The sequence below is a fragment of the Mytilus californianus genome, unplaced genomic scaffold, assembly GCF_021869535.1.
Source record: "Mytilus californianus isolate M0D057914Y unplaced genomic scaffold, xbMytCali1.0.p SCAF_2, whole genome shotgun sequence".
Classification (NCBI taxonomy): domain Eukaryota; kingdom Metazoa; phylum Mollusca; class Bivalvia; order Mytilida; family Mytilidae; genus Mytilus; species Mytilus californianus.
Genome location: NW_026262668.1, coordinates 21,936,203 through 21,997,968, shown reverse-complemented (window position 1 = coordinate 21,997,968; position 61,766 = coordinate 21,936,203). Strand labels below are relative to the sequence as shown.

The 61,766-nt window shown below is 28.9% G+C and overlaps 2 long non-coding RNA genes across 3 annotated transcripts; both read right to left on the bottom strand.

Annotated features, from left to right (window-relative positions):
• Positions 1–6,037: 6,037 nt before the first annotated feature.
• Positions 6,038–11,467, bottom strand: LOC127729506 (uncharacterized). Of its 2 annotated transcripts, XR_007994658.1 has the most exons (4): positions 11,085–11,467; positions 10,091–10,163; positions 9,681–9,744; positions 6,038–7,235 (listed from the first exon to the last, which is right to left on the bottom strand). It is a non-coding gene; the product is annotated as an uncharacterized LOC127729506 (long non-coding RNA). The 2 variants fall into 2 exon arrangements; XR_007994657.1 differs by lacking the exon at positions 11,085–11,467 and having other exon boundaries at positions 10,091–11,076.
• Positions 11,468–19,933: 8,466 nt separating this feature from the next.
• Positions 19,934–36,666, bottom strand: LOC127729507 (uncharacterized). Its single transcript, XR_007994659.1, has 3 exons — positions 36,346–36,666; positions 24,683–24,888; positions 19,934–20,004 (listed from the first exon to the last, which is right to left on the bottom strand). It is a non-coding gene; the product is annotated as an uncharacterized LOC127729507 (long non-coding RNA).
• Positions 36,667–61,766: the final 25,100 nt, after the last annotated feature.

The following is a 61,766-nucleotide window of genomic DNA, read 5'->3' as shown; positions in this document are numbered from 1 at the left end:
CGCGATAGGATGTTCATGAAGGACCTGTAGTACAAAGTATATCACTGGATTTAGCTCTTTGTCTAAGTGTATTATTAAAGTGCTTTGCTTTGAACTCAGTTCATTGTTATGCAATTCATTCTTTGTGAAATAAAGATTTGACAGACAACTCTCATGTAAAAGGAATTGTCAAAGTAGTATCCATTCTATGTACAATGTAAGTAATAGGGAGATAAAAGCACTGATTTTATTTAGATTTGAACCAAACATTTTTTGTCCATTAGCCAAATTTAAAAAAAAGCACAAATTTACCAAACAATGCTACTCGCGCTACTAGCAATATGATGCTAGATTGTTTTGTTACACTTTATTTTTATAAAATATAAAATTTATAAATTGGTATGACGTTGGCGTCGTCGTCGTCGTCGTCGTCGTCGTCCGGCGTCGTCGTCGTCCGAAGACACATTGGTTTTCGCACTCTAACTTTAGTTTAAGTGAATGGATCTCTATGAAATTTTACCATAAGGTTCAATACCACAAAAGGAAGGTGGGGATTGATTTTGGGGGTTATGGTACCAACAGTTAAGGAATTAGGGGCCAAAAAGGGGCCAAAAATAAGCATTTTTGTAACTTCCAGACATAACTTGTGTGTTAGTGTATGGATCCCTCTGACATTGTACCACAAGGTTCCATATCACAAAGGGAATGCTGGGATTGATTTTGGGGGTAATTGCCTCCAAATCTTTGGAATTAGGGGCAAAAAAGGGGCAAAAAAACAAGCATTTTTCTAGTTTCATGACAATAACTTGTGTGTAAGTGTATGGATCTTTATGAAATGGTACTATAAGGTTCCATATCACAAAGGGAAATCTGGAATTGAGTTTAAGGGTAAATGCCCAAAACGTTTAGGAATAAGGGGCCAAAAAGGGGCCAAAAATAAGCATTTTTCTAGTTTCCAGACAATAACTTGTGTTCAAGTGTATGGATCTCTCTGAAATTGTACTGCAAGGTACCATACCACAAAGGAAAGGCTAGGATTGATTTTGGGGGTAATTGCCTCAAAATTTTAGGAATTAGGGGCCATAAAGGGGCAAAAAAAACAAGCATTTTTCTAGTTTCAGGACAATAACTTGTGTTCAAATGTATGGATCTCTCTGAAATTGTACTGCAAGGTACCATACCACAAAGGGAAGGCTGGGATTGAGTTTGGGGGTGATGAATCATAAGGGGGTTCAAAAAATTTGGGGGGGGTTTCCTTTTTTTTCTTTAAAATTTTCCATTTTAAATTGGTTATTTCTGATTTATATATAAAAGCAAATAATAATGATATGGTTTGAATAGGTTAATTAAATTTTTTTAAGTTCTTAGACCACATTCATTCTGTGTCAGAAACCTATGCTGTGTCAAATATTTAATTACAATCCAAATTCAGTGCTGTATCAAGCTTGAATGTTGTGTCCATACTTGCCCCAACTGTTCAGGGTTCGACCTCTGCGGTCGTATCAAGCTGCGCCCCAGCGGAGCATTTTATTATACATCTGTACTGCGCCTACTGACGAATCAGTCCTGAGTGTAAATGGTCATTCAGTATGTTAAAAAAAAGACCAAAATTTATAAGGCCTATCTGGACTAATTGATTTCTAAAACTATATTTCATTGTACATGTTCAACATTTATGATTCATTTGTTTATTTCTTAATTTGTGTGAATTAACAGTAAATGTTAATTACTACACTTTCATACCACAACAAAACTGCCTTACTGTATTGCCAGGTATCACTTATATTTGTATCCATATAACAAAAAAAATTGAAAAGAGAATATTTTTGCAATACCTTTTTAGCTGACCGGGGCCCAAAGGGCCCCATGTGAGCTTATGCCATCACTTGGCGTCCGTCGTCTGTCATCGTCGTCTGTCCTCGTTAACTATTTAAAAAATCTTCTCCTCTGAAACTACTGGGCCAAATACCTTCAAACTTTAACTAAATGTTCCTTAGGGTATCTAGTTTATAAATTGAATCCAAAGTTTTGATCCATCGACAATCATGGCCGCCATGGCTAAAAATAGAACATAGGGGTCAAATGCAGTTTTTGGCTTATACATGTATCTCAAAAACTAAAACTTTTAGAGCAAATCTGACATGGGGTGAAATTGTTCAATTGGGCAAGATCTATCAGCTCTGAAATTTTCAGACAAGTCGAACAACCCATTATTGGGTTGCTGCCACCGAATTGGTAGTTTTAACAAAATTTTGCAGTTTTTTGTTATTATTTTGAATATTATTATAGATATATTTAAACTATAAGCAGCAATAATGTTCAACAAAGTAAGATCTACAAAAAAGTTTATTTGACCATAATTGTCAATTGACCCCTTAAGGAGTTATTGCCCTTTAAAGACAATTTTACACAATTTGTTCATCAAGTTTGCTAACATTTAAAAATATTCTCCTCTGACAAACATGGCCGCCATGGCTAAAAATAGAACATAAGGGTCAAATGCAGTTTTTGGCTTATATCTCAAAAACTAAATCTTTTAGAGCAAATGTGACATGGGGTAAAATTGTTTAATTGGTGAAGATCTATTGGCCCTGAAATTATCAGACGAATCGAACAACCCATTGTTGGGTTGCAGCCACCGAATTGGTAGTTTTAACAAAATTATGGAGTTTTTTTGTTATTATGTTGAATATTATTATAGATATATATAAACTGTAAGCAGCAATAATGTTCAGCAAAGTAAGATCTACAAAAAAGTTTATATGACCAAAATTGTCAATTGACCCCTTAAGGAGTTTTTGCCCTTTAAAGACAATTTTACACAATTTGTTCATCGAGTTTGCTAACATTTAAAAATCTTCTCTGAAATACAGCTGAGCGATTCAGGCTCTTGAGAGCCTCTTGTTCATATTGAATACTATAACTTTTTGGATATTTAGACATATTAAGTAGATGTTCATAATATCCACTTGAAATTTTATCAGATGACTTCTGTAGTTAGTTATGAGTCTTTGAAGCATGCTCACAAAGGTTCTTTTATTGATATCATTTTCATACTGGTCAAAACTTTTTTTTGCTTTGACCAGCTTTGGAGGAGATATTTTCAAAGAATTAATAAAAAATAACACAGAAGTTTACTTTCTAGCTCATCTAGCCCCAAGCATCATGTCAGGCATTGTCATTACTAAAAATCATTGTAATCTGAGAAACAATTTCAACATCTAAACGAAATCTTTTACTTATGATACTGACGATCCACCACAAAGTAATATAAATAGAACCATACAAATAGTAAGCAAATACATGTTCTCAGATAACATCTCCCATATAAAAAAATCACATTATGAAAAAATGAACCTATTATGTGTTCCTCTCCTAGCTACGAAATGTATCCAAAATCAAAGATGTGGAACATATTCTATCATAATCATTTGGTAATTAATGCAATTAGTGTCTCTTCCATGCCCGTGTTGAACATAAAAAACTAAATATTAAATTAACAACATTCCTAATGCTCAGGTTGGTTGTCATTGTGCAGCACAGTTAATACATAGAAAACATAAAACATAAAACATAGAACTCTTTTTGTCATATAAAACACTGTCATACATCCAATCATACTATCCACACTTGTTTCTTAAAAAAAAAAATAATTTCTTCTCATATTTTATTTTAAATTCTATCTCATAGATTTCTATTTGTTCACAAAATTGTGTTTTTTCATGAACAATCTATGCAAATTTGTGCAATTTTGCACGACTTGTAGCTTGGAAAATAGTTACCCATACTATTTATTATATTTTAAAAAAAAGCATAGTAAAATCTTCATTAAGGCAAAGTACAAGAAAATTCTATCTGAGGAAATATATACCGCTAATCCACCTTAAATAATTTTCAAGAGCATTTTACGGAATAAGCATTATTTTTTAAGATAAAGAAAAATGCCCTAAAAATTTATAGTATACAGAAATTAAGGACGCCCATCCAGACCCTAATATATATGGCAAGCCGTTGAGGAATTTATTCCCTTTTTTTAATATTGATTTATATTAGAAAATCATTTTTCATATTAAAAAATGATATGATTATCTAATATTCTAATCAAATTCCCTAATGACAGCAGTGCTTATTATAAATTATAAGAACTTAATTTGCAAGATAATTTAAGTCAATATAGCATCATATTATCAACCGCTCGCTCAACAGGGGGAGAAAGTGATGATGCCCCTAAACGCACAAATGAGGTTCACTAAAACCAAAGATTTTGACGGAAATGCAACAAACTGGAAAGTGGTCTATTAATGTGATTTCACGGTCTTGCCAATCTCTTTGTATTTATGTCTCTTGTAGAACTAATTAAGTGTTCTGGTGTTCAAAAATGTTTGCTGTTTCTCAATATCTATTATATTAGTATTAAAAAAATGAAAACACTGTAATTTTCATGTGTCTGAAGTTCTTTTCTGGAATAACCTTCTTAAAGAACGCTCAAAGCTAAATATTTGAAAGCCAAAGCTGTATAAGAACCAAAACAGTTGAGCTATTATCACCAAAATGGACCTATTTTGGGTTGATACCACTGCATGTGGACTACCAGCCCCCAAGGGTTTCAGTAATCAATACTTGGGTATTGACATGATTATAAGGAATCTGATGTTCAGTAGTTGTCGTTTGTTTATGTGGTTCATAAGTGTGTCTCGTTTCTCGTTTTTTTATATAGATTAGACCGTTGGTTTTCCCGTTTGAACGGTTTTACACTATTAATTTTTGGGGCCCTTTATAGCTTGCTGTTCGGTGTCAGCCAAGGCTCTGTGTTGAAGACCGTGCTTTGACCTATAATGGTTTACTTTTATAAATTTTGACTTGGATGGAGAGTTGTCTCATTGGCACTCATACCACATTTTCTTATATCTACTAAAAATAAAAGCCAAATCCTTCTAAGGTCATCTTTTGTCTCAGGGAGTTGAAACCTAATAGTTTCTTAATAATTTTATAATTTATAAACGGACAATTTAAGAAAAGTTTGTTATAAATCATGTCAATACCCAAGTATTGATTACTGATACCCTTGGGGCTGGTAGTCCACATGCAGTGGTATCAAACCAAAATAATAAAGAAAAAATTTAAAACTGGATTGTCCTATTTTTCTGAAAATTACATAGAGATAAATCTGAACTGTTTACTCTTGCTAGCTGCTTTAATTATTGAAAGTCAAGCCAAAAAGTGCATTTTACCCTAGGCCTATGTTCTTTCTTAAGCATCAGTGGCCAAGTCTTTCTAAACCAGATACTCTAAGAAGCATTCAGATAAAGTCTGGTAAATTTGGCCTTGTAATTTCACAGGAGATTTTTTTAAAGGTTAGGATGGAGGATGTTAAGTGTTGGTATTAAGCTCTGCTTTTTCAAATCAACATGTGACACAAGTCCCACAACATACATGTACACATACTGGCCTCTAAAAACACTGCAAAGGATCTCATTTGTGTAGAGAGCACAATGTAGCACAAAAGTGAATAAAAAAACCACGAAGGACCTAAACAACGTGTTTTTATCCCATATGTATGCAGTGTGCGTCTTTCGAAATATTAACTTGAATCCATTTATACAATTTCTACAAGTTCATAAGTTGTGGCTATCCCTTTTGTCTCGATCAGAAATAAAATAGTCATAAACTAAACTTAACTGAGTGATTGAAATAAAATCATGTGAAACACTCCTAATTTCAGAAACCTCTTTCCTGTTACTGGCATTAGATCTAATACCAGGTAATTGAGCAGATACACCTGCATGCAGAAAAAAAAAACAGTAAATGAAATACCAAAATTAAAAATGAATGAGTGAATGATTTCAGAGGAGTTGCGATGACAAGAACAGGACTGACTGACTAACGGACAGACAGACGGACAGACGGATGGGTCAAAAACATTATACCCTCTGCAACTTTTTTGCGTGGGGTATAAAAATCAAAATCTAACTTGACCTGTACTTTTATGGTCCATGACATTCTCAAATAACTTCTATCATCCCTTAAATATTTAGGCTTAAACAAAACTAACAATATATTCATGTTCCTGATAACCCAGACAGCTCTTCTGGACACCAGATTTTAATGATTTTTAAAACAATATCCATGTATACAAATTGTAAGCATATATACATAAAAGATAATCATAAAAATTATAATTGATGAAATGCTTCTATGCTGTATTTCAAGTTAAATACTAAATAATGACAAAATCTCTATCATCAACAATCTCCCTGCCAGGAACAACCATGACAACCAACTAAAACGAGTGAACTTGGTCAAACTTCTTTAAAAACTGAATTTGTAGTGGGAAAATGTTGGAAACCTGAGTCCAAAACCTAATGCTCTAAAGACCGTCTCAGGAAGTATACTTTAGACAGTATAAAAAAATGTATAATTATTAAGAACAAAACAATTGATAAAAATATAAATTATATTAAACTCAGCTAAAAAATAAAAGAAGAATGTGTCTGAGGACACGATGCCCTTGCTCAAGCTTTGCAATTTTAAAAATTGAAAAAGGAGCATAACTCTAGAAAAGTAAGTGACTCACTGCCCAAATTTGCAACTTTCCAACTGATAAAGGGGCATTACTCTTAAAATTTAGTGCAGAAACAAAAATGGGACAAAAGGAACAACAAAAGCACAGAAGGACGTCCTTTCCCTATGGCAGGGGCATAAAAAAACGAAAAAAGTCGGAAAAGATATATATTTAACAACGGTGAAAGCCAAAATATACATTTCATTTTTTCTTTTTTTTTTTAGATTCTCCATCCTTAATCTTCTGGAAGTGTTTTGACTAGACACGGACCATTATTAATATATCTAAAAGAGTAGGTCTTCAAATAAAATTGGTCCATTTCAATTCATTTTCTAAGTACCAATTAAATCTAGCCACAGGGGAACAAAAATAATGAATACATGATTGAATCTGAACTATGAACTCAAAACAAAACTATACATACCAAAAACCAATTCAGTATCAATATGCATGACAAAAAAAATGTCAAGAATGGACATGAGTAGAGCTACCTGAATATATCCTTTGGTTTTAATGGTAAAAAAAAGAGAGATTTTAAAATTCAAAATAAGTTATCTATAACTTACAATCTTGTTGAAAATGGAGAATCTTTACACTATTTGTTTTTTTGTAAAAAATTATAAACATTTTCTGAATTACATTCTTTACTGGTACAGTCACCCAATCATTTTCATGCAGCCACAGTTAAAGTTACCTGAAAAAGAAATATTCATTCTTAAACATATCTGTCAAAACTATGTGAAAATAATTGAAACAATATTTAATGCAAAAGAATAATTACCTGGGCATTACAATTATGATGCATATAACATTTCTTTACCTAGCTTTAAAGTGACTCGTGGACATAACTTTTAGACTACCAGTCTTTGTTGGCAAAAAAAGATGAAAAACAAGTCGTTGTTTGTTGTCTATCATATTTGTTTTGTTTATTGTTTTATCCTATATCAAGTCATTGGTTTTCTCATATGAATTATATTTCACATTTTGTCATGTTGGGGCCTTATATAGCTTACAATACAGAATAGGTTTTGCTCATTGTTGAAGACCATAAAATGGCATTCTATAGTTGCTAACATCCTTGTCATGTGGTTATTGGTTGATTAATATCTCGTTGGCAATCATACTACATTTCTTAGTTCTATATAGTGGGATTAATTTAGATAAAAAAAAAACAGAGAGAAGATATCCAAAATTCAAATCTTTGACTTCCCTTACTTGTATCTTGATACCCCCTTCCGAATTATACATACACTTATAACATGAATAAACTGTTATCATAGAGATATGTCTCAATTTTTTGTAATTTTGATTATGCAAATGTTGAAATTAAAATGGCAATACTTAACAAGTTAGGCTAATATTCAAAGTCAATGAACCATGACTGAGGTACATGGCTAAACCATCTTCATGTAAATGAGATGCACCAATGCTAATACAACTGCACACCAAATATCATTGACTTATTATAAGTTGTTCCCTTTAAACAAACCTAAACACAATCATTAACTTGTAGTAAACTATGTAAAAGTTTCAAAGTCAATGAACCATGAAGAGCTGGTGGAGCTATATAATCTCCATGGAAACGATACTTATAAATGCCAATAAATTTGCATACCAAATATCATTAACTTAACATATTAGCAGTTCATCTTAAACTGATCTTATCACAAACTAATATATGTAAACTAAGCAAGTTTCAAAGTCAATAGGCCATGACTGAGGGGATGGGGCCAAATATTCTCCATTGAAATGAGATGTGCTAATGCTTATACAACTGAATACCAATTAACATTGGCCTACCACTAATAGTTCCTCTTGAACTGACCTAATCACAAACTAATAAAATTGAGAATGGAAATGGGGAATGTGTCAAAGAGACAACAACCCGACCATAGAACAGACAACAGCAGAAGGTCACCAACAGGTCTTCAATGTAGCAAGAAATTCCCGCACCCGGAGGCGTCCTTCAGCTGGCCCCTAAACAAATATATATACTAGTTCAGTCATAATGAACGCCATACTAAACTCCAAATTGTACACAAGAAACTAAAATTAAAAATAATACAAGACTAACAAAGGCTAGAGGCTACATGTTAACTAAGCAAAATTTTCAAAGTCAATAGACCATGACTGAGGGGGCTGAGCCAAATAATCTACATGGAAATGAGATGTGCCAATGCTTATACAACTGCATACCAAATATCATTGACCTACCCAGGGACTTTCTATACTAACGGGACTGTGGTCACTTATAACGATGTCTATACAAATTATCAGACTGATCTCGGCCGTAGCTGATGTCACGTGACTTTATAGCAAATCATTTCCCATTTACGGAGTGTTCTTCATAACTATATGTTCAAGTTTAACAAAAACTCGTTTTTATGAAATTTTATACATTTTGTCATTGCAAAATGTTGTTTTTCAAAAGATTTCTCGGATCGTTTTTTAAATATTGATCTTTGAACTTTGAGGTATTTGTTCGTTGAATTTTCAGTAGCCGCCATCTTGTTTGATACGGTAAACCATTTTACACACGTGGGATGTTCTTTAAAACGATACGTCTAAGTTTAATAATTCATCATTCTTTCAAAATCTTATATTTTTTGTCATCGTAAATGGCTATTAATCAGATTCTATATTAACAACTAATAATAATTATATAATTACAATGAACTGTGAAATACGCAAATAACTACTAGCATCGTATATCAGAGATACGAAACTAAGTTTATTGTTGGGTGGTAGCTTTAAACAGGCGGCTTAGTAATCAGTTAAAATCAATAGAGACGAGTCCCGTTAGTATAGAAAAGTCCCTGACCTAATCACAAACTAATACATGTAAAATAAGCAAAAGTTTCAAAGTCAATAGACCATGACTGAGGGGGCAGGGCCAAATAATCTCCATGGAATTGAGATGTGCCAATGCTAATACAACTGTATACCAAATATGATTGACCTACAACTTGTGGTTCACCACAAACTAGACCTAATCACAAACTAATACATTGTTGACACCGCCACCGCCGCCGAAAACAGCATACCTAAGTCTCGCTTTTTGACTCTGTCAAGCAAGACAAAAATCTAGTGACATGCTCTAAGTTGAATAGTTCATAAATCTATGTACTAATTCTCTTACCAAAAAAGTCAGCTCCAATGGCCATTCCTAACCTCAATCCTTACAGACAAGCTGTGATGTTAACCTGAAATATAAACTGCTTCATCATCAAAAATTGTTTAAACTGATCATTGTTGGTATACTTATATATATTTAATATAAACAATGGTAGTCTATAAATGTGTAATAGATGTTGAGAACATGTGTATAAATTGTGTAATTATAAATCGTCTAAAGCTATCCAGCAACCCAGCAAACTTTTAATGTAATTACATCAGATCCTTAGATTTACTTATATAATGGTAGTGATAAACGAAAGAGTAGACTTCTGACCAACTCCTAAAAGCCTAGAGAGAATTTTCCAAAGAAATTTTATAATACATTTGGTTTTTTATTTCTCTTCAAAACTGGAATAACATTCTGGTACTTACCTTCCTTTTAGATGTATTAGACCCCAAAGTTTTATAATCCAACACCATGAAAATCATGTCACAGAAAGGTTACCTAAAAAGGAATTAAAATGGATACATTATTATATATTTTATAAATCCATTTCTGTCAACATAAACATTTACTAAATATTGTTTTGATTTCTTACTACATGTTCACAATAGTATAACATCAACACCTAAGTTTGTAAAATTAATATATAAAGATGGAAAACTAAAAGGAAGTCAAAGAATAATGATTTGAATATCAACTGCATTAAAATCTGCATATTTTACAGAGTTATCTCCCATTGAATTAACAAATCTTGGAAGCTCTATTCCAATCTCAGGATTTACTCTTGCTATTTTTTTTAGAAAATCTTGTTAATATACTTGGTACAAATTGTTTCTTTAAATATTAAACTGGTAAAATAATTCTCGGTCGGGTAGATGTTTTCACAATTTTTAGTTTTCAGTTTTCTAACTTGGAAAATATGTTCTCACCATTCACAATTGGCTACTGTGAGAAAAACATTTATAATGTCTAATACAGTTATCTTTTAATTTTTTTTGTTTTAATTATCCTGATAAGAATTCAACTGGCCAATGTACATGTAATGGTGTATAATATCATACCATTAGTATTTGCAAAACTTTCTTAAAATGGTGTTGATACTTTATAAAGGTATTTAAGTTGATTTCTTCTGTTTGTTTTATCCCATTAAAATCAATAGTCAATACCATATTTTATTTCTTTAAGACAAACAATTACACACATAGGACATATAAAGACCATCAGAAATAATAAATACAGTATTGTAACCTATATATCTCCGTAAGAACTCTGTAATGGAAACAAATAATAAAGATTAGTGATGTTTGAAAAATTGTTGTCACTTCTATCAAAGCAGGCTCTCTTAAAAGCTTACAGTAGATTTAGCTTCATCTGTGATAAAAATAAAATATATAGAGTATAGAGTATAGAGTATAGAGTTACGGAAATCTATATGCCACTCTTCCTGGTCTGTTAGCCATATTCAAGGTCGACAACTGAAACATCCTCTCTAAGCTGAATCTGCAAAAATCCAAAATTACAAATTAAACATCTGTGAGTGAACTGAAATGAAATATAAATATACTAGTCAACAAAAGTAACGATACACAAGTTTGAACTCTAATTTATCATAAAATATAATAAAATAGGAAAAACTGTTAAATTATCCAATGAAAAACATTCATTTGCAAAGCAAATGCATATGATTAAAAGAATCTGACCAAAATGGAAAGTGAGAAACTACCGTGTTATATAAAACAGGGGTCAAATTTATTTTGCGGAACATAGATTTTATTACAAATTTATTTTATTGAACATAGATGTTCCTCAAATAGTCTAAAATATCAAAGAGACTTAAGGGCTACAGTTCCGCAGCTACCTTACCATCAGTTCTTTGAAGAAACCTATATAAAAAATAAATATATATACAACAATATACATGAAAATATATAAAATGAAATAAATCAACCAATCTTACTATTAGGTGCAGAACCATAGCTCTTAATTAGGTCCTTATGATATATTATAAAGACCTAAGAGCTATGGTTCTGCAGCTACCTTACCATCAATTCTGTGAAGAAACCTATATAAAAAATAAATATATATACAATATACATGAAAATTTATAAAATAAAATAAATCAACCAATCTTACTATTAGGTGCGGAACCATAGCTCTTAATTAGGTCCTTATGATATATTATAAAGACCTGTGAGCTACGGTTCCGCAGCTTCCTTACCATCAATTCTATGAAACAAGAGTGCACATGCAAATGTCTCGCCTTCTTTACTAATCATTGATATTATGTTGATAGTCCTAAATATAAAGCTTTATTACAACTGTCACATAAACTTAACATTAACCAAGTAAACTAAACATTGACCAATGAACCATGAAAATGAGGTCAAGGTCAGATGAACCATGCTAGGCAGGCATGTACAGCTAACAATTCTTCCATACAACAAATAGAGTTGACCTATTGCTTATAGTTTAAGAAAAACAGACCAAAAAACAAAAACTTAACACTGAGCAATGAACCTTGAAAATGAGGTCAAGGTATAAAAAAAAACTGCGTGACTGACAACTAGATCATAAAATATTTCCATACACCAAATATAGTTGAACTATTGCATATAGTATTAGAAAAAAAGACCAAAACTCAAAAAAATTACTTTGACCACTGAACCATGAAAATGAGGTCAAGGTCAGATGACACCTGCCAGCTAGACATGTACACCTTACAATCGTTCCATACACCAAATATAGTAGACCTATTGCATACAGTATAAGAAAAACAGACCAAAACACAAAAACTTAACTATAACCACTGAACCATGAAAATGAGGTCAAGGTCAGATGACACCTGACAGTTGGACATGTACACCTTACAGTCCTTCCATACACCAAATATACTAGACCTATTGCTTATAGTATCTGAGATATGGACTTGACCACCAAAACTTAACATAGTTCACTGATCCATGAAATGAGGTCGAGGTCAAGTGAAAACTGTCTGACAGGCATGAGGACCTTGCAAGGTACGCACATACCAAATATAGTTATCCTATTACTTATAAGAGAGAATTTAACATTACAAAAAATCTGAACTTTTTTTTCAAGTAGTCACTGAACCATGAAAATGAGGTCAAGGACATTGGACATGTGACTGACGGAAACTTCGTAACATGAGGTATCCATATACAAAGTATGAAGCATCCAGACCTTCCACCTTCTAAAATATAAAGCTTTTAAGAAGTTAGCTAACGCCACCGCCACCGCCGCAGCCGGATCACTATCCCTATGTCGAGCTTTCTGCGACAAAAGTCGCAGGCTCGACAAAAACCTATATAAAAAATAAATATATATACAACCATATATACATGAAAATATATAAAATGAAATAAATCAACCAATCTTACTATTAGGTGCGGAACCATAGCTCTTAAATAGGTCCTTATGATAAATTATAAAGACCTAAGAGCTACGGTTCCACAGCTACCTTACCATCAATTCTTTGCAGAAACCTATATAAAAATAAATAAATATACAACAATATACATGAAAATAATTAAATGAAATAAATCTACCAATCTTACTTTTAGGTGCGGAACCATAGCTCTTAATTAGGTCATTATGATATATTATAAAGACCTAAGCGTTATGGTTCTGCAGCTACCTTACCATCAATTCTTTGAAGAAACCTATATAAAAATAAATAAATATACAACAATATACATGAAAATAAATAAAATGAAATAATTCTACCAATCTTACTATTAGGTGCAGAACCATAGCTCTTAATTAGGTCCTTATGATATATTATAAAGACCTAAGAGCTACTATTCCACAGCTACCTTAACATCAATTCTTTGAAGAAACCTATATAAAAAATAAATATATATACAACAATATACATGGAAATATATAAAATGAAATAAATCAACCAATCTTACTATTAGGTGCGGAACAATAGCTCTTAATTAGGTCCTTATGATATATTATAAAGACCTAAGAGCTATGGTTCTGCAGCTACCTTACCATCAATTCTGTGAAGTAACCTATATAAAAAATAAATATATATACAACAATATACATGAAAATATATAAAATGAAATAAATCAACCAATCTTACTATTAGGTGCAGAACCATAGCTCTTAATTAGGTCCTTATGATATATTATAAAGACCTAAGAGCTACGGTTCTGCATCTTCCTTACCATCAATTCCATGAAAAAACCTATATAAAAAATAAATATATATACAACCATATATACATGAAAATATATAAAATGAAATAAATCAACCAATCTTACTATTAGGTGCGGAACCATAGCTCTTAATTAGGTCCTTATGATATATTATAAAGACCTAAGAGCTACGGTTCCGCAGCTTCCTTACCATCAATTCTATGAAAAAACCTATATAAAAAATAAATATATATACAACCATATATACATGAAAATATATAAAATGAAATAAATCAACCAATCTTACTATTAGGTGCAGAACCATAGCTCTTAATTAGGTCCTTATGATATATTATAAAGACCTAAGAGCTACGGTTCAGCTGCTACCTTACCATCAATTCTTTAAAGAAACCTATATAAAAATAAATAAATATACAACAATATACATGAAAATAAATAAAATGAAATAAATCTACTAATCTTACTTTTAGGTGCGGAACCATAGCTCTTAATTAAGTCCTTATGATATATTATAAAGACCTAAGGTTCCGCAGCTACCTTACCATCAATTCTTTGAAGAAACCTATATAAAAATAAATAAATATACAACAATATACATGAAAATAAATAAAATGAAATAAATCTACCAATCTTACTATTAGGTGCAGAATCATAGCTCTTAATTAGGTCCTTATGATATATTATAAAGACCTAAGAGCTACGGTTCCGCAGCTATCTTACCATCAATTCTTTGAAGAAACCTATTTAAAAAATAAATATATATACAACAATATACATGAAAATATAAAATGAAATAGATCAACCAACCATACTATTTATAGCTGTGGAACCATAGCTCTTTGGTCCTTATGATATTAATTGAACATAGCTGGTCCTCAAATAGTCAAAAAATATCACAAGGACCTAAGAGCTACGGTTCCGCAGCTACCTCACCATCAATTCTTTGAGGAAAGCTATATGAAAAATAAATATATTTACAACAATATACATGAAAATATACAAAATGAAATAAATCAACCAATCTTACTATTAGGTGCAGAACCATAGCTCTCAATTAGGTCCTTATGATATATTATAAAGACCTAAGAGCTATTGTTCCGCAGCTACCTTACCATCAATTCTTTAAAGAAACCTATATCAAAAATAAATATATATATACAACAATTTACATGAAAATATATAAAATGAAATAAATCAACTAATCTTACTATTAGGTGCTGAACCGTAGCTCTTAATTAGGTCCTTATGATATATTATAAAGACCTAAGAGCTACGGTTCCGCAGCTACCTTACCATCAATTCTTAGAAGAAACCTATATAAAAAATAAATATATATACAACCATATACACATGAAAATATATAAAATGAAATAAATCAACCAATCTTAATATTAGGTATAGATCCATAGCTCTTAATTAGGTCCTTATGATATATCATAAAGACCTAAGAGCTACGGTTCCCCAGCTACCTTACCATCAATTCTTTGAAGAAACCTATATAAAAAATAAATATATATACAACAATATACATGAAAATATATAAAATGAAATAAATCAACCAATCTTACTATTAGGTGCGGAATCGTAGCTCTTAATTAGGTCCTTATGATATATTATAAAGACCTAAGAGCTACGGTTCCGCAGCTACCTTACCATCAATTCTTTTGAAGAAACCTATATAAAAAATAAATATATATACAACAATATACATGAAAATATATAAAATGAAATAAATCAACCAATCTCACTAATAGGTGCGGACCCGTAGCTCTTAATTAGGTCCTTATGATATATTATTAAGACCAAAGAACTACAGCTCAGCAGCTACCTTACCATCAATTCTTTGAAGAGACCTATATAAAAAATAAATATATATATAAAACAATATACATGAAAATGTATAAAATGAAATAAATCAACCAATCTTACTATTAGGTGCGGAACCATAGCTCTTAATTAGGTCCTTATGATATATTATCAAGACTTAAGAGCTATGGTTCCACAGCTACCTTACCATCAATTCTTTGAAGAAACCTACCAGTATATAAAAAATAAATAAATATACAACAATATACATGAAAATAAATAAAATGAAATAAATCTACCAATCTTACTTTTAGGTGCGGAACCATAGCTCTTAATTAGGTCATTATGATATATTATAAAGACCTAAGCTTTATGGTTCTGCAGCTACCTTACCATCAATTCTTTGAAGAAACCTATATAAAAAATAAATATATATACAACAATATACATGAAAATAAATAAAATGAAATAATTCTACCAATCTTACTATTAGGTGCAGAACCATAGCTCTTAATTAGGTCCTTATGATATATTACAAAGACCTAAGAGCTACTATTCCACAGCTACCTTAACATCAATTCTTTGAAGAAACCTATATAAAAAATAAATATATATACAACAATATACATGGAAATATATCAAATGGAATAAATCAACCAATCTTACTATTAGGTGCGGAACAATAGCTCTTAATTAGGTCCTTATGATATATTATAAAGACCTAAGAGCTATGGTTCTGCAGCTACCTTACCATCAATTCTGTGAAGTAACCTATATAAAAAATAAATATATATACAACAATATACATGAAAATATATAAAATGAAATAAATCAACCAATCTTACTATTAGGTGCAGAACCATAGCTCTTAATTAGGTCCTTATGATATATTATATAGACCTAAGAGCTATGGTTCTGCATCTTCCTTACCATCAATTCCATGAAAAAACCTATATAAAAAATAAATATATATACAACCATATATACATGAAAATATATAAAATGAAATAAATCAACCAATCTTACTATTAGGTGCAGAACCATAGCTCTTAATTAGGTCCTTATGATATATTATAAAGACCTAAGAGCTACGGTTCAGCTGCTACCTTACCATCAATTCTTTAAAGAAACCTATATAAAAATAAATAAATATACAACAATATACATGAAAATAAATAAAATGAAATAAATCTACTAATCTTACTTTTAGGTGCGGAACCATAGCTCTTAATTAAGTCCTTATGATATATTATAAAGACCTAAGGTTCCGCAGCTACCTTACCATCAATTCTTTGAAGAAACCTATATAAAAATAAATAAATATACAACAATATACATGAAAATAAATAAAATGAAATAAATCTACCAATCTTACTATTAGGTGCAGAACCATAGCTCTTAATTAGGTCCTTATGATATATTATAAAGACCTAAGAGCTACGGTTCCGCAGCTATCTTACCATCAATTCTTTGAAGAAACCTATTTAAAAAATAAATATATATACAACAATATACATGAAAATATAAAATGAAATAGATCAACCAACCATACTATTTATAGCTGTGGAACCATAGCTCTTTGGTCCTTATGATATTAATTGAACATAGATGGTCCTCAAATAGTCAAAAAATATCACAAGGACCTAAGAGCTACGGTTCCGCAGCTACCTCACCATCAATTCTTTGAGGAAACCTATATGAAAAATAAATATATTTACAACAATATACATGAAAATAAATAAAATGAAATAAATCTACCAATCTTACTTTTAGGTGCGGAACCATAGCTCTTAATTAGGTCATTATGATATATTATAAAGACCTAAGCGTTATGGTTCTGCAGCTACCTTACCATCAATTCTTTGAAGAAACCTATATAAAAATAAATAAATATACAACAATATACATGAAAATAAATAAAATGAAATAATTCTACCAATCTTACTATTAGGTGCAGAACCATAGCTCTTAATTAGGTCCTTATGATATATTATAAAGACCTAAGAGCTACTATTCCACAGCTACCTTAACATCAATTCTTTGAAGAAACCTATATAAAAAATAAATATATATACAACAATATACATGGAAATATATAAAATGAAATAAATCAACCAATCTTACTATTAGGTGCGGAACAATAGCTCTTAATTAGGTCCTTATGATATATTATAAAGACCTAAGAGCTATGGTTCTGCAGCTACCTTACCATCAATTCTGTGAAGTAACCTATATAAAAAATAAATATATATACAACAATATACATGAAAATATATAAAATGAAATAAATCAACCAATCTTACTATTAGGTGCAGAACCATAGCTTTTAATTAGGTCCTTATGATATATTATAAAGACCTAAGAGCTACGGTTCTGCATCTTCCTTACCATCAATTCCATGAAAAAACCTATATAAAAAATAAATATATATACAACCATATATACATGAAAATATATAAAATGAAATAAATCATCCAATCTTACTATTAGGTGCAGAACCATAGCTCTCAATTAGGTCCTTATGATATATTATAAAGACCTAAGAGCTATTGTTCCGCAGCTACCTTACCATCAATTCTTTAAAGAAACCTATATCAAAAATAAATATATATACAACAATTTACATGAAAATATATAAAATGAAATAAATCAACCAATCTTGCTATTAGGTGCAGAACCATAGCTCTCAATTAGGTCCTTATGATATATTATAAAGACCTAAGAGCTATTGTTCCGCAGCTACCTTACCATCAATTCTTAGAAGAAACCTATATAAAAAATAAATATATTTACAACAATATACATGAAAATATACAAAATGAAATAAATCAACCAATCTTGCTATTAGGTGCAGAACCATAGCTCTCAATTAGGTCCTTATGATATATTATAAAGACCTAAGAGCTATTGTTCCGCAGCTACCTTACCATCAATTCTTTAAAGAAACCTATATCAAAAATAAATATATTTACAACAATATACATGAAAATATACAAAATGAAATAAATCAACCAATCTTGCTATTAGGTGCAGAACCATAGCTCTCAATTAGGTCCTTATGATATATTATAAAGACCTAAGAGCTATTGTTCCGCAGCTACCTTACCATCAATTCTTTAAAGAAACCTATATCAAAAATAAATATATATACAACAATTTACATGAAAATATATAAAATGAAATAAATCAACTAATCTTACTATTAGGTGCTGAACCGTAGCTCTTAATTAGGTCCTAATGATATATTATAAAGACCTAAGAGCTACGGTTCCGCAGCTACCTTACCATCAATTCTTAGAAGAAACCTATATAAAAAATAAATATATATACAACCATATACACATGAAAATATATAAAATGAAATAAATCAACCAATCTTAATATTAGGTATAGATCCATAGTTCTTAATTAGGTCCTTATGATATATCATAAAGACATAAGAGCTACGGTTCCCCAGCTACCTTACCATCAATTCTTTGAAGAAACCTATATAAAAAATAAATATATATACAACAATATACATGAAAATATATAAAATGAAATAAATCAACCAATCTTAATATTAGGTATAGATCCATAGCTTTTAATTAGGTCCTTATGATATATTATAAAGACCTAAGAGCTACGGTTCCGCAGCTTCCTTACCATCAATTCTTTTGAAGAAACCTATATAAAAAATAAATATATATACAACAATATACATGAAAATATATAAAATGAAATAAATCAACCAATCTCACTAATAGGTGCGGACCAGTAGCTCTTAATTAGGTCCTTATGATATATTATTAAGACCAAAGAACTACAGCTCAGCAGCTACCTTACCATCAATTCTTTGAAGAGACCTATATAAAAAATAAATATATATATAAAACAATATACATGAAAATATATAAAATGAAATAAATCAACCAATCTTACTATTAGGTGCGGCACCATAGCTCTTAATTAGGTCCTTATGATATATTATCAAGACTTAAGAGCTATGGTTCCACAGCTACCTTACCATCAATTCTTTGAAGAAACCTACCAGTATATAAAAAATAAATTTATATACAACCATATACACATGAAAATACATGTATATTAAATGAAATAAATCAACCAATCTTACTATTAGGTGCGGATCCATAGCTCTTAATTAGGTCCTTATGATATATTAAAAAAGACCTAAGCGCTATGGTTCTGCAGTTACCTTACCATCAATTTTTTGAAGAAACCTATATAAAAAATAAATATATATACAACAATATACATGAAAATATATAAAATGAAGTAAATCAACCAATCTTACTATTAGGTGCGGAACCATAGCTCTTAATTAGGTCCTTATGATATATTATAAAGACCTAAGAGCTACGGTTCCGCAGCTAACTTACCATCAATTCTATGAAGAAACCTATATAAAAAATAAATATATATACAACAATATACATGAAAAAATATAAAATGAAATAAATCAACCAATTTTACTATTAGGTGCGGAACCATAGCTCTTAATTAGGTCCTTATGATATATTATAAAGACTCAAGAGCTACGGTTCCACAGCTACCTTACCATCAATTCTTTGAAGAAACATATATAAAAAATAAATATATATACAACAATATACATGAAAATATATAAAATGAAATAAATCAACTAATCTTACTATTAGGTGCGGAACCATAGCTCTTAATGAGGTCCTTATAGTATATTATAAAGACCTAAGAGCTACGGTTCCGCAGCTACCTTACCATCAATTTTCTGAAGAAACCTATATAAAAAATAAATATATATACAACCATATACACATGAAAATATATAAAATTAAATAAATCAACCAATCTTACTATTAGGTGCGGAACCATAGCTCTTAATTAGGTCCTTATGATATATTATAAAGACTTAAGAGCTACGGTTCCACAGCTACCTTACCATCAATTCTTTGAAGAAACCTATATAAAAAATAAATATATATACAACAATATCCATCAAAATATATAAAATGAAAATAATTAACCAATCTTACTATTAGGTGCGGAACCATAGCTCTTAATTAGGTCCTTATGATATATTATAAAGACTTAAGAGATACAGCTCCGCAGCTACCTTACCATCAATTCTTTGAAGAGACCTATATAAAAAATAAATATATATATGACCATATACACATGAAAATGTATAAAATGAAATAAATCAACCAATCTTACTATTAGGTGCGGAACCATAGCTCTTAATTAGGTCCTTATGATATATTATAAAGACCTAAGAGCTACTGATCAGCAGCTACCTTACCATCAATTCTTTGAAGAAACCTAAATAAAAAATAAATATATATACAACAATATCCATGAAAATATATAAAATGAAATAAATCAACCAATCATACTATTAGGTGCGGAACCATAGCTCTTCATTAGGTCCTTATGATATATTATAAAGACCTAAGAGCTACGGTTCTGCAGTTACCTTACCATCAATTCTTTGAAGAAACCTATTTAAAAAATAAATATATATACAACCATATACACATGAAAATATAAAAAATGAAATAAATCAACCAATCTTACTATTAGGTGCGGAACCATAGCTCTTAATTAGGTCCTTATGATATTTTATAAAGACTCAAGAGCTACTGTTCCGCAGCTACCTTACCATCAATTCTTTAAAGAAACCTAAATAAAAAATAAATATATATATATACAACAATATCCATGAAAATATATAAAATGAAATAAATCAACCAATCTTACTATTAGGTGCGGAACCATAGCTCTTGATTAGGTCCTTATGATATATTATAAAGACTTAAGAGCTACGGTTCCGCAGTAACCTTACCATCAATTCTTTGAAGAAACCTATATAAAAAAAAAATATATATACAACCACAAACACATGAAAATATAAAAAATGAAATAAATCAACCAATCTTACTATTAGGTGCGGAACCATAGCTCTTAATTAGGTCCTTATGATATATTATAAAGATTCAAGAGCTACTGTTCCGCAACTACCTTACCATCAATTCTTTAAACAAACCTAAATAAAAAATAAATATATATACAACAATATCCATGAAAATATATAAAATGAAATAAATCAACCAATCTTACTATCAGGTGCGGAACCATAGCTCTTGATTAGGTCCTTATGATATATTATAAAGACTTAAGAGCTACAGTTCCACAGCTACCTTACCATCAATTCTTTGAAGAAACCTATATAAAAAATAAATATATATACAACAATATACATGAAAATATATAAAATGAAATAAATCAACTAATCTTACTATTAGGTGCGGAACCATAGCTCTTAATTAGGTCCTTATGATATATTATAAAGACCTAAGAGCTACGGTTCCGCAGCTACCTTACCATCAATTCTTTGAAGAAACCTATATAAAAAATAAATATATATACAACAATATCCATCAAAATATATAAAATGAAAATAATCAACCAATCTTACTATTAGGTGCGGAACCATAGCTCTTAATTAGGTCCTTATGATATATTATAAAGACTTAAGAGATACAGCTCCGCAGCTACCTTACCATCAATTCTTTGAAGAGACCTATATAAAAAATAAATATATATACGACCATATACACATGAAAATGTATAAAATGAAATAAATCAACCAATCTTACTATTAGGTGCGGAACCATAGCTCTTAATTAGGTCCTTATGATATATTATAAAGACCTAAGAGCTACTGTTCCGCAGCTACCTTACCATCAATTCTTTGAAGAAACCTAAATAAAAAATAAATAAATATACAACAATATCCATGAAAATATATAAAATGAAATAAATCAACCAATCTTACTATTAGGTGCGGAACCATAGCTCTTCATTAGGTCCTTATGATATATTATAAAGACCTAAGAGCTACGGTTCTGCAGTTACCTTACCATCAATTCTTTGAAGAAACCTATTTAAAAAAAAAATATATATACAACCATATACACATGAAAATATAAAAAATGAAATAAATCAACCAATCTTACTATTAGGTGCGGAACCATAGCTCTTAATTAGGTCCTTATGATATTTTATAAAGACTCAAGAGCTACTGTTCCGCAGTAACCTTACCATCAATTCTTTAAAGAAACCTAAAAAGAAAATAAATATATATACAACAATATCCATGAAAATATATAAAATGAAATAAATCAACCAATCTTACTATTAGGTGCGGAACCATAGCTCTTGATTAGGTCCTTATGATATATTATAAAGACTTAAGAGCTACGGTTCCGCAGTAACCTTACCATCAATTCTTTGAAGAAACCTATATAAAAAATAAATATATATACAACCACATACACATGAAAATATAAAAAATGAAATAAATCAACCAATCTTACTATTAGGTGCGGAACCATAGCTCTTAATTAGGTCCTTATGATATATCATAAAGATTCAAGAGCTACTGTTCCGCAGCTACCTTACCATCAATTCTTTAAAGAAACCTAAATAAAAAATAAATATATATACAACAATATCCATCAAAATATATAAAATGAAATAAATCAACCAATCTTACTATTAGGTGCGGAACCATAGCTCTTGATTAGGTCCTTATGATATATTATAAAGACTTAAGAGATACAGTTCCACAGCTACCTTACCATCAATTCTTTGAAGAAACCTATATAAAAAATAAATATATATACAACAATATACATGAAAATATATAAAATGAAATAAATCAACTAATCTTACTATTAGGTGCAGAACCATAGCTCTTAATTAGGTCCTTATGATATATTATCAAGACCTAAGAGCTACGGTTCCGCAGCTACCTTACCATCAATTCTTTGAAGAAACCTATATAAAAAATAAATATATATACGACCATATACACATGAAAATGTATAAAATGAAATAAATCAACCAATCTTACTATTAGGTGCGGAACCATAGCTCTTAATTAGGTCCTTATGATATATTATAAAGACCTAAGAGCTACTGTTCCGCAGCTACCTTACCATCAATTCTTTGAAGAAACCTAAATAAAAAATAAATAAATATACAACAATATCCATGAAAATATATAAAATGAAATAAATCAACCAATCTTACTATTAGGTGCGGAACCATAGCTCTTCATTAGGTCCTTATGATATATTATAAAGACCTAAGAGCTACGGTTCTGCAGTTACCTTACCATCAATTCTTTGAAGAAACCTATTTAAAAAAAATATATATATACAACCATATACACATGAAAATATAAAAAATGAAATAAATCAACCAATCTTACTATTAGGTGCGGAACCATAGCTCTTAATTAGGTCCTTATGATATTTTATAAAGACTCAAGAGCTACTGTTCCGCAGTAACCTTACCATCAATTCTTTAAAGAAACCTAAAAAGAAAATAAATATATATACAACAATATCCATGAAAATATATAAAATGAAATAAATCAACCAATCTTACTATTAGGTGCGGAACCATAGCTCTTGATTAGGTCCTTATGATATATTATAAAGACTTAAGAGCTACGGTTCCGCAGTAACCTTACCATCAATTCTTTGAAGAAACCTATATAAAAAATAAATATATATACAACCACATACACATGAAAATATAAAAAATGAAATAAATCAACCAATCTTACTATTAGGTGCGGAACCATAGCTCTTAATTAGGTCCTTATGATATATCATAAAGATTCAAGAGCTACTGTTCCGCAGCTACCTTACCATCAATTCTTTAAAGAAACCTAAATAAAAAATAAATATATATACAACAATATCCATCAAAATATATAAAATGAAATAAATCAACCAATCTTACTATTAGGTGCGGAACCATAGCTCTTGATTAGGTCCTTATGATATATTATAAAGACTTAAGAGATACAGTTCCACAGCTACCTTACCATCAATTCTTTGAAGAAACCTATATAAAAAATAAATATATATACAACAATATACATGAAAATATATAAAATGAAATAAATCAACTAATCTTACTATTAGGTGCAGAACCATAGCTCTTAATTAGGTCCTTATGATATATTATAAAGACCTAAGAGCTACGGTTCCGCAGCTACCTTACCATCAATTCTTTGAAGAAACCTATATAAAAAATAAATATATATACAACCATATACACATGAAAATATATAAAATGAAATAAATCAACCAATCTTACTATTAGGTGCGGAACCATAGCTCTTAATTAGGTCCTTATGATATATTATAAAGACTTAAGAGCTACGGTTCCACAGCTACCTTACCATCAATTCTTTGAAGAAACCTATATAAAAAATAAATATATATACAACAATATCCATGAAAATATATAAAATGAAAATAATCAACCAATCTTACTATTAGGTGCGGAACCATAGCTCTTAATTAGGTCCTTATGATATATTATAAAGACTTAAGAGCTATGGTTCCGCAGTTACCTTACCATCAATTCTTTGAAGAAACCTATTTAAAAAATAAATATATATACAACCATATACACATGAAAATATAAAAAATGAAATAAATCAACCAATCTTACTATTAAGTGCGGAACCTTAGCTGTTAATTAGGTCCTTATGATATATTATAAAGACCTAAGAGCTACGGTTCAGCTGCTACCTTACCATCAATTCTTTAAAGAAACCTATATAAAAATAAATAAATATACAACAATATACATGAAAAATAAATAAAATGAAATAAATCTACTAATCTTACTTTTAGGTGCGGAACCATAGCTCTTAATTAAGTCCTTATGATATATTATAAAGACCTAAGGTTCCGCAGCTACCTTACCATCAATTCTTTGAAGAAACCTATATAAAAATAAATAAATATACAACAATATACATGAAAATAAATAAAATGAAATAAATCTACCAATCTTACTATTAGGTGCAGAACCATAGCTCTTAATTAGGTCCTTATGATCTTATGATATATTATAAAGACCTAAGAGCTATGGTTCCGCAGCTACCTTACCATCAATTCTTTGAAGAAACCTATATCAAAAATAAATATATATACAACAATATACATGAAAATATATAAAATGAAATAAATCAACCAATCTTACTATTAGGTGCGGAATCGTAGCTCTTAATTAGGTCCTTATGATATATTATAAAGACCTAAGAGCTACGGTTCCGCAGTTACCTTACCATCAATTCTTTGAAGAAACCTATTTAAAAAATAAATATATATACAACAATATACATGAAAATATAAAATGAAATAGATCAACCAACCATACTATTTATAGCTGTGGAACCATAGCTCTTTGGTCCTTATGATATTTATTGAACATAGATGGTCCTCAAATAGTCAAAAAATATCACAAGGACCTAAGAGCTACGGTTCCGCAGCTACCTCGTCATCAATTCTTTGAGGAAACCTATATGAAAAATAAATATATTTACAACAATATAAATAAATATATTTACAACAATATACATGAAAATATACAAAATGAAATAAATCAACCAATCTTACTATTAGGTGCAGAACCATAGCTCTCAATTAGGTCCTTATGATATATTAGAATGACCTAAGAGCTATTGTTCCGCAGCTACCTTACCATCAATTCTTTAAAGAAACCTATATAAAAAATAAATATATATACAACAATTTACATGAAAATATATAAAATGAAATAAATCAACTAATCTTACTATTAGGTGCTGAACCGTAGCTCTTAATTAGGTCCTTATGATATATTATAAAGACCTAAGAGCTACGGTTCTGCAGCTACCTTACCATCAATTCTTAGAAGAAACCTATATAAAAAATAAATATATATATACAACCATATACACATGAAAATATATAAAATGAAATAAATCAACCAATCTTAATATTAGGTATATATCCATAGCTCTTAATTAGGTCCTTATGATATATTATAAAGACCTAAGAGCTACGGTTCCCCAGCTACCTTACCATCAATTCTTTGAAGAAACCTATATAAAAAATAAATATATATACAACCATATACACATGAAAATATAAAAAATGAAATAAATCAACCAATCTTACTATTAGGTGCGGAACCATAGCTCTTAATTAGGTCCTTATGATATTTTATAAAGACTCAAGAGCTACTGTTCCGCAGCTACCTTACCATCAATTCTTTAAAGAAACCTAAATAAAAAATAAATATATATATATACAACAATATCCATGAAAATATATAAAATGAAATAAATCAACCAATCTTACTATTAGGTGCGGAACCATAGCTCTTGATTAGGTCCTTATGATATATTATAAAGACTTAAGAGCTATGGTTCCGCAGTAACCTTACCATCAATTCTTTGAAGAAACCTATATAAAAAATAAATATATATACAACCACATACACATGAAAATATAAAAAATGAAATAAATCAACCAATCTTACTATTAGGTGCGGAACCATAGCTCTTAATTAGGTCCTTATGATATATTATAAAGATTCAAGAGCTACTGTTCCGCAACTACCTTACCATCAATTCTTTAAACAAACCTAAATAAAAAATAAATATATATACAACAATATCCATGAAAATATATAAAATGAAATAAATCAACCAATCTTACTATTAGGTGCGGAACCATAGCTCTTGATTAGGTCGTTATGATATATTATAAAGACTTAAGAGCTACAGTTCCACAGCTACCTTACCATCAATTCTTTGAAGAAACCTATATAAAAAATAAATATATATACAACAATATACATGAAAATATATAAAATGAAATAAATCAACTAATCTTACTATTAGGTGCGGAACCATAGCTCTTAATTAGGTCCTTATGATATATTATAAAGACCTAAGAGCTACGGTTCCGCAGCTACCTTACCATCAATTCTTTGAAGAAACCTATATAAAAAATAAATATATATACAACAATATCCATCAAAATATATAAAATGAAAATAATCAACCAATCTTACTATTAGGTGCGGAACCATAGCTCTTAATTAGGTCCTTATGATATATTATAAAGACTTAAGAGATACAGCTCCGCAGCTACCTTACCATCAATTCTTTGAAGAGACCTATATAAAAAATAAATATATATACGACCATATACACATGAAAATGTATAAAATGAAATAAATCAACCAATCTTACTATTAGGTGCGAAACCATAGCTCTTAATTAGGTCCTTATGATATATTATAAAGACCTAAGAGCTACTGTTCCGCAGCTACCTTACCATCAATTCTTTGAAGAAACCTAAATAAAAAATATATATATATACAACAATATCCATGAAAATATATAAAATGAAATAAATCAACCAATCTTACTATTAGGTGCGGAACCATAGCTCTTCATTAGGTCCTTATGATATATTATAAAGACCTAAGAGCTACGGTTCTGCAGTTACCTTACCATCAATTCTTTGAAGAAACCTATTTAAAAAATAAATATATATACAACCATATACACATGAAAATATAAAAAATGAAATAAATCAACCAATCTTACTATTAGGTGCGGAACCATAGCTCTTAATTAGGTCCTTATGATATTTTATAAAGACTCAAGAGCTACTGTTCCGCAGTAACCTTACCATCAATTCTTTAAAGAAACCTAAAAAGAAAATAAATATATATACAACAATATCCATGAAAATATATAAAATGAAATAAATCAACCAATCTTACTATTAGGTGCGGAACCATAGCTCTTGATTAGGTCCTTATGATATATTATAAAGACTTAAGAGCTACGGTTCCGCAGTAACCTTACCATCAATTCTTTGAAGAAACCTATATAAAAAATAAATATATATACAACCACATACACATGAAAATATAAAAAATGAAATAAATCAACCAATCTTACTATTAGGTGCGGAACCATAGCTCTTAATTAGGTCCTTATGATATATTATAAAGATTCAAGAGCTACTGTTCCGCAGCTACCTTACCATCAATTCTTTAAAGAAACCTAAATAAAAAATAAATATATATACAACAATATCAATCAAAATATATAAAATGAAATAAATCAACCAATCTTACTATTAGGTGCGGAACCATAGCTCTTGATTAGGTCCTTATGATATATTATAAAGACTTAAGAGCTACAGTTCCACAGCTACCTTACCATCAATTCTTTGAAGAAACCTATATAAAAAATAAATATATATACAACAATATACATGAAAATATATAAAATGAAATAAATCAACTAATCTTACTATTAGGTGCAGAACCATAGCTCTTAAATAGGTCCTTATGATATATTATAAAGACCTAAGAGCTACGGTTCCGCAGCTATCTTACCATCAATTCTTTGAAGAAACCTATATAAAAAATAAATATATATACAACCATATACACATGAAAATATATAAAATGAAATAAATCAACCAATCTTACTATTAGGTGCGGAACCATAGCTCTTAATTAGGTCCTTATGATATATTATAAAGACTTAAGAGCTACGGTTCCGCAGCTTCCTTACCATCAATCCTATGAAAAAACCTATATAAAAAATAAATATATATACAACCATATATACATGAAAATATATAAAATGAAATAAATCAACCAATCTAACTATTAGGTGCAGAACCATAGCTCTTAATTAGGTCCTTATGATATATTATAAAGACCTAAGAGCTACGGTTCAGCTGTTACCTTACCATCAATTCTTTAAAGAAACCTATATAAAAATAAATAAATATACAACAATATACATGAAAATAAATAAAATGAAATAAATCTACTAATCTTACTTTTAGGTGCGGAACCATAGCTCTTAATTAAGTCCTTATGATATATTATAAAGACCTAAGGTTCCGCAGCTACCTTACCATCAATTCTTTGAAGAAACCTATATAAAAATAAATAAATATACAACAATATACATGAAAATAAATAAAATGAAATAAATCTACCAATCTTACTATTAGGTGCAGAACCATAGCTCTTAATTAGGTCCTTATGATCTTATGATATATTATAAAGACCTAAGAGCTATGGTTCCGCAGCTACCTTACCATCAATTCTTTGAAGAAACCTATATCAAAAATAAATATATATACAACAATATACATGAAAATATATAAAATGAAATAAATCAACCAATCTTACTATTAGGTGCGGAATCGTAGCTCTTAATTAGGTCCTTATGATATATTATAAAGACCTAAGAGCTACGGTTCCGCAGTTACCTTACCATCAATTCTTTGAAGAAACCTATTTAAAAAATAAATATATATACAACAATATACATGAAAATATAAAATGAAATAGATCAACCAACCATACTATTTATAGCTGTGGAACCATAGCTCTTTGGTCCTTATGATATTTATTGAACATAGATGGTCCTCAAATAGTCAAAAAATATCACAAGGACCTAAGAGCTACGGTTCCGCAGCTACCTCACCATCAATTCTTTGAGGAAACCTATATGAAAAATAAATATATTTACAACAATATAAATAAATATATTTACAACAATATACATGAAAATATACAAAATGAAATAAATCAACCAATCTTACTATTAGGTGCAGAACCATAGCTCTCAATTAGGTCCTTATGATATATTAGAATGACCTAAGAGCTATTGTTCCGCAGCTACCTTACCATCAATTCTTTAAAGAAACCTATATAAAAAATAAATATATATACAACAATTTACATGAAAATATATAAAATGAAATAAATCAACTAATCTTACTATTAGGTGCTGAACCGTAGCTCTTAATTAGGTCCTTATGATATATTATAAAGACCTAAGAGCTACGGTTCTGCAGCTACCTTACCATCAATTCTTAGAAGAAACCTATATAAAAAATAAATATATATATACAACCATATACACATGAAAATATATAAAATGAAATAAATCAACCAATCTTAATATTAGGTATAGATCCATAGCTCTTAATTAGGTCCTTATGATATATTATAAAGACCTAAGAGCTACGGTTCCCCAGCTACCTTACCATCAATTCTTTGAAGAAACCTATATAAAAAATAAATATATATACAACAATATACATGAAAATATATAAAATGAAATAAATCAACCAATCTTAATATTAGGTATAGATCCATAGCTCTTAATTAGGTCCTTATTATATATTATAAAGACCTAAGAGCTACGGTTCCGCAGCTACCTTACCATCAATTCTTTTGAAGAAACCTATATAAAAAATAAATATATATACAACAATATACATGAAAATATATAAAATGAAATAAATCAACCAATCTCACTAATAGGTGCGGACCCGTAGCTCTTAATTAGGTCTTTATGATATATTATTAAGACCAAAGAACTACGGCTCAGCAGCTACCTTACCATCAATTCTTTGAAGAGACCTATATAAAAAATAAATATATATATAAAACAATATACATGAAAATGTATAAAATGAAATAAATCAACCAATCTTACTATTAGGTGCGGAACCATAGCTCTTAATTAGGTCCTTATGATATATTATCAAGACTTAAGAGCTATGGTTCCACAGCTACCTTACCATCAATTCTTTGAAGAAACCTACCAGTATATAAAAAATAAATTTATATACAACCATATACACATGAAAATACATGTATATAAAATGAAATAAATCAACCAATCTTACTATTAGGTGCGGATCCATAGCTCTTAATTAGGTCCTTATGATATATTAAAAAAGACCTAAGCGCTATGGTTCTGCAGTTACCTTACCATCAATTTTTTGAAGAAACCTATATAAAAAATAAATATATATACAACAATATACATGAAAATATATAAAATGAAGTAAATCAACCAATCTTACTATTAGGTGCGGAACCATAGCTCTTAATTAGGTCCTTATGATATATTATAAAGACCTAAGAGCTACGGTTCCGCAGCTAACTTACCATCAATTCTATGAAGAAACCTATATAAAAAATAAATATATATACAACAATATACATGAAAAAATATAAAATGAAATAAATCAACCAATTTTACTATTAGGTGCGGAACCATAGCTCTTAATTAGGTCCTTATGATATATTATAAAGACTCAAGAGCTACGGTTCCACAGCTACCTTACCATCAATTCTTTGAAGAAACATATATAAAAAATAAATATATATACAACAATATACATGAAAATATATAAAATGAAATAAATCAACTAATCTTACTATTAGGTGCGGAACCATAGCTCTTAATGAGGTCCTTATAGTATATTATAAAGACCTAAGAGCTACGGTTCCGCAGCTACCTTACCATCAATTTTCTGAAGAAACCTATATAAAAAATAAATATATATACAACCATATACACATGAAAATATATAAAATGAAATAAATCAACCAATCTTACTATTAGGTGCGGAACCATAGCTCTTAATTAGGTCCTTATGATATATTATAAAGACTTAAGAGCTACGGTTCCACAGCTACCTTACCATCAATTCTTTGAAGAAACCTATATAAAAAATAAATATATATACAACAATATCCATCAAAATATATAAAATGAAAATAATTAACCAATCTTACTATTAGGTGCGGAACCATAGCTCTTAATTAGATCCTTATGATATATTATAAAGACTTAAGAGCTACGGTTCCGCAGTAACCTTACCATCAATTCTTTGAAGAGACCTATATAAAAAATAAATATATATATGACCATATACACATGAAAATGTATAAAATGAAATAAATCAACCAATCTTACTATTAGGTGCGGAACCATAGCTCTTAATTAGGTCCTTATGATATATTATAAAGACCTAAGAGCTACTGTTCAGCAGCTACCTTACCATCAATTCTTTGAAGAAACCTAAATAAAAAATAAATATATATACAACAATATCCATGAAAATATATAAAATGAAATAAATCAACCAATCATACTATTAGGTGCAGAACCATAGCTCTTCATTAGGTCCTTATGATATATTATAAAGACCTAAGAGCTACGGTTCCGCAATTACCTTACCATCAATTCTTTGAAGAAACCTATTTAAAAAATAAATATATATACAACCATATACACATGAAAATATAAAAAATGAAATAAATCAACCAATCTTACTATTAGGTGCGGAACCATAGCTCTTAATTAGGTCCTTATGATATTTTATAAAGACTCAAGAGCTACTGTTCCGCAGCTACCTTACCATCAATTCTTTAAAGAAACCTAAATAAAAAATAAATATATATACAACAATATCCATGAAAATATATAAAATGAAATAAATCAACCAATCTTACTATTAGGTGCGGAACCATAGCTCTTGATTAGGTCCTTACGATATATTATAAAGACTTAAGAGCTACAGTTCCGCAGTAACCTTACCATCAATTCTTTGAAGAAACCTATATAAAAAATAAATATATATACAACCACATACACATGAAAATATAAAAAATGAAATAAATCAACCAATCTTACTATTAGGTGCGGAACCATAGCTCTTAATTAGGTCCTTATGATATATTATAAAGATTCAAGAGCTACTGTTCCGCAGCTACCTTGCCATCAATTCTTTAAAGAAACCTAAATAAAAAATAAATATATATACAACAATATCCATCAAAATATATAAAATGAAATAAATCAACCAATCTTACTATTAGGTGCGGAACCATAGCTCTTGATTAGGTCCTTATGATATATTATAAAGACTTAAAGAGCTACAGTTCCACAGCTACCTTACCATCAATTCTTTGAAGAAACCTATATAAAAAATAAATATATATACAACAATATACATGAAAATATATAAAATGAAATAAATCAACTAATCTTGCTATTAGGTGCGGAACCATAGCTCTTAATTAGGTCCTTATGATATATTATAAAGACCTAAGAGCTACGGTTCCGCAGCTACCTTACCATCAATTCTTTGAAGAAACCTATATAAAAAATAAATATATATACAACAATATCCATCAAAATATATAAAATGAAAATAATCAACCAATCTTACTATTAGGTGCGGAACCATAGCTCTTAATTAGGTGCTTATGATATATTATAAAGACTTAAGAGATACAGCTCCGCAGCTACCTTACCATCAATTCTTTGAAGAGACCTATATAAAAAATAAATATATATACGACCATATACACATGAAAATGTATAAAATGAAATAAATCAACCAATCTTACTATTAGGTGCGGAACCATAGCTCTTAATTAGGTCCTTATGATATATTATAAAGACCTAAGAGCTACTGTTCCGCAGCTACCTTACCATCAATTCTTTGAAGAAACCTAAATAAAAAATAAATATATATACAACAATATCCATGAAAATATATAAAATGAAATAAATCAACCAATCTTACTATTAGGTGCGGAACCATAGCTCTTGATTAGGTCCTTATGATATATTATAAAGACCTAAGAGCTACGGTTCCGCAGTTACCTTACCATCAATTCTTTGAAGAAACCTATTTAAAAAATAAATATATATACAACCATATACACATGAAAATATAAAAAATGAAATAAATCAACCAATCTTACTATTAGGTGCGGAACCATAGCTCTTAATTAGGTCCTTATGATATATTATAAAGATTCAAGAGCTACTGTTCCGCAGCTTCCTTACCATCAATTCTTTAAAGAAACCTAAATAAAAAATAAATATATATACAACAATATCCATCAAAATATATAAAATGAAATAAATCAACCAATCTTACTATTAGGTGCGGAACCATAGCTCTTGATTAGGTCCTTATGATATATTATAAAGACTTAAGAGCTACAGTTCCACAGCTACCTTACCATCAATTCTTTGAAGAAACCTATATAAAAAATAAATATATATACAACAATATACATGAAAATATATAAAATGAAATAAATCAACTAATCTTACTATTAGGTGCGGAACCATAGCTCTTAATTAGGTCCTTATGATATATTATAAAGACCTAAGAGCTACGGTTCCGCAGCTACCTTACCATCAATTCTTTGAACAAACCTATATAAAAAATAAATATATATACAACAATATCCATCAAAATATATAAAATGAAAATAATCAACCAATCTTACTATTAGGTGCGGAACCATAGCTCTTAATTAGGTCCTTATGATATATTATAAAGACTTAAGAGATACAGCTCCGCAGCTACCTTACCATCAATTCTTTGAAGAGACCTATATAAAAAATAAATATATATACGACCATATACACATGAAAATGTATAAAATGAAATAAATCAACCAATCTTACTATTAGGTGCGGAACCATAGCTCTTAATTAGGTCCTTATGATATATTATAAAGACCTAAGAGCTACTGTTCCGCAGCTACCTTACCATCAATTCTTTGAAGAAACCTAAATAAAAAATAAATATATATACAACAATATCCATGAAAATATATAAAATGAAATAAATCAACCAATCTTACTATTAGGTGCGGAACCATAGCTCTTGATTAGGTCCTTATGATATATTATAAAGACCTAAGAGCTACGGTTCCGCAGTTACCTTACCATCAATTCTTTGAAGAAACCTATTTAAAAAATAAATATATATACAACCATATACACATGAAAATATAAAAAATGAAATAAATCAACCAATCTTACTATTAGGTGCGGAACCATAGCTCTTAATTAGGTCCTTATGATATTTTATAAAGACTCAATAGCTACTGTTCTGCAGTAACCTTACCATCAATTCTTTAAAGAAACCTAAAAAGAAAATAAATATATATACAACAATATCCATGAAAATATATAAAATGAAATAAATCAACCAATCTTACTATTAGGTGCGGAACCATAGCTCTTGATTAGGTCCTTATGATATATTATAAAGACTTAAGAGCTACGGTTCCGCAGTAACCTTACCATCAATTCTTTGAAGAAACCTATATAAAAAATAAATATATATACAACCACATACACATGAAAATATAAAAAATGAAATAAATCAACCAATCTTACTATTAGGTGCGGAACCATAGCTCTTAATTAGGTCCTTATGATATATTATAAAGATTCAAGAGCTACTGTTCCGCAGCTACCTTACCATCAATTCTTTAAAGAAACCTAAATTAAAAATAAATATATATACAACAATATCCATCAAAATATATAAAATGAAATAAATCAACCAATCTTACTATTAGGTGCGGAACCATAGCTCTTAATTAGGTCCTTATGATATATTATAAAGATTCAAGAGCTACTGTTCCGCAGCTACCTTACCATCAATTCTTTAAAGAAACCTAAATAAAAAATAAATATATATACAACAATATCCATCAAAATATATAAAATGAAATAAATCAACCAATCTTACTATTAGGTGCGGAACCATAGCTCTTGATTAGGTCCTTATGATATATTATAAAGACTTAAGAGCTACAGTTCCACAGCTACCTTACCATCAATTCTTTGAAGAAACCTATATAAAAAATAAATATATATACAACAATATACATGAAAATATATAAAATGAAATAAATCAACTAATCTTACTATTAGGTGCGGAACCATAGCTCTTAATTAGGTCCTTATGATATATTATAAAGACCTAAGAGCTACGGTTCCGCAGCTACCTTACCATCAATTCTTTGAGGAAACCTATATAAAAAATAAATATATATACAACAATATCCATCAAAATATATAAAATGAAAATAATCAACCAATCTTACTATTAGGTGCGGAACCATAGCTCTTAATTAGGTCCTTATGATATATTATAAAGACTTAAGAGATACAGCTCCGCAGCTACCTTACCATCAATTCTTTGAAGAGACCTATATAAAAAATAAATATATATACGACCATATACACATGAAAATGTATAAAATGAAATAAATCAACCAATCTTACTATTAGGTGCGGAACCATAGCTCTTAATTAGGTCCTTATGATATATTATAAAGACCTAAGAGCTACTGTTCCGCAGCTACCTTACCATCAATTCTTTGAAGAAACCTAAATAAAAAATAAATATATATACAACAATATCCATGAAAATATATAAAATGAAATAAATCAACCAATCTTACTATTAGGTGCGGAACCATAGCTCTTGATTAGGTCCTTATGATATATTATAAAGACCTAAGAGCTACGGTTCCGCAGTTACCTTACCATCAATTCTTTGAAGAAACCTATTTAAAAAATAAATATATATACAACCATATACACATGAAAATATAAAAAATGAAATAAATCAACCAATCTTACTATTAGGTGCGGAACCATAGCTCTTAATTAGGTCCTTATGATATTTTATAAAGACTCAATAGCTACTGTTCTGCAGTAACCTTACCATCAATTCTTTAAAGAAACCTAAAAAGAAAATAAATATATATACAACAATATCCATGAAAATATATAAAATGAAATAAATCAACCAATCTTACTATTAGGTGCGGAACCATAGCTCTTGATTAGGTCCTTATGATATATTATAAAGACTTAAGAGCTACGGTTCCGCAGTAACCTTACCATCAATTCTTTGAAGAAACCTATATAAAAAATAAATATATATACAACCACATACACATGAAAATATAAAAAATGAAATAAATCAACCAATCTTACTATTAGGTGCGGAACCATAGCTCTTAATTAGGTCCTTATGATATATTATAAAGATTCAAGAGCTACTGTTCCGCAGCTACCTTACCATCAATTCTTTAAAGAAACCTAAATAAAAAATAAATATATATACAACAATATCCATCAAAATATATAAAATGAAATAAATCAACCAATCTTACTATTAGGTGCGGAACCATAGCTCTTGATTAGGTCCTTATGATATATTATAAAGACTTAAGAGCTACAGTTCCACAGCTACCTTACCATCAATTCTTTGAAGAAACCTATATAAAAAATAAATATATATACAACAATATACATGAAAATATATAAAATGAAATAAATCAACTAATCTTACTATTAGGTGCGGAACCATAGCTCTTAATTAGGTCCTTATGATATATTATAAAGACCTAAGAGCTACGGTTCCGCAGCTACCTTACCATCAATTCTTTGAAGAAACCTATATAAAAAATAAATATATATACAACCATATACACATGAAAATATATAAAATGAAATAAATCAACCAATCTTACTATTAGGTGCGGAACCATAGCTCTTAATTAGGTCCTTATGATATATTATAAAGACTTAAGAGCTACGGTTCCACAGCTACCTTACCATCAATTCTTTGAAGAAACCTATATAAAAAATAAATATATATACAACAATATCCATGAAAATATATAAAATGAAAATAATCAACCAATCTTACTATTAGGTGCGGAACCATAGCTCTTAATTAGGTCCTTATGATATATTATAAAGACCTAAGAGCTATGGTTCCGCAGTTACCTTACCATCAATTCTTTGAAGAAACCTATTTAAAAAATAAATATATATACAACCATATACACATGAAAATATAAAAAATGAAATAAATCAACCAATCTTACTATTAAGTGCGGAACCTTAGCTGTTAATTAGGTCCTTATGATATATTATAAAGACCTAAGAGCTACGGTTCCGCAGCTTCCTTACAATCAATCCTATGAAAAAACCTATATAAAAAATAAATATATATACAACCATATATACATGAAAATATATAAAATGAAATAAATCAACCAATCTAACTATTAGGTGCAGAACCATAGCTCTTAATTAGGTCCTTATGATATATTATAAAGACCTAAGAGCTACTTTTCAGCTGCTACCTTACCATCAATTCTTTAAAGAAACCTATATAAAAAATAAATAAATATACAACAATATACATGAAAATAAATAAAATGAAATAAATCTACTAATCTTACTTTTAGGTGCGGAACCATAGCTCTTAATTAAGTCCTTATGATATATTATAAAGACCTAAGGTTCCGCAGCTACCTTACCATCAATTCTTTGAAGAAACCTATATAAAAATAAATAAATATACAACAATATACATGAAAATAAATAAAATGAAATAAATCTACCAATCTTACTATTAGGTGCAGAACCATAGCTCTTAATTAGGTCCTTATGATCTTATGATATATTATAAAGACCTAAGAGCTATGGTTCCGCAGCTACCTTACCATCAATTCTTTGAAGAAACCTATATCAAAAATAAATATATATACAACAATATACATGAAAATATATAAAATGAAATAAATCAACCAATCTTACTATTAGGTGCGGAATCGTAGCTCTTAATTAGGTCCTTATGATATATTATAAAGACCTAAGAGCTACGGTTCCGCAGTTACCTTACCATCAATTCTTTGAAGAAACCTATTTAAAAAATAAATATATATACAACAATATACATGAAAATATAAAATGAAATAGATCAACCAACCATACTATTTATAGCTGTGGAACCATAGCTCTTTGGTCCTTATGATATTTATTGAACATAGATGGTCCTCAAATAGTCAAAAAATATCACAAGGACCTAAGAGCTACGGTTCCGCAGCTACCTCACCATCAATTCTTTGAGGAAACCTATATGAAAAATAAATATATTTACAACAATATAAATATATATATTTACAACAATATACATGAAAATATACAAAATGAAATAAATCAACCAATCTTACTATTAGGTGCAGAACCATAGCTCTCAATTAGGTCCTTATGATATATTATAATGACCTAAGAGCTATTGTTTCGCAGCTACCTTACCATCAATTCTTTAAAGAAACCTATATAAAAAATAAATATATATACAACAATTTACATGAAAATATATAAAATGAAATAAATCAACTAATCTTACTATTAGGTGCTGAACCGTAGCTCTAAATTAGGTCCTTATGATATATTATAAAGACCTAAGAGCTACGGTTCTGCAGCTACCTTACCATCAATTCTTAGAAGAAAGCTATATAAAAAATAAATATATATACAACCATATACACATGAAAATATATAAAATGAAATAAATCAACCAATCTTAATATTAGGTATAGATCCATAGCTCTTAATTAGGTCCTTATGATATATTATAAAGACCTAAGAGCTACGGTTCCCCAGCTACCTTACCATCAATTCTTTGAAGAAACCTATATAAAAAATAAATATATATACAACAATATACATGAAAATATATAAAATGAAATAAATCAACCAATCTTAATATTAGGTATAGATCCATAGCTCTTAATTAGGTCCTTATGATATATTATAAAGACCTAAGAGCTACGGTTCCGCAGCTACCTTACCATCAATTCTTTTGAAGAAACCTATATAAAAAATAAATATATATACAACAATATACATGAAAATATATAAAATGAAATAAATCAACCAATCTCACTAATAGGTGCGGACCCGTATCTCTTAATTAGGTCCTTATGATATATTATTAAGACCAAAGAACTACGGCTCAGCAGCTACCTTACCATCAATTCTTTGAAGAGACCTATATAAAAAATAAATATATATATAAAACAATATACATGAAAATGTATAAAATGAAATAAATCAACCAATCTTACTATTAGGTGCGGAACCATAGCTCTTAATTAGGTCCTTATGATATATTATAAAGACTTAAGAGCTACGGTTCCACAGCTACCTTACCATCAATTCTTTGAAGAAACCTACCAGTATATAAAAAATAAATTTATATACAACCATATACACATGAAAATACATGTATATAAAATGAAATAAATCAACCAATCTTACTATTAGGTGCGGATCCATAGCTCTTAATTAGGTCCTTATGATATATTAAAAAAGACCAAAGCGCTATGGTTCTGCAGTTACCTTACCGACAATTTTTTGAAGAAACCTATATAAAAAATAAATATATATACAACAATATCCATGAAAATATATAAAATGAAATAAATCAACCAATCTTACTATTAGGTGCGGAACCATAGCTCTTCATTAGGTCCTTATGATATATTATAAAGACCTAAGAGCTACGGTTCCACAGCTAACTTACCATCAATTCTATGAAGAAACCTATATAAAAAATAAATATATATACAACAATATACATGAAAATATATAAAATGAAATAAATCAACTAATCTTACTATTAGGTGCGGAACCATAGCTCTTAATTAGGTCCTTATGATATATTATAAAGACTCAAGAGCTACGGTTCCACAGCTACCTTACCATCAATCCTTTGAAGAAACCTATATAAAAAATAAATATATATACAACCATATACACATGAAAATATATAAAATGAAATAAATCAACCAATCTTACTATTAGGTGAGGAACCATATCTCTTAATTAGGTCCTTATGATATATTATAAAGACTTAAGAGCTACGGTTCCGCAGCTACCTTACCATCAATTCTTTGAAGAAACCTATATAAAAAATAAATATATATACAACAATATCCATGAAAACATATAAAATGAAATTAATCAACCAATCTTACTATTAGGTGCGGAACCATAGCTCTTAATTAGGTCCTTATGATATATTATAAAGACTTAAGAGCTACGGCTCCGCAGCTACCTTACAATCAATTCTTTGAAGAGACTTATATAAAAAATAAATATATATACAACCATATACACATGAAAATATATAAAATGAAATAAATCAACCAATCTTACTATTAGGTGCGGAACCATAGCTCTTAATTAGGTCCTTATGATATATTATAAAGACTTAAGAGCTACAGTTCCACAGCTACCTTACCATCAATTCTTTGAAGACACCTAAATAAAAAATAAATATATATACAACAATATACATGAAAATATATAAAATGAAATAAATCAACTAATCTTACTATTAGGTGCGGAACAATAGCTCTTAATTAGGTCCTTATGATATATTATAAAGACCTAAGAGCTACTGTTCCGCAGCTACCTTACCATCAATTCTTTGAAGAAACCTAAATAAAAAATAAATATATATACAACAATATCCATGAAAATATATAAAATGAAATAAATCAACCAATCTTACTATTAGGTGCGGAACCATAGCTCTTCATTAGGTCCTTATGATATATTATAAAGATCTAAGAGCTACGGTTCCGCAGTTACCTTACCATCAATCCTTTGAAGAAACCTATTTAAAAAATAAATATATATACAACCATATACACATGAAAATATATAAAATGAAATAAATCAACCAATCTTACTATTAGGTGCGGAACCATAGCTCTTAATTAGGTCCTTATGATATATTATAAAGACTTAAGAGCTACGGTTCCACAGCTACCTTACCATCAATTCTTTGAAGAAACCTATATAAAAAATAAATATATATACAACAATATCCATGAAAATATATAAAATGAAAATAATCAACCAATCTTACTATTAGGTGCGGAACCATAGCTCTTAATTAGGTCCTTATGATATATTATAAAGACCTAAGAGCTATGGTTCCGCAGTTACCTTACCATCAATTCTTTGAAGAAACCTATTTAAAAAATAAATATATATACAACCATATACACATGAAAATATAAAAAATGAAATAAATCAACCAATCTTACTATTAAGTGCGGAACCTTAGCTCTTAATTAGGTCCTTATGATATATTATAAAGACCTAAGAGCTACTGTTCCGCAGCTACCTTACCATCAATTCTTTGAAGAAACCTAAATAAAAAATAAATATATATAGAATATCCATGAAAATATATAAAATGAAATAAATCAACCAATCTTACTATTAGGTGCGGAACCATAGCTCTTGATTAGGTCCTTATGATATATTATAAAGACCTAAGAGCTATGGTTCCGCAGCTACCTTACCATCAACTCTTTGAAGAAACCTATATAAAAAATAAATATATATACAACAATATACACCTGAAAATATATAAAATGAAATAAATCAACTAATCAATTTATTAGGTGCGGAACCAAAGCTCTTAATTAGGTCCTTATGATATATTATAAAGACCTAAGAGCTACGGTTCCGCAACTACCTTACCATCAATTCTTTGAAGAAACCTATATAAAAAATAAATATATATACAACAATATCCATGAAAATATATAAAATTAAATAAATCAACCAATCTTACTATGAGGTGCGGATCCATAGCTCTTAATAAGGTCCTTATGATATAGAGTAAAGACCTAAGCTCTATGGTTCTGCAGTTATCTTACCATCAATTCTTTGAAGAAACCCAATTAAAAAATAAATATATAAACAACAATATACATGAAAATATATAAAATGAAATAAATCAACCAATCTTACTATTAGGTGCGGAACCATAGCTCTTAATTAGGTCCTTATGATATATTATAAAGACTTAAGAGCTACTATTCCGCAGCTACCTTACCATCAATTCTTTGAAGAAACCTATATAAAAAATAAATATATATACAACAATATACATCAAAATATATAAAATGAAATAAATCAACTAATATTACTATTAGGTGCTGAACCTTAGCTCTTAATTAGGTCCTTATGATATATTATAAAGACCTAAGAGCTACGGTTCCGCAGCTACCTAACCATCAATTCTTTGAAGAAACCTATATAAAAAATAAATATATATACAACAATATGCATGAAAATATATAAAATGAAATAAATCAACCAATCTTACTATTAGGTGCGGATCCATAGCTCTTAATTAGGTCCTTATGATATATAGTAAAGACCTAAGCGCTATGGTTCTGCAGTTATCTTACCATCAATTCTTTGAAGAAACCCAATTAAAAAATAAATATATATACAACAATATACATGAAAATATATAAAATGAAATAAATCAACCAATCTTACTATTAGGTGCGGAACCATAGCTCTTAATTAGGTCCTTATGATATATTATAAAGACTTAAGAGCTACTATTCCACAGCTACCTTACCATCAATTCTTTGAAGAAACCTATATAAAAAATAAATATATATACAACAATATACATCAAAATATATAAAATGAAATAAATCAACTAATATTACTATTAGGTGCGGAACCTTAGCTCTTAATGAGGTCCTTATGATATATTATAAAGACCTAAGAGCTACGGTTCCGCAGCTACCTAACCATCAATTCTTTGAAGAAACCTATATAAAAAATAAATATATATACAACCATATACACATGAAAATATATAAAATGAAATAAATCAACCAATCTTACTATTAGGTGCGGAACCATAGCTCTTAATTAGGTCCTTATGATATATTATAAAGACATAAGAGCTACGGTTCTGCAGCTACCTTACCATCAAATCTTTGAAGAAACCTATATAAAAAATAAATATATATACAACAAGATACATGAAAATATATAAAATGTAATAAATCAACCAATCTTACTATTAGGTGCGGATCCATAGCTCTTAATTAGGTCCTTATGATATATTATAAAGACCTAAGCGCTATGGTTCTGCAGTTACCTTACCATCAATTCTTTGAAGAAACCTATATAAAAAATAAATATATATACAACAATATCCATGAAAATATATATAAAATGAAATAAATCAACCAATCTTACTATTAGGTGCGGAACCATAGCTCTTAATTAGGTCCTTATGTTATATTATAAAGACCTAAAAGCTACAGTTCCACAGCTACCTTACCATCAATTCTTTGAAGAAACCTATATAAAAAATAAATATAAATACAACAATATACATGAAAATATATAAAATGAAATAAATCAACTAATCTTACTATTAGGTGCGGAACCATAGCTCTTAATTAGGTCCTTATGATATATTATAAAGACCTAAGAGCTACGGTTCCGCAGTTACCTTACCATCAATTCTTTGAAGAAACCAATTTAAAAAATAAATTTATATACAACCATATACACATGAAAATATATAAAATGAAATAAATTAACCAATCTTACTATAAGTGCGGATCCATACCTCTTAATTAGGTCCTTATGATATATAGTAAAGACCTAAGCACTATGGTTCTGCAGTTATCTTACCATCAATTCTTTGAAGAAACCTATATAAAAAATAAATATATATACAACAATATACATGAAAATATATAAAATGAAATAAATCAACCAATCTTACTATTAGGTGCGGAACCATAGCTCTTAATTAGGTCCTTATGATATATTATAAAGACCTAAGAGCTACTGTTCCGCAGCTACCTTACCATCAATTCTTTGAAGAAACCTATATAAAAAATAAATATATATACAACAATATCCATGAAAATATATAAAATTAAATAAATCAACCAATCTTACTATTAGGTGCAGATCCATAGCTCTTAATTAGGTCCTTATGATATATAGTAAAGACCTAAGCGCTATGGTTCTGCAGTTATCTTACCATCAATTCTTTGAAGAAACCCAATTACCCAATTAAAAAATAAATATATATACAACAATATACATGAAAATATATAAAATGAAATAAATCAACCAATCTTTCTATTAGGTGCGGAACCATAGCTCTTAATTAGGTCCTTATGATATATTATAAAGACTTAAGAGCTACTATTCCACAGCTACCTTACCATCAATTCTTTGAAGAAACCTATATAAAAAATAAATATATATACAACAATATACATGAAAATATATAAAATGAAATAAATCAACTAATCTTACTATTAGGTGCGGAACCATAGCTCTTAATTAGGTCCTTATGATATATTATAAAGACTCAAGAGCTACGGTTCCACAGCTACCTTACCATCAATTCTTTGAAGAAACCTATATAAAAAATAAATATATATACAACAATATCCATGAAAATATATAAAATGAAATAATTCAACCGATCTTACTATTAGGTGCGGAACCATAGAATTTAATTAGGTCCTTATGATATATTATAAAGATATAAGAGCTACGGTTCTGCAGCTACCTTACCATCAATTCTTTGAAGAAACCTATATAAAAAATAAATATATATACAACAATATACATGAAAATATATAAAATGTAATAAATCAACCAATCTTACTATTAGGTGCGGATCCATAGCTCTTAATTAGGTCCTTATGATATATTATAAAGACCTAAGCGCTATGGTTCTGCAGTTACCTTACCATCAATTCTTTGAAGAAACCTATATAAAAAATAAATATATATACAACAATATACATGAAAATATATATAAAATGAAATAAATCAACCAATCTTACTATTAGGTGCGGAACCATAGCTCTTAATTAGGTCCTTATGTTATATTATAAAGACATAAGAGCTACAGTTCCACAGCTACCTTACCATCAATTCTTTGAAGAAACCTATATAAAAAATAAATATAAATACAACAATATACATGAAAATATATAAAATGAAATAAATCAACCAATCTTACTATTAGGTGCGGAACCATAGCTCTTAATTAGGTCCTTATGATATATTATAAAGACCTAAGAGCTACGGTTCCGCAGTTACCTTACCATCAATTCTTTGAAGAAACCTTTTTAAAAAATAAATTTATATACAACCATATACACATGAAAATATATAAAATGAAATAAATTAACCAATCTTACTATAAGTGCGGATCCATAGCTCTTAATTAGGTCCTTATGATATATAGCAAAGACCTAAGCACTATGGTTCTGCAGTTATCTTACCATCAATTCTTTGAAGAAACCTATATAAAAAATAAATATATATACAACAATATACATGAAAATATATAAAATGAAATAAATCAACCAATCTTACTATTAGGTGCGGAACCATAGCTCTTAATTAGGTCCTTATGATATATTGTAAAGACCTAAGAGCTACGGTTCCACAGCTACCTTACCATCAATTCTTTGAAGAAACCTATATAAAAAATAAATATATATACAACAATATCCATGAAAATATATAAAATGAAATAAATCAACCAATCTTACTATATGGTGCGGAACTATAGCTCTTAATTAGGTCCTTATGATATATTATAAAGACCTAAGAGCTACGGTTCAACAGCTACCTTACCATTAATTGTATGAAGAAACCTTTATAAAAAATAAATATATATACAACAATATCCATGAAAATATATAAAATGAAATAAATCCACCAATCTTACTATTAGGTGCGGAACAATAGTTCTTAATTAGGTCCTTATGATATATCATAAAGACCTAAGAGCTACGGTTCTGCAGCTACCTTACCATCAATTCTTTGAAGAAACCTATATAAAAAATAAATCAACCAATCTTACTATTAGGTGCGGAACCATAGCTCTTAATTAGGTCCTTATGATATATTATAAAGACTTAGAGCTACAGTTCCACAGCTACCTTACCATCAATTCTTGGAAGAAACCTATATAAAAAATAAATATATATACAACAATATCCATGAAAATATATAAAATGAAAATAATCAACCAATCTTACTATTAGGTGCAGAACCGTAGCTCTTAATTAGGTCCTTATGATATATTGTAAAGACCTAAGAGCTACGGTTCCACAGCTACCTTACCATCAATTCTTTGAAGAAACCTATATAAAAAATAAATATATATACAACAATATCCATGAAAATATATAAAATGAAATAATTCAACCGATCTTACTATTAGGTGCGGAACCATAGAATTTAATTAGGTCCGTATGATATATTATAAAGACATAAGAGCTACGGTTCTGCAGCTACCTTACCATCAATTCTTTGAAGAAACCTATATAAAAAATAAATATATATACAACAATATACATGAAAATATATAAAATGTAATAAATCAACCAATCTTACTATTAGGTGCGGATCCATAGCTCTTAATTAGGTCCTTATGATATATTATAAAGACTTAAGAGCTACGGTTCCACAGCTACCTTACCATCAATTCTTTGAAGAAACCTATATAAAAAATAAATATATATACAACAATATACATGAAAATATATATAAAATGAAATAAATCAACCAATCTTACTATTAGGTGCGGAACCATAGCTCTTAATTAGGTCCTTATGTTATATTATAAAGACCTAAGAGCTACAGTTCCACAGCTACCTTACCATCAATTCTTTGAAGAAACCTATATAAAAAATAAATATAAATACAACAATATACATGAAAATATATAAAATGAAATAAATCAACCAATCTTACTATTAGGTGCGGAACCATAGCTCTTAATTAGGTCCTTATGATATATTATAAAGACCTAAGAGCTACGGTTCCGCAGTTACCTTACCATCAATTCTTTGAAGAAACCTTTTTAAAAAATAAATTTATATACAACCATATACACATGAAAATATATAAAATGAAATAAATTAACCAATCTTACTATAAGTGTGGATCCATAGCTCTTAATTAGGTCCTTATGATATATAGCAAAGACCTAAGCACTATGGTTCTGCAGTTATCTTACCATCAATTCTTTGAAGAAACCTATATAAAAAATAAATATATATACAACAATATACATGAAAATATATAAAATGAAATAAATCAACCAATCTTACTATTAGGTGCGGAACCATAGCTCTTAATAAGGTCCTTATGATATATTGTAAAGACCTAAGAGCTACGGTTCCACAGCTACCTTACCATCAATTCTTTGAAGAAACCTATATAAAAAATAAATATATATACAACAATATCCATGAAAATATATAAAATGAAATAAATCAACCAATCTTACTATATGGTGCGGAACTATAGCTCTTAATTAGGTCCTTATGATATATTATAAAGACCTAAGAGCTACGGTTCAACAGCTACCTTACCATTAATTGTATGAAGAAACCTTTATAAAAAATAAATATATATACAACAATATCCATGAAAATATATAAAATGAAATAAATCCACCAATCTTACTATTAGGTGCGGAACAATAGTTCTTAATTAGGTCCTTATGATATATCATAAAGACCTAAGACCTACGGTTCTGCAGCTACCTTACCATCAATTCTTTGAAGAAACCTATATAAAAAATAAATCAACCAATCTTACTATTAGGTGCGGAACCATAGCTCTTAATTAGGTCCTTATGATATATTATAAAGACTTAGAGCTACGGTTCCACAGCTACCTTACCATCAATTCTTGGAAGAAACCTATATAAAAAATAAATATATATACAACAATATCCATGAAAATATATAAAATGAAAATAATCAACCAATCTTACTATTAGGTGCAGAACCGTAGCTCTTAATTAGGTCCTTATGATATATTGTAAAGACCTAAGAGCTACGGTTCCACAGCTACCTTACCATCAATTCTTTGAAGAAACCTATATAAAACATAAATATATATAAAACAATATACATGAAAATATATAAAATGAAATAAATCAACTAATCTTACTATTAGGTGCGGAACCATAGCTCTTAATTAGGTCCTTATGATATATTATAAAGACTTAAGAGCAACGTTCCACAGCTACCTTACCATCAATTCTTTGAAGAAACCTATATAAAAAATAAATATATATACAACAATATACATGAAAATATATAAAATGAAATAAATCAACTAATCTTACTATTAGGTGCGGAACCATAGCTCTTAATTAGGTCCTTATGATATATTATAAAGACTTAAGAGCAACGTTCCACAGCTACCTTACCATCAATTCTTTGAAGAAACCTATATTAAAAATAAATATATATACAACCATATACATACATACAACCATATACACATGAAAATATATAAAATGAAATAAATCAACCAATCTTACTATTAGGTGCGGAACCATAGCTCTTAATTAGGTCCTTATGATATATTATAAAGACCTAAGAGCTACTGTTCGGCAGCTACCTTACCATCAATTCTTTGAAGAAACCTATATAAAAAATAAATATATATACAACAATATCCATGAAAATATATAAAATGAAAATAATCAACCAATCTTACTATTAGGTGCGGAACCGTAGCTCTTAATTAGGTCCTTATGATATATTATAAAGACCTAAGAGCTACGGTTCCACAGCTACTTTACCATCAATTCTTTGAAGAAACCTATATAAAAAATAAATATATATACAACAATATACATGAAAATATATAAAAAGAAATAAATCAACCAATCTTACTATATGGTGCGGAACCATAGCTCTTAATTAGGTCCTTATGATATATTATAAAGACCTAAGAGCTACAGTTCCACAGCTACCTTACCATCAATTCTTTGAAGAAACCTATATAAAAAATAAATATATATACAACAATATACTTGAAAATATATAAAATGAAATAAACCAACTAATCTTACTATTAGGTGCGGAACCATAGCTCTTAATTAGGTCCTTATGATATATCATAAAGACCTAAGAGCTACGGTTCCGCAGCTACCTTACCATCAATTCTTTGAAGAAACCTATATAAAAAATAAATATATATACAACCATATACATATGAAAATATATAAAATGAAATAAATCAACCAATCTTACTATTAGGGTCCGAACCATAGCTCTTAATCAGGTCCTTATGATATATTATAAAGACTTAAGAGCTATGATTCCACAGCTACCTTACCATTAATTCTTTGAAGAAACCTATATAAAAAATAAATATATATACAACAATATCCATGAAAATATATAAAATGAAAAAAATCAACGAATCTTACTATTAGGTGAGGAACCATAGCTCTTAATTAAGTCCTTATGATATATTATAAAGACCTAAGGTTCCGCAGCTACCTTACCATCAATTCTTTGAAGAAACCTATATAAAAATAAATAAATATACAACAATATACATGAAAATAAATAAAATGAAATAAATCTACCAATCTTACTATTAGGTGCAGAACCATAGCTCTTAATTAGGTCCATATGATCTTATGATATATTATAAAGACCTAAGAGCTATGGTTCCGCAGCTACCTTACCATCAATTCTTTGAAGAAACCTATATCAAAAATAAATATATATACAACAATATACATGAAAATATATAAAATGAAATAAATCAACCAATCTTACTATTAGGTGCGGAATCGTAGCTCTTAATTAGGTCCTTATGATATATTATAAAGACCTAAGAGCTACGGTTCCGCAGTTACCTTACCATCAATTCTTTGAAGAAACCTATTTAAAAAATAAATATATATACAACAATATACATGAAAATATAAAATGAAATAGATCAACCAACCATACTATTTATAGCTGTGGAACCATAGCTCTTTGGTCCTTATGATATTTATTGAACATAGATGGTCCTCAAATAGTCAAAAAATATCACAAGGACCTAAGAGCTACGGTTCCGCAGCGACCTCACCATCAATTCTTTGAGGAAACCTATATGAAAAATAAATATATTTACAACAATATAAATAAATATATTTACAACAATATACATGAAAATATACAAAATGAAATAAATCAACCAATCTTACTATTAGGTGCAGAACCATAGCTCTCAATTAGGTTCTTATGATATATTAGAATGACCTAAGAGCTATTGTTCCGCAGCTACCTTACCATCAATTCTTTAAAGAAACCTATATAAAAAATAAATATATATACAACAATTTACATGAAAATATATAAAATGAAATAAATCAACTAATCTTACTATTAGTTGCTGAACCGTAGCTCTTAATTAGGTCCTTATGATATATTATAAAGACCTAAGAGCTACGGTTCTGCAGCTACCTTACCACCAATTCTTAGAAGAAACCTATATAAAAAATAAATATATATATACAACCATATACACATGAAAATATATAAAATGAAATAAATCAACCAATCTTAATATTAGGTATAGATCCATAGCTCTTAATTAGGTCCTTATGATATATTATAAAGACCTAAGAGCTACGGTTCCCCAGCTACCTTACCATCAATTCTTTGAAGAAACCTATATAAAAAATAAATATAAATACAACAATATACATGAAAATATATAAAATGAAATAAATCAACCAATCTTACTATTAGGTGCGGAACCATAGCTCTTAATTAGGTCCTTATGATATATTATAAAGACCTAAGAGCTACGGTTCCGCAGTTACCTTACCATCAATTCTTTGAAGAAACCTTTTTAAAAAATAAATTTATATACAACCATATACACATGAAAATATATAAAATGAAATAAATTAACCAATCTTACTATAAGTGCGGATCCATAGCTCTTAATTAGGTCCTTATGATATATAGCAAAGACCTAAGCACTATGGTTCTGCAGTTATCTTACCATCAATTCTTTGAAGAAACCTATATAAAAAATAAATATATATACAACAATATACATGAAAATATATAAAATGAAATAAATCAACCAATCTTACTATTAGGTGCGGAACCATAGCTCTTAATTAGGTCCTTATGATATATTGTAAAGACCTAAGAGCTACGGTTCCACAGCTACCTTACCATCAATTCTTTGAAGAAACCTATATAAAAAATAAATATATATACAACAATATCCATGAAAATATATAAAATGAAATAAATCAACCAATCTTACTATATGGTGCGGAACTATAGCTCTTAATTAGGTCCTTATGATATATTATAAAGACCTAAGAGCTACGGTTCAACAGCTACCTTACCATTAATTGTATGAAGAAACCTTTATAAAAAATAAATATATATACAACAATATCCATGAAAATATATAAAATGAAATAAATCCACCAATCTTACTATTAGGTGCGGAACAATAGTTCTTAATTAGGTCCTTATGATATATCATAAAGACCTAAGAGCTACGGTTCTGCAGCTACCTTACCATCAATTCTTTGAAGAAACCTATATAAAAAATAAATCAACCAATCTTACTATTAGGTGCGGAACCATAGCTCTTAATTAGGTCCTTATGATATATTATAAAGACTTAGAGCTACGGTTCCACAGCTACCTTACCATCAATTCTTGGAAGAAACCTATATAAAAAATAAATATATATACAACAATATCCATGAAAATATATAAAATGAAAATAATCAACCAATCTTACTATTAGGTGCAGAACCGTAGCTCTTAATTAGGTCCTTATGATATATTGTAAAGACCTAAGAGCTACGGTTCCACAGCTACCTTACCATCAATTCTTTGAAGAAACCTATATAAAAAATAAATATATATACAACAATATCCATGAAAATATATTAATGAAATAATTCAACCGATCTTACTATTAGGTGCGGAACCATAGAATTTAATTAGGTCCTTATGATATATTATAAAGACATAAGAGCTACGGTTCTGCAGCTACCTTACCATCAATTCTTTGAAGAAACCTATATAAAAAATAAATATATATACAACAATATACATGAAAATATATAAAATGTAATAAATCAACCAATCTTACTATTAGGTGCGGATCCATAGCTCTTAATTAGGTCCTTATGATATATTATAAAGACATAAGCGCTATGGTTCTGCAGTTACCTTACCATCAATTCTTTGAAGAAACCTATATAAAAAATAAATATATATACAACAATATACATGAAAATATATATAAAATGAAATAAATCAACCAATCTTACTATTAGGTGCGGAACCATAGCTCTTAATTAGGTCCTTATGTTATATTATAAAGACCTAAGAGCTACAGTTCCACAGCTACCTTACCATCAATTCTTTGAAGAAACCTATATAAAAAATAAATATAAATACAACAATATACATGAAAATATATAAAATGAAATAAATCAACCAATCTTACTATTAGGTGCGGAACCATAGCTCTTAATTAGGTCCTTATGATATATTATAAAGACCTAAGAGCTACGGTTCCGCAGTTACCTTACCATCAATTCTTTGAAGAAACCTTTTTAAAAAATAAATTTATATACAACCATATACACATGAAAATATATAAAATGAAATAAATTAACCAATCTTACTATAAGTGCGGATCCATAGCTCTTAATTAGGTCCTTATGATATATAGCAAAGACCTAAGCACTATGGTTCTGCAGTTATCTTACCATCAATTCTTTGAAGAAACCTATATAAAAAATAAATATATATACAACAATATACATGAAAATATATAAAATGAAATAAATCAACCAATCTTACTATTAGGTGCGGAACCATAGCTCTTAATAAGGTCCTTATGATATATTGTAAAGACCTAAGAGCTACGGTTCCACAGCTACCTTACCATCAATTCTTTGAAGAAACCTATATAAAAAATAAATATATATACAACAATATCCATGAAAATATATAAAATGAAATAAATCAACCAATCTTACTATATGGTGCGGAACTATAGCTCTTAATTAGGTCCTTATGATATATTATAAAGACCTAAGAGCTACGGTTCAACAGCTACCTTACCATTAATTGTATGAAGAAACCTTTATAAAAAATAAATATATATACAACAATATCCATGAAAATATATAAAATGAAATAAATCCACCAATCTTACTATTAGGTGCGGAACAATAGTTCTTAATTAGGTCCTTATGATATATCATAAAGACCTAAGAGCTACGGTTCTGCAGCTACCTTACCATCAATTCTTTGAAGAAACCTATATAAAAAATAAATCAACCAATCTTACTATTAGGTGCGGAACCATAGCTCTTAATTAGGTCCTTATGATATATTATAAAGACTTAGAGCTACGGTTCCACAGCTACCTTACCATCAATTCTTGGAAGAAACCTATATAAAAAATAAATATATATACAACAATATCCATGAAAATATATAAAATGAAAATAATCAACCAATCTTACTATTAGGTGCAGAACCGTAGCTCTTAATTAGGTCCTTATGATATATTGTAAAGACCTAAGAGCTACGGTTCCACAGCTACCTTACCATCAATTCTTTGAAGAAACCTATATAAAACATAAATATATATAAAACAATATACATGAAAATATATAAAATGAAATAAATCAACTAATCTTACTATTAGGTGCGGAACCATAGCTCTTAATTAGGTCCTTATGATATATTATAAAGACTTAAGAGCAACGTTCCACAGCTACCTTACCATCAATTCTTTGAAGAAACCTATATAAAAAATAAATATATATACAACAATATACATGAAAATATATAAAATGAAATAAATCAACTAATCTTACTATTAGGTGCGGAACCATAGCTCTTAATTAGGTCCTTATGATATATTATAAAGACTTAAGAGCAACGTTCCACAGCTTCTTTGAAGAAACCTATATTAAAAATAAATATATATACAACCATATACATACATACAACCATATACACATGAAAATATATAAAATGAAATAAATCAACCAATCTTACTATTAGGTGCGGAACCATAGCTCTTAATTAGGTCCTTATGATATATTATAAAGACCTAAGAGCTACTGTTCGGCAGCTACCTTACCATCAATTCTTTGAAGAAACCTATATAAAAAATAAATATATATACAACAATATCCATGAAAATATATAAAATGAAAATAATCAACGAATCTTACTATTAGGTGAGGAACCATAGCTCTTAATTAAGTCCTTATGATATATTATAAAGACCTAAGGTTCCGCAGCTACCTTACCATCAATTCTTTGAAGAAACCTATATAAAAATAAATAAATATACAACAATATACATGAAAATAAATAAAATGAAATAAATCTACCAATCTTACTATTAGGTGCAGAACCATAGCTCTTAATTAGGTCCATATGATCTTATGATATATTATAAAGACCTAAGAGCTATGGTTCCGCAGCTACCTTACCATCAATTCTTTGAAGAAACCTTTATCAAAAATAAATATATATACAACAATATACATGAAAATATATAAAATGAAATAAATCAACCAATCTTACTATTAGGTGCGGAATCGTAGCTCTTAATTAGGTCCTTATGATATATTATAAAGACCTAAGAGCTACGGTTCCGCAGTTACCTTACCATCAATTCTTTGAAGAAACCTATTTAAAAAATAAATATATATACAACAATATACATGAAAATATAAAATGAAATAGATCAACCAACCATACTATTTATAGCTGTGGAACCATAGCTCTTTGGTCCTTATGATATTTATTGAACATAGATGGTCCTCAAATAGTCAAAAAATATCACAAGGACCTAAGAGCTACGGTTCCGCAGCTACCTCACCATCAATTCTTTGAGGAAACCTATATGAAAAATAAATATATTTACAACAATATAAATAAATATATTTACAACAATATACATGAAAATATACAAAATGAAATAAATCAACCAATTTTACTATTAGGTGCAGAACCATAGCTCTAAATCAGGTCCTTATGATATATTAGAATGACCTAAGAGCTATTGTTCCGCAGCTACCTTACCATCAATTCTTTAAAGAAACCTATATAAAAAATAAATATATATACAACAATTTACATGAAAATATATAAAATGAAATAAATCAACTAATCTTACTATTAGTTGCTGAACCGTAGCTCTTAATTAGGTCCTTATGATATATTATAAAGACCTAAGAGCTACGGTTCTGCAGCTACCTTACCATCAATTCTTAGAAGAAACCTATATAAAAAATAAATATATATATACAACCATATACACATGAAAATATATAAAATGAAATAAATCAACCAATCTTAATATTAGGTATAGATCCATAGCTCTTAATTAGGTCCTTATGATATATTATAAAGACCTAAGAGCTACGGTTCCCCAGCTACCTTACCATCAATTCTTTGAAGAAACCTATATAAAAAATAAATATATATACAACAATATACATGAAAATATATAAAATGAAATAAATCAACCAATCTTAATATTAGGTATAGATCCATAGCTCTTAATTAGGTCCTTATGATATATTATAAAGACCTAAGAGCTACGGTTCCGCTGCTACCTTACCATCAATTCTTTTGAAGAAACCTATATAAAAAATAAATATATATACAACAATATACATGAAAATATATAAAATGAAATAAATCAACCAATCTCACTAATAGGTGCGGACCCGTAGCTCTTAATTAGGTCTTTATGATATATTATTAAGACCAAAGAACTACGGCTCAGCAGCTATCTTACCATCAATTCTTTGAAGAGACCTATATAAAAAATAAATATATATATAAAACAATATACATGAAAATGTATAAAATGAAATAAATCAACCAATCTTACTATTAGGTGCGGAACCATAGCTCTTAATTAGGTCCTTATGATATATTATCAAGACTTAAGAGCTATGGTTCCACAGCTACCTTACCATCAATTCTTTGAAGAAACCTACCAGTATATAAAAAATAAATTTATATACAACCATATACACATGAAAATACATGTATATAAAATGAAATAAATCAACCAATCTTACTATGAGGTGCGGATCCATAGCTCTTAATTAGGTCCTTATGATATATTAAAAAAGACCTAAGCGCTATGGTTCTGCAGTTACCTTACCATCAATTTTTTGAAGAAACCTATATAAAAAATAAATATATATACAACAATATACATGAAAATATATAAAATGAAGTAAATCAACCAATCTTACTATTAGGTGCGGAACCATAGCTCTTAATTAGGTCCTTATGATATATTATAAAGACCTAAGAGCTACGGTTCCGCAGCTAACTTACCATCAATTCTATGAAGAAACCTATATAAAAAATAAATATATATACAACAATATACATGAAAAAATATAAAATGAAATAAATCAACCAATTTTACTATTAGGTGCGGAACCATAGCTCTTAATTAGGTCCTTATGATATATTATAAAGACTCAAGAGCTACGGTTCCACAGCTACCTTACCATCAATTCTTTGAAGAAACATATATAAAAAATAAATATATATACAACAATATACATGAAAATATATAAAATGAAATAAATCAACTAATCTTACTATTAGGTGCGGAACCATAGCTCTTAATGAGGTCCTTATAGTATATTATAAAGACCTAAGAGCTACGGTTCCGCAGCTACCTTACCATCAATTTTCTGAAGAAACCTATATAAAAAATAAATATATATACAACCATATACACATGAAAATATATAAAATGAAATAAATCAACCAATCTTACTATTAGGTGCGGAACCATAGCTCTTAATTAGGTCCTTATGATATATTATAAAGACTTAAGAGCTACGGTTCCACAGCTACCTTACCATCAATTCTTTGAAGAAACCTATATAAAAAATAAATATATATACAACAATATCCATCAAAATATATAAAATGAAAATAATTAACCAATCTTACTATTAGGTGCGGAACCATAGCTCTTAATTAGGTCCTTATGATATATTATAAAGACTTAAGAGATACAGCTCCGCAGCTACCTTACCATCAATTCTTTGAAGAGACCTATATAAAAAATAAATATATATATGACCATATACACATGAAAATGTATAAAATGAAATAAATCAACCAATCTTACTATTAGGTGCGGAACCATAGCTCTTAATTAGGTCCTTATGATATATTATAAAGACCTAAGAGCTACTGTTCAGCAGCTACCTTACCATCAATTCTTTGAAGAAACCTATATAAAAAATAAATATATATACAACAATATCCATGAAAATATATAAAATGAAATAAATCAACCAATCATACTATTAGGTGCGGAACCATAGCTCTTCATTAGGTCCTTATGATATATTATAAAGACCTAAGAGCTACGGTTCCGCAGTTACCTTACCATCAATTCTTTGAAGAAACCTATTTAAAAAATAAATATATATACAACCATATACACATGAAAATATAAAAAATGAAATAAATCAACCAATCTTACTATTAGGTGCGGAACCATAGCTCTTAATTAGGTCCTTATGATATTTTATAAAGACCCAAGAGCTACTGTTCCGCAGCTACCTTACCATCAATTCTTTAAAGAAACCTAAATAAAAAATAAATATATATACAACAATATCCATGAAAATATATAAAATGAAATAAATCAACCAATCTTACTATTAGGTGCGGAACCATAGCTCTTGATTAGGTCCTTATGATATATTATAAAGACTTAAGAGCTACGGTTCCGCAGTAACCTTACCATCAATTCTTTGAAGAAACCTATATAAAAAATAAATATATATACAACCACATACACATGAAAATATAAAAAATGAAATAAATCAACCAATCTTACTATTAGGTGCGGAACCATAGCTCTTAATTAGGTCCTTATGATATATTATAAAGATTCAAGAGCTACTGTTCCGCAGCTACCTTACCATCAATTCTTTAAAGAAACCTAAATAAAAAATAAATATATATACAACAATATCCATCAAAATATATAAAATGAAATAAATCAACCAATCTTACTATTAGGTGCGGAACCATAGCTCTTGATTAGGTCCTTATGATATATTATAAAGACTTAAAGAGCTACAGTTCCACAGCTACCTTACCATCAATTCTTTGAAGAAACCTATATAAAAAATAAATATATATACAACAATATACATGAAAATATATAAAATGAAATAAATCAACTAATCTTACTATTAGGTGCGGAACCATAGCTCTTAATTAGGTCATTATGATATATTATAAAGACCTACGAGCTACGGTTCCGCAGCTACCTTACCAACAATCCTTTGAAGAAACCTATATAAAAAATAAATATATATACAACAATATCCATCAAAATATATAAAATGAAAATAATCAACCAATCTTACTATTAGGTGCGGAACCATAGCTCTTAATTAGGTCCTTATGATATATTATAAAGACTTAAGAGATACAGCTCCGCAGCTACCTTACCATCAATTCTTTGAAGAGACCTATATAAAAAATAAATATATATACGACCATATACACATGAAAATGTATAAAATGAAATAAATCAACCAATCTTACTATTAGGTGCGGAACCATAGCTCTTAATTAGGTCCTTATGATATTTTATAAAGACTCAAGAGCTACTGTTCCGCAGCTACCTTACCATCAATTCTTTAAAGAAACCTAAATAAAAAATAAATATATATACAACAATATCCATGAAAATATATAAAATGAAATAAATCAACCAATCTTACTATTAGGTGCGGAACCATAGCTCTTGATTAGGTCCTTATGATATATTATAAAGACTTAAGAGCTACGGTTCCGCAGTAACCTTACCATCAATTCTTTGAAGAAACCTATATAAAAAATAAATATATATACAACCACATACACATGAAAATATAAAAAATGAAATAAATCAACCAATCTTACTATTAGGTGCGGAACCATAGCTCTTAATTAGGTCCTTATGATATATTATAAAGATTCAAGAGCTACTGTTCCGCAGCTACCTTACCATCAATTCTTTAAAGAAACCTAAATAAAAAATAAATATATATACAACAATATCCATCAAAATATATAAAATGAAATAAATCAACCAATCTTACTATTAGGTGCGGAACCATAGCTCTTGATTAGGTCCTTATGATATATTATAAAGACTTAAGAGCTACAGTTCCACAGCTACCTTACCATCAATTCTTTGAAGAAACCTATATAAAAATAAATATATATACAACAATATACATGAAAATATATAAAATGAAATAAATCAACTAATCTTACTATTAGGTGCGGAACCATAGCTCTTAATTAGGTCCTTATGATATATTATAAAGACCTAAGAGCTACGGTTCCGCAGCTACCTTACCATCAATTCTTTGAAGAAACCTATATAAAAAATAAATATATATACAACAATATCCATCAAAATATATAAAATGAAAATAATCAACCAATCTTACTATTAGGTGCGGAACCATAGCTCTTAATTAGGTCCTTATGATATATTATAAAGACTTAAGAGATACAGCTCCGCAGCTACCTTACCATCAATTCTTTGAAGAGACCTATATAAAAAATAAATATATATACGACCATATACACATGAAAATGTATAAAATGAAATAAATCAACCAATCTTACTATTAGGTGCGGAACCATAGCTCTTAATTAGGTCCTTATGATATATTATAAAGACCTAAGAGCTACTGTTCCGCAGCTACCTTACCATCAATTCTTTGAAGAAACCTAAATAAAAAATAAATATATATACAACAATATACATGAAAATATATAAAATGAAATAAATCAACTAATCTTACTATTAGGTGCGGAACCATAGCTCTTAATTAGGTCCTTATGATATATTATAAAGACCTAAGAGCTACGGTTCCGCAGCTACCTTACCATCAATTCTTTGAAGAAACCTATATAAAAAATAAATATATATACAACAATATACATGAAAATATATAAAATGAAATAAATCAACTAATCTTACTATTAGGTGCGGAACCATAGCTCTTAATTAGGTCCTTATGATATATTATAAAGACCTAAGAGCTACGGTTCCGCAGCTACCTTACCATCAATTCTTTGAAGAAACCTATATAAAAAATAAATATATATACAACCATATACACATGAAAATATATAAAATGAAATAAATCAACCAATCTTACTATTAGGTGCGGAACCATAGCTCTTAATTAGGTCCTTATGATATATTATAAAGACTTAAGAGCTACGGTTCCACAGCTACCTTACCATCAATTCTTTGAAGAAACCTATATAAAAAATAAATATATATACAACAATATCCATGAAAATATATAAAATGAAAATAATCAACCAATCTTACTATTAGGTGCGGAACCATAGCTCTTAATTAGGTCCTTATGATATATTATAAAGACCTAAGAGCTATGGTTCCGCAGTTACCTTACCATCAATTCTTTGAAGAAACCTATTTAAAAAATAAATATATATACAACCATATACACATGAAAATATAAAAAATGAAATAAATCAACCAATCTTACTATTAAGTGCGGAACCTTAGCTGTTAATTAGGTCCTTATGATATATTATAAAGACCTAAGAGCTATGGTTCCGCAGTTACCTTACCATCAATTCTTTGAAGAAACCTATTTAAAAAATAAATATATATACAACCATATACACATGAAAATATAAAAAATGAAATAAATCAACCAATCTTACTATTAAGTGCGGAACCATAGCTCTTAATTAAGTCCTTATGATATATTATAAAGACCTAAGGTTCCGCAGCTACCTTACCATCAATTCTTTGAAGAAACCTATATAAAAATAAATAAATATACAACAATATACATGAAAATAAATAAAATGAAATAAATCTACCAATCTTACTATTAGGTGCAGAACCATAGCTCTTAATTAGGTCCTTATGATCTTATGATATATTATAAAGACCTAAGGTTCCGCAGCTACCTTACCATCAATTCTTTGAAGAAACCTATATCAAAAATAAATATATATACAACAATATACATGA